This window comes from Arachis hypogaea, chromosome 11, assembly GCF_003086295.3.
Source record: "Arachis hypogaea cultivar Tifrunner chromosome 11, arahy.Tifrunner.gnm2.J5K5, whole genome shotgun sequence".
NCBI lineage: Eukaryota > Viridiplantae > Streptophyta > Magnoliopsida > Fabales > Fabaceae > Arachis > Arachis hypogaea.
This window is the reverse complement of record NC_092046.1, coordinates 17,342,635-17,414,723: the sequence shown is the minus strand read 5'-3', so window position 1 is coordinate 17,414,723 and position 72,089 is coordinate 17,342,635. Positions and strand designations below refer to the sequence as shown.

General features: G+C 34.0%; 2 protein-coding genes and 2 long non-coding RNA genes across 8 annotated transcripts; all 4 read right to left on the bottom strand.

Moving 5' to 3' along the window:
- Positions 1 to 29,977: 29,977 nt before the first annotated feature.
- LOC114924768 (uncharacterized) lies at positions 29,978 to 39,346 on the bottom strand. 5 transcript variants are annotated; one of them, XR_011867348.1, is made up of 10 exons: positions 38,866 to 39,343; positions 37,312 to 37,926; positions 36,840 to 36,928; positions 36,703 to 36,749; positions 36,524 to 36,582; positions 35,965 to 36,127; positions 35,679 to 35,768; positions 35,473 to 35,573; positions 35,225 to 35,352; positions 29,978 to 30,626 (listed from the first exon to the last, which is right to left on the bottom strand). It is a non-coding gene; the product is annotated as an uncharacterized lncRNA (long non-coding RNA). The 5 variants fall into 5 exon arrangements; XR_011867347.1 differs by having other exon boundaries at positions 35,965 to 36,081; XR_011867344.1 differs by lacking the exon at positions 35,965 to 36,127.
- An 8,104-nt stretch (positions 39,347 to 47,450) lies between these two features.
- Positions 47,451 to 54,709, bottom strand: LOC112720441 (uncharacterized). Its single transcript, XR_003162173.3, has 6 exons — positions 53,025 to 54,709; positions 52,314 to 52,457; positions 51,363 to 51,422; positions 51,134 to 51,271; positions 50,262 to 50,379; positions 47,451 to 49,887 (listed from the first exon to the last, which is right to left on the bottom strand). It is a non-coding gene; the product is annotated as an uncharacterized lncRNA (long non-coding RNA).
- A 713-nt stretch (positions 54,710 to 55,422) lies between these two features.
- LOC112720439 (mitogen-activated protein kinase kinase kinase 5) lies at positions 55,423 to 60,552 on the bottom strand. Its single transcript, XM_072206530.1, has 11 exons — positions 59,697 to 60,552; positions 58,818 to 59,390; positions 58,319 to 58,406; positions 57,840 to 57,902; positions 57,579 to 57,742; positions 57,363 to 57,438; positions 56,839 to 56,898; positions 56,624 to 56,752; positions 56,262 to 56,471; positions 55,859 to 56,182; positions 55,423 to 55,760 (listed from the first exon to the last, which is right to left on the bottom strand). The coding sequence occupies exons 1-10, from the start codon at positions 60,167 to 60,169 to the stop codon at positions 56,024 to 56,026; spliced, it is 1,995 nt and encodes a 664-aa protein (XP_072062631.1). The 5' UTR covers positions 60,170 to 60,552; the 3' UTR covers positions 55,423 to 55,760; positions 55,859 to 56,023.
- Positions 60,553 to 63,167: 2,615 nt separating this feature from the next.
- Positions 63,168 to 67,615, bottom strand: LOC112720438 (uncharacterized). Its single transcript, XM_025771378.3, has 3 exons — positions 67,089 to 67,615; positions 66,756 to 66,885; positions 63,168 to 63,766 (listed from the first exon to the last, which is right to left on the bottom strand). Exons 1-3 carry the CDS (start codon positions 67,476 to 67,478, stop codon positions 63,540 to 63,542), a joined length of 747 nt encoding a protein of 248 aa, XP_025627163.1. The 5' UTR covers positions 67,479 to 67,615; the 3' UTR covers positions 63,168 to 63,539.
- Between the last annotated feature and the right edge of the window lie 4,474 nt (positions 67,616 to 72,089).

Below are 72,089 nucleotides of genomic sequence, written 5' to 3'. Positions count from 1 at the left end.
TGATGTCCTTTCAGAATACTTGAGGAGATATTTCTTGTTTTTTGTCTCGTGCCTAGTCAAGAGACATTTTCTTTTTATCTCGTAACCAGCCAAGAGATATTTTTCAGTTTTGTCTCCTACACAGCAAAAACAGAAATGGAGTAGAAGAGAGAGAAAATCACACCAAGATGTATCCTGGTTCAGCTGCTAAGTGCAATGCAGCCTACATCCAGTCTCCATCACAACAATGATGGAATTTCACTATAATCATGATTACATACACCAATTCTCCCTAGGAACTACCCTTCCTATCCGGGACAAGTCCAGAATCTAATCCCCAATCCTGAACTTGACTTGGTCACTACCAAGCTTTCAATTGCTAAGTGCTAACCCAACTTGCAAGGAGATTTTCACAGAATTATGAAACACAACACAGATGTACAAAGAACCTCTAAGGACATCTATGGCTTTTTTCTTTTAATTTTGTACTCTCTGCCTTTTTCCGCTCTATGGCTTTTTCTTACAAATCTCATTGTTTGCCTTTTTCCATGAGACTCAAGACAGACAAAATTAAATAGAAAAATACAAAATAGAAAACATTGAAGGAGAAGAACTTCTGTTAGCTTGGGTAGCTATAGTAACAATGTGCTTTCACTCTTTTTCTTGCTTCAAGTCCTGGCTGTTCTCCCTTATTTATAGAAGGGGAAGCCTCCAAGATTAAAGCTCTTAAACCGAGCCAACTTCTTCTTCTTCATGCAAACCGGTTCGGCCAAAGAAAGAGGAGAGGAAACCGAATGTAAAACCCAACATGCAATTACCTCTGTGTCTTCCCTTTACACCAAGCTTCATCAATCCGGGCATTCCATCTTGACTTACACTCCCAGAAGGATTCCTAGCCCTTGATGAGTTCTTGATGATGACAACTTCTTCTGCTCTAACTTCTGCCTCTTCCCCACATAGCTACAGTAGCTACCTCCTGTGGTGGTTGATCAAAAGCTGAGACAAGTCATTCCTCCAAGGATCTTCTTCTTCTGACCGAGTTGATCTTCTTCCATTTTTGGGTATGGAAGGCTTGAGCTTACTTCACCACATCTTACCTTTTGTGGTAAAGATCTCAGCCATACCATACTTCAGATTTTCTTTTTTCTTGATGCCATCATCACAATGGCCTTGCAACTAGCTTCTTCCACTTTCTTTTGATAGCTTGAAATTTCTTCCATAGTTGCTGTGAAGTGACCGAAGCTAGAGGAGAGAAGAGAGAGAAGAAAGAAAACTTTCAATGTGATTTGAATGAAGAAATTAATATGAATTAACTTTGCTTCTCTCTTGCTTTGAGTGGCGTGGGTCATCATTAATGCCATCAAATCAATTTCCCTTTCTCTTTCATGGTTCCAATGTTTGCATTAACTCCCCTTAATAAAAATTTGAATTCCACCAAGTAAAGGATGTGGAATCCGTTGGAGCATGCAGCATTATTATTGAAGGAAATGAATTTTATCAAGTTAAATAAGTATAGAAAATATTGTGCCCTATTTTCTTTTCTTTGATTTCGGGCCCGCCACATGATTGGGCTTCAAGTTTGTTATTCCTGGCCCAACAAGCATAACAATTCAGCCACATATTATATAACATATTGGACAAGGCTGATTGTATTTTTCTTAGCACAATTGGGCTTTAAATGTGCTTTTGTGTCCAATATATATAACCTGCAAAATAACAAAATTATCAATCAACAAATATGAATTAAAATTCAAATTGACAATTTTGTAATTAAATAAATTAATAATGTTTGTTCATCATCAAATTAAGTTAGAGTTTTCCAAACTCATCAAGACTTTAATAACCTAATTAGTCCTTTGTCTAAGTATTCTTGGATTTCTTTCTTACAGTATTCCAAAAATTCTCTATTCATTTGAATAGGTTTTACCTTAGTGGGGATATTTTTTTTTATGAAAATTATCCTCATATGATAAGGATACTTCATGTAATTTTCTATAATGGAAAGCTTTTGGATTTAGACTACACAAATTTTTTTTAATCCTGTTTTCTAACTTTTTTATTAGAGCTTGATTTTTTTTTAAGTTTTTAGTTGTTATTCTATTCTTTTATATACAATCTTTTGATTTAGAAAATTAATTTGTTTCTTTTTCTTTCTATTATATTAAGTTGAGAGATAGTTACTTGTTATAGTAGGTTAAGTTCTCTTTCTTTAGGTATTTGTATGAACTCAAACAGGATAGGTTAGCTTGGTATGCGATAAATGGTTGCTCCATTTTTATCTACCATAAAAGAATATAGTAAAAGAGTATAAGAATTACCTAGTATAACCTTTTGAGATATTCTTTTAGCTAGAAAAAAAAAGTAGTTAAAAAACATACTTTGTCTTTACAATCTTTTGCTTTAAAAATCTTATAATTTATTGTTATTTTATCATTTTCTACTTTAACAATAGTTTCAATCATTTTTTCATAATATTTGGTATGTATTAATTCTTCTTGTATACATTTTACATCTATTCCTGAGTCTACTATGGCTATAAACTCAAATTTTTTTTTCCAACTATTATTACCATAGGAGTATACCACTTTTGATTAACTAATAATATTAGTTCAATAATATAGTTATGAGGAGTTATGACTTCTTCTTCTTCTATTAATTTTAGTTGTTCCTTTTTCTTTGTAATTTTACTATGTTTTCTCCTTCTAATTTCAGTATTTTGTAGTTAAGAGAAATATCTTATTATTTTAGTTCAGAAATTTCAAGTTTTAATATTTTTATTTCTTCTTGTAAATATTTTAAAGAGGCTTCCTTTTAAGAAATTCTAAACCTATTGTATATCTCTTTAATTTCTACTAGCGTTATCTTTTCTTTAACTTGTTCTTCTTTTCCAACCAAATTATTTAATTGGAGTATAAATTTGTCTTTTAAAGGAGAATCTTTTAATTTATCTATTATATTACTCATTTGTTCTCTGGTTAATATATTGACTGACTTTTCTTGAGTCTTTGTAATTATATTTAAAGATTTTACACAACTATTACAATTATATATTTTTGGTCCTAAACAAAAGGCTACTTCTAATTCTAAAGAACTTGAAGAAGAGGTTATGCGTATCTGTTGTATAAAATTTTTCAAATCATTAAAAGAGTATTCTTTTCTCTGATTCTACTTCTGATTCTCTATCAATTAGTATAGTGGCTAATACATATCTTACCTCCTCATTACTAATTTTGTTTATCTTTTTTTCTGTTTTGCAGTTGTTAATGTAATGACCTAGTTGCTTGTATTTTTAATAGAGTTGCTTGTATTTTTAACAGACTATGTATTTTTTGTCGCCTTTTTTTATTGCTCCATTTTTTCTATAGTTTTCCTTTGGCTTGTTTTCTATTGTATATGATTCTCTAGCTTGATACCTATTTTCATATTTCTTTATATTTTTTTTAATGATTCTATTTTGATTACTAGGTGCCTTTTCAGTGGTAATGCCATATTGTTGACAAAAATTTTCTAATTATCGCTTACTACCAACATTTTCTCTTATTTTTTCTTGTAGTCTAGTGTTAGTACATATTTCTACTTCAATTTGTACTACTATATTATGTATTCGACCAAAGATTAGTCCCTCGTATGGTATTTGAGCACCAAATAGAAATTATAGTTTTCTTAAAAAATTTTTGCAAAAAATTTGGGTAAATTGCTATAAATCTTTCTTTTCAAAAAGGACTGATGCATCATCTCTCATCATTACTTTAGAGATGAAGACATCTTTATACCATCTGTAGTCAGACATGGTAGAATATTTTAAATTCATTAATTGGTTTCCTATTCTATCTTTAAAAATATTTGGGTCTCTTAAAAAAAATTATAATCGTAAAAATTAAGGTTGTCGTAGCATCTTGTGTGTAGTCTTCTGGTAAGGTGAGAAAGTTATTCCGCCATTCTTTTAATTGTCCTGTAAATTCTTGGGAGTTTATTATTGCGGCTTCTCTATCACTAGTTCGTTTTTTCTTATAGACGGTTGCTGCCATAATCATACTACACATTAGGTCTAGAATAGCTTACTCACTTAATCCGTTTAGATTCTATTCTACTAAATCGGACCCAATAAAACTATTTTGTACTGATTGTGTTCTTTCTTCAAGATTTACAAGGTTGAGGTTGGTCTTGGATAATAATTCCTTAGTTTCGGATAATATTGACTCTTATGTGTCATCTTGTTAACTTCTATTGTATTAACAACTGTCTTTCCTTGGCTTATAGATTTAAGTTTTTCTTTTAGTTTATCTATGTCGGTTTCCATATTTGTTCTTAGTTTGATTACATCAGTTATCAGGACTTTAGAACTTTTATATAAGTTTTTTTATGGGTTTGTTTTGTTCATGTTTATGTTCAACCATTTCTAACCAATTTTTCATAACATTTAAGATCGTATTAGTATAGTTAAGCTGCTGATGAACTTTTTTAATATCTCTTTTATTTATATTTTCTTCTATCTCGCTATCCTTATAAGGGGGTGGTTTCTAGTTCTAAATCTTGGGCTATTTGTAGTTTTATAGTTTCTGTAGGTGGATATTAAAATTCTACTACTTGTCATATGCTAGTTTTTTAAATAGTGGTTGTTTCTGTTAAAGGACAAAATTCTTTTTTAAAATCTTGAAAGTAGGTATTGAACCAATCAAAGAAATATAAATTAATTTTTTATTAAATAATCATAAAATTCTTACTTTATTTCTATGAAAAATTAGTATTTTAGGCCATGTTGAATGTCACTTTGTGTTGCATTGTTGTTTTATTAATTTCAGGTAAAATTTGGACGAGTTTGACAAAGTTCATGTAAAGAAAAAAAAAGAATTTTGATGTTGTCAAGCTGGCGCCAAATATCACAACACAGCGTTTAGCGCTAGAAGTTTCGTAAAATGTGCCAAAGATGTACGCTAGTGGCGCTAAACGTCACTACCTGGCATTTAGTGCCATGAGGTTAGCAATGATTGAAGAAACTCTGTTTGGTATGTCCAGCAACTCTTCGGAAGTTTTTATTTGATTTTCTTTAACTAATTTTTAATTTAGAAAAAGATATTATCAGATTTAGAATTTTAATTTCATATCAATTAGGATTAGATATAAAATGGGAAAAGATTTAATCCTGTGGGCTTCTCTTCTCTTTTTCTTCCTCATTCTCCACTTTCATACTTTTGAACTCAAGGTTTTTTTCTGAGCCATGAGCAAGTAAACCTTCATTGTTAAGGTTAGGAGTTCTATTTATTTTAATGGATTAATATTATTGTCATTCTACTTTTAATTAATGCACTTATTTAAATTCAAGGATTGATTTTATTCTTCATCCTAGGGAATAAAGTATATTGGAAGATAACTCTTTTTCTAATTGAATTCTTGTTGAATATTGGAAAAGTTAAATCACTTGAATAACAGCTTGAAATCACACCTCACAGTTCTCTAATTATCTAGATTTAATGTGATAAGTGACATATAATCATCTTATTTTTGGGTATTTAGGGTTTGTGTGGTTCTTAAACTAGAATTGGACTTAATCTTTTAATATAAATTAAGTGACCAAGGAATTAGTAGTTGATTGAGTTAGATGAAATTAAATTACTAAGGAATTAGAGTTTAGTCACTTAAGGTTTACCATGAATTGAACCTTTGTATGATTAAAGTAGTTGATAAGAATTATTAATTCAGAAATTTAAACATCTCCAAAACCTTAACTGTTTCTTATATAATCTTCACAACCCATTCACTGCGTGTTTTACTGTTTTCTTGCATTCTCTGATTTTTGTTTATGTTATTTGAATTCAAACCACTCAATTTAGTTTGTCTGACTAGCTTAATCATTCAACTATTGTTGTTTAGTTCATTAATTCTCGTGTGATCGATACTCACTTACCTGAGTTATTACTTGGTACGACCCGATGCATTTGCCGGTTAGTTTGTGGTATTCAAAATTCTGCATCAAGTTTTTGGCGTCGTTACCGGGGATTAACTGGGAGTGACAGCTAACCGTTATTTGATTACCTAAATTAGACGTTTTCTTACTTTTAGTTTGCTTATTTTTTCCTTTAATTTTTAAAAAGTGTATGATAAATTTGCTTTGTTTTTTTTTTCATTTTAATTTGCCTATTTTTTTTCTTAATTTCAAAATTTTACTTAATTTTTTTTTAAATTTTGAAAATTTTTGTCTTCTTTTACTTAATTAATTTTATTTCTTTTACTTAGTTTATCTCACTGAAATTTTTCTTCACTCTGACGTAGAGATTTTCACTTTTTATTATCTTCTGTTTGTTTATGAGTAGAAATAAAAACAAAGAACCTCTTCTTGATTTTGATCCTGAGATTAAAAGGACCATAAAAAGACGCCAACAACAGGCTAGATAAACACTTGGAAATAAATAGAGCTCTACATATTGCAGCAAATCCTATTTTTCATAAGCGAAATAAATACTTGGAAGTTTATTGTCATGTGGTCCATCAAAAGGTTCAAGATGGAATGATGAAACTTCTTCCCGTCTCTTTTTCAGGACAATTGGCTGACATCTTTACTAAGTCATTGTCCCCTCATCTCTTTCATCTTAATCTCTCAAAACGAAGGAGTTCTTGACATTTTTCATCTTCCAACTTGTGGAAACGTATTAGAAAAATAATAAGTAGTTATGTTAGAGTAATAATAAGTAATTGAAAGTTAGTAATTGGTAGATAAATATTTATAAGATTAGTTTAAAATATCTCTATAAATAGTATGACTTTTAATCATGTAAACAACAATTTCAATACATATTTTTCATTTTCTTATCTTTATTTTCTTATGAAAAAGTCTAGGGGGCCAGCAACTTTGTTAAATTCTAGCCAGCATGTAACCAGCAAAAAAAGGTGAGCCATTAGATGAAATCTCACACCAATCTTACACCATTAAAACCATTATTGATGGCTATTTGATGGCTACAAATCACAAAAGTTGCTAGCCCCTAACATTCCTCTTTTCTTATTACTAAGTAAAGCCAATATCAAGAGCTAATTGATCATGAACATTAACAAAACCTTGAGCAAATAAAATCCTTATCGATAGTCGTTTGCATCCCGACGTAATTAGAAGTTGTTAGGTGCGACATAGATATATATAAGGTAAAAACTCACGTGCAGTTGTGTTCATGTAAAATTGATAATTAAGAGTTGTTAGATAATAATTTAGTCAAATTTATCAAACCATCTAATAACTTCTCATTCATATGAATACAACTATATAAAAATTTTCACTTGTTGTAAAATAACCAAATAAATAAATAAGAAAGAGATAACAAATACGAAATGTAAAATATAATTAGATAACTCTAGTAGTAATATTCACCACAATTACTATCTCAATATAAAAGAATATAAAAGAGATGATTCATATATATATATATATATATATTACTAATATATGTAGTAACGTATGAAAGAAAGAAAAAGGAAAAGTTTTGTATATAGACAATATAAATAGAGAGAGAGAGAATTGTTATTGATTGTAGTAGTGTATTCCTTTTACCCCGTACATGCTTTTATAGGCATACAAGGTTTCACTTTTCAAACTTCATAAATATTGTTTTGTCGTAACTTACTTCTTTCAATATGGGAAAACTGAGCCGCCCATATTAATGGTCATCCACATCATATACTTATCTTAACACTCCCCTTGGATGACCATTTAGGATTATTGCCTCGTTAAAACCTTACTAAAGAAAAACCCAATGGGAAAAAACCTTAGTGAAGGAAAAAGAGTACAATATCCTTTGTGACGGGGACTGCCTCATTAAAAATCTTGTCAAGAAAAACCCAATGGGAAAAAACCTGACCAAGAAAAAAAGAGTACAGTCTCCCCCTCTTGTCGACATCATTTAATGTCTCAAAATCGGTGCATCCCAATCCCATGTACCAATCTTTCAAAGGAGGATTTTGGGAGTAACTTTGTAAATAAATCTGCCAGATTATTACTTGAGCAGATCTGTTGGATATCAATTGTCCCTTGATTTTGAAGATAATGAGTGAAGAAGAATTTGGGAGAAATATGTTTTATCCTATCACCTTTGATATATCCGTCTTTAAGTTGAGCAATACATGCTGTATTATCTTCAAATAGGACAGTTGGAGCTATCTTATGATCAATCAGTCCACATGATGACAGAATATATTGGATCAAACTACAGAGCCAAAAACACTCGCGACTTGCTTCATGAATCGCTAGTATTTTGGCATGATTAGAGGATGTTGCTGCAATCGTCTGTTTTGTGGACCTCCATGATATAGCTGTACTACCATATGTGAATATGTATCCTATTTGAGATCTCCCTTTATGTGGATCAGACAAGTATCCAGCATCTGCATAGCCAACTAATTGTAACTTGGATCCATAGGGATAAAGCAATCCCATATCAACCGTTCCACGAAGATATCGAAAGATTTGCTTGATTCCACTCCAATGTCTTCTGGTTGGAGAGGAACTATACCTTACTAGTAAATTCACCGCGAATGATATATCGGGTCGTGTATTATTAGCAAGATACATTAGCGCTCCAATGGCACTAAGGTATGGTACTTCAGGACCAATGATATCTTCATTTTCTTCTTTAGGACGGAATTGGTCCTTTCTCACATCCAAAGATCTTACGATCATTGGAGTACTTAATGGATGTGACTTATCCATATAAAATCTCTTCAAAATCTTCTCTGTGTATGTCGCTTGATGAATAAAGATCCCATTTTTTGTATGCTCGATCTGCAGGTCGAGACAAAATTTAGTCCTTCCAAGATCTTTCATCTCAAACTCTTCTTTCAGAGTTTTTATAATTGTTGGAATCTCTTCAGGAGTTCCAATGATATTTAAATCATCAACGTACACAGCAATTATAATGAACCCAGATGTAGATTTCTTTATGAAAACATATGGAAAGATATCATCATTCTTGAATCCATTTTTGGCCAGATACTCAGTAAGACGATTATACCACATTCGTTCAGATTGCTTTAGACCGTATAATGATCTTTGCAATTTGACTGAGTATAACCCCTGTGAATATTCATTGGATGGTTTAGATATCTTTAGTCCTTCTGGAACTTTCATATAGATATCCCGATCTAATGAGCCGTATAAATAGGTTGTTACCACATCCATTAAATGCATATGCAGTTTATGATATGCAGATAAACTGACCAAATAACGTAATGTTATCACATGCACTACAGGGGAATACGTTTCTTCATAATCTATACCGGGCCTTTGTGAAAAACCTTGTGCCACAAGTCGGGCTTTGTAGCGCACAACTTCATTTTTCTCATTTCGTTTTCTCACAAATACCCATCGGTATCCAACAGGTTTTACATCTTCAGGTGTACAGACTACAGGTCCAAAGACTTCACGTTTTGCAAGTGAGTCTAATTCAGCCTTCATGGCTTTTTCCCATTTTGGTCAATCATTTCTTTGTCGACATTTTTTTACTGATCTTAGCTCAATATCCTTACTTTCATGCATGATATTTAATGCCACATTATATGCAAATATTTCATTGACAATTGTCTTATTTCGGTCTCATTTCTTTCCTGTAAAGACATAATTTATCGAGATCTCGTCATTTTCATAATTTTCAGGTACCTGAACGTCTTCTGGCGTTAAAACTATATTAGAATTTTGGACAACTACAGGTGTGTCTCTACTATGTCTTTTTCAACAGGAATAGTATTTACCTCTTTTCTCTTTCGAGGATTTTTGTCTTTGGAACCGACAGGCCTGCCACGCTTCTGGCGTGAATTTGCTTCAGTGGCTACTTGTCCTACTGGGACATCAATTCGAATTGGGGCATTTTCCGCTGCTATATAAGATTTGGTTATCCTCTTTATATCGGGAAATGAATCAGGCAATTCATTTGCTATTCTTTGCAAATGTATAATCTTTTGAACTTCTAGTTCACATTGCCCTGATCGAGGATTTAAATACATCAACAATGATGCATTCCAATTAAGTTCCTTTTTAGGAAGTTTATTCTCTCCCCCTAATGTTGGAAATTTTGATTCATCAAAATGACAATCCGCAAACAGGACTTTAAATACATCTCCCGTTTGTATCTCAAGATACCTCACTATAGAGGGAGAATCATATCCAACATATTGACAAACCCCAATTTGACAGTTTGTTTTGTATTGATTTTTGGGGATTTTATCACCTTTTACCCATATTTATTCAAGAAATAGCATGGTTTTGTATATTCTCCTTTAATTGTGCTTGAATGTGAAAACATGCTTTTTAGGACTCAAAATAGCTAAATTTAATTCACCTTGATTCTATTAGATGCCTTGATATGTTTGTTAAGTGATTTAAGGTTTAGGAGGCAAAGATTGGATCAAGGGAATGAGGAAAGAAAGCATGAAAAGTTGGAGAACTCATGAAGAAATGAAAGAACCGGAAAGCTGTCAAGCCGACCTCTTTGCACTTAATCGGCCATAACTTGAGCTACGGAGGTCCAAATGATGCGGTTCCAGTTGGGTTGGAAAGCTAACATCCGGGGCTTCGAAATGATATAAGATTTGCTATGGTTGAACCACGTATGGTGGCGCGCACGCGCAAAGTACGCGCACGCGCCGTTGCTGCTACCTAGTTCACTTAAAGCAAAACGTGGCCAACGAATTCTAAAGCCTTGTGGGCCCAATCCAACTCATTTCTGATGCTATTTAAGCCAAGGATTGAAGGGGGAATGGAGAGACTTTACATACTTTACATACTTTTCATACTTTAGAAGTTAGTTATCATTAGTTTAGTTGAGCTTAGTTTAGTAGTGAGAGTTAGTTTCTAGAGAGAGAAGCTCTCACTTCTCTCTAGAATTAGGATTAGGTTTAGTTCAATAATCTTAGATCTAGGTTTTAATCTTTGCTTTCTTCTACTTCTACCTTTCAATTCTTTGTTGTTACATTGCAATTTCCTTTATGTTGTTCTTATGTTTTGTTGTAGATCTACTTTTGCTCCTTCTATTTTCTTTCAATTCAATTAGAGGTAATTCATAATAATTGTGTTCCTTTTGATTGTTGTTGTTAATTCATTGCCATAATTGTTGTTAGATTCTATTTTTGTTATCAATTTACTTTGCTTTTCTTTTATGCCTTCCAAGTGTTTGATGAAATGCTTGGTTGGATTTTAGTATAGTTTTTGTTCCTCTTGGCTATGGTAGAGTAATTAGTGATGCTTGAGTTATCTAATGTCTTTGTTGATTGATAATTAGAAGTTGCTAATTGATTTAGATACCACTAAAGCTAGTCTTTCCCTTGGGAGTTGGCTAGGACTTGTGGAATCAAGTTGATTCATCCACTTGACTTTCCTCCATTATTAGAGGTTAACTAAGTGGTAGCAATGGACAATTGTGGTCACAATCGAGGAGGATAACTAGGATAGGACTTCTAGTTCTCACACCTTGCCAAGAGCCGTTTATAGTTGTTAGTTTATTTTCATTGCCATTTACTTTTCATGCTTCTTATCCAAAACCCCAAAATAACTCATAACCAATAACAAGACACTTTATTGTAATTCCTAGGGAGAACGACCCGAGGTCCAATACTTCGGTTTATAAATTTAGGGGTTTGTTTTAGTGACAAACAACTTTTTGTATGAAAGGATTAGTGATTGGTTTAGAAACTATACTTGCAACGAGAATTCATTTGTGAAATTCTATACCATCAAAAATCCAATCGTCACATATATCCCTAATTTTCTTTGGGGTCCTATTTTGGTGCGATTAGGTGGTGCAATGGGAACATATATCGCACACCCAAATATTCTTAAATGGGAGACATTTGGCTGCTGGCCAAAAACTAATTGCATAAAAGAGAACTGATGATAACTCGTTGGCCTCAAATGAATAAGTGCTGCGACATGTAAAATAACATGCCCCCCAAACTGAGGTTGGGAGATTTGTTCTCATAAGCACGGGTCTAGCAATTAATTGGAGGCGCTTAATAAGTGATTCTGCTAACCATTTTGTGTGTGAACATAAGCTACTGGATGTTCAACACTTATTCCATTACCCATACAATAAGCATCAAAAGCTTGGGAAATAAATTCATCAGCATTATCAAGATGAATTGCTTTGATTGGATTTTCCGGAAATTGTGTTTTTAATCGAATAATTTAAGTCAGTAATCTCGCAAACGCTAGGTTGCGAGAAGACAATAAGCACACATGTGACCATCTCGAAGATGCGTCTATTAGGACCATAAAATATCTAAAAGATCCACATGGTGGATAAATAGGTCCACATATATCACCTTGAATCCTTTCTAGGAATTTAGGGGACTCAAATCCAATCTTTACTGGTGATGGCCTTAAAATTAACTTCCCTTGAGAACATGCAGCACAACAAAATTCACTAGATTTAAGAATCTTCTGGTTCTTTAGTGAATGTCCATGAGAGTTTTCAATAATTCTCCTCATCATGGTTGTTCCCGGATGACCCAATCTATCATGCCAAGTTATGAATTCATTTGGGCTAATAAACTTCTGGTTTACAATGGCATGTGATTCAATTGCACTAATCTTGGTATAATACAATCCAGATGAAAGTGAGGGTAACTTTTCTAATATAACCTTTTTATTTAAATCATGAGTTGTGATACATAAATACTCATGATTTTCCTCATTCATTGTTTCAATATGATATCCATTTCGGCGAATATCTTTGAAACTCAACAAGTTCCTCAAAGACTTGGTAGATAATAGTGCATTAACATATTCTTCCGGAGCCTTCTATCACATTACCTGAGTCAATAATAGTATTAACATATTCTTCTTTTAGCACAAGATGGGTAAAATATATATCACTTTTAAGAATAGTGTGCGAACTTGCACTATCCGCAAGGTAAATATCTTCAGAATATGTCCTTACCATTTTTCTTCAAAGACAAATGATAATAATAATAATAATAATAATAATAATAATAATAATAATAATAATAATAATAATAATAATAAAATGAGTAGAAGTACATGCATAGTAAAATTATTCACATGAATACTTAACAAACATAATATACATATCAAACTATTTCATCATTGATCAAATAGCCAATATTTCCTTCCGAATCCTTAAAGAAATTAGATACATCATAATGAGTGGTGGAATCTTCATCATTTGAAACAAAATTTGTTTCCTTTCCTTTGTCATCCTTTTCCAAGGATGCTTGATAAAGATCAACTAGTGCCTTGGGGTACGACAGGTACGTGACCAATGGCCCTTTCCACCACAACGGAAGTATTTATCCTCAATTGATTTACTTTGCCCAATGTTTCTTTCTTTATCCTACTTCTGGTGAGATCCTTTCTTATGAACATAATTTCTTTTCCTTCCATGATTTTTCTTGTTATCAAAATCTTGTCATTTACCTCTTCTGGAATTATAATTTGCCGCATTTGCTTCAGGAAATGGGGCGGCACCAGCAGGGCGCGCTTCATGATTTCTCAAAAGTAACTCATTGTTGCGTTCAGCAACAAAAAGGCAAGAAATTAACTCAGAATATTCTTTTTCTCGATACTGCTGCTGCAGGAGCACATTCGAGGCATGGAAGGTCGAGAAAATTTTTTCTAACATATCGGGCTTGAGGAAGTATCACCGTCTTTTGATGGTTGTACCTTTCTTCAAGGTCTTTCCACAGATCTACAGGATCTTTTAATGTGGGATATTCATTTGTCTATCATACGTCAAGATGACGACGAAGGAAAATTATGGCTTTGGCTATATCCTTCTGGGATGTATTATTTTCAGCTTTAATGGTATCTCTAAGATCCATTGAATTAAGATGGATTTTAGCATATAATATCCATGATAAATAATTGTTTCCAGATATATCAAAAGCATTATATTCAAGATGAAAGAACTTCGACATAATAAAAATTTGTTACCTGAAGTCTTCCTGAAATATCGTTAGAGTTTCGTGCTGATAACGTGTTGTAAAATAACCAAATAAATAAATAAGAAAGAGGTAACAAATACAAAATGTAAAATATAATTAGATAACTCTAGTAGTAATATTCACCACAATTACTATCTCAATATAAAAGAGATGATTCATATATATATATATATGTAGTAACGTATGAAAGAAAGAAAAAGAAAAAGTTTTAGAGAATTGTTATTGATTGTAGTAGTATATTCTTTTTACCCCATACATGCTTTTATAGGCATACAAGGTTTCACTTTTCAAACTTCATAAATATTGTTTTGTCGTAACTTACTTCTTTCAATATGAGAAAACTAAGCCGCTTATATTAATGGTCATCCACATCATATACTTATCTTAACATCACCCATATATAATTGTCCTTGTGGTTTCTAATTTCTAGTTAATGCTTTAATTTGTCTGGTATGACATCGATACTATTGTATTTATTTTCTTTTAGCGCTAAAGGTGTAATTCCCTAAAGTATTATAGTTAAATTCATATTCATATATTCATATAGCGAATTCAAAAAAATTGGCTCTTATTAATGATGTTATTTTATTCTATTTCAATTTTGTTAGATAGACAATGACTTCTATGAATAATGTAAATAATGAACTATAAATTTGGTCCAATAGAATAAAAAAGTATTTCACCTTCAAATTACTCAATTCCACTAAAACCCTATTTTTTTTTATTGTTCACATTATTCAAAATTTTCATTGTTTTCCTGTACTTTGCCTATTTTCTTTATTTTATTCAATAGGATCTTTTCTCATAATTCAGAGAAGTTACAAACCAGAGACACACTAACGTTGGCAGAGAATAATCACAGTGCCGAGTATTTACATACATACACGACGAAGCCATCAAGGTAACCGGTGTAAACAATAGCCTTCCTAGGTAATCCCACATTAATATACTTCTATCAACAGAACCTCACAAAACCACCAAACAATTTCCACGCATCCACTGTTGTCGCCTCATCATGTGGAACTTATTCACACCATAAGATTCTTCATGTATAAAAAGAGATCAATATAATGCGTAACTATAGAACTTTTCAAGTGATTAAACTTTTTAGATTATAAAATCACAATCACAATCAGGGGAGTCAAACAAGGAAAAAAGCGCCAAAGAATTATTATTGCTATGGAGGCGGTGAAAGCAGAACTGGCGAAGGCAAAAGAAGAGCTCATAATAGCCAAAGAAAGAGCAATCCAATCCTGGCTGGATTCCAAGCCTCTGATTGACGAACTCGAGAAGCAGAAATCCAATCTTGCAGAAGCTCAGCAAACTTCAAAGGCATCAAAAACTGCAGTCTCAGAGTTGGAATCACAGCTGGAGAGCACAAAAAGTAGCATCAAATGGAAAAGAGAAGACCAACTCAAGACAGAGTCAACGATCCAAGAAATCAAACTTGCTCTGACTCAAATACGCCACGAAATCGAAGACATCAAGGTTGGCGTAACAAAAGAGAAACAAGAAAGGGAAAAGCTACAGCGAATTGTACACTTAAGGAAGCAGAAGATCAAGGCGTTGCGGCTCGCGATTCGAGCCACGACGCTAGAGTTCCAAGCTTTGGAAGAATCCAGCGCCAATGCTGTTCAGCAGCACGTCTATCACTCGGAAAGTCGTACGGACGGAGTAGTAGTCACCCGAGAAGACTACTTCGTCCTTACGAGAAGGGCGAAGCGGAAATACTCGAAGGTGAATTCGCTTGTGGCGGTTTCGGCTGAGCAGAAGCGTGCGGCTGAAGCTTCTCATGACTTAGCATTGTCAAGATTGGACAAGTACGGTGGATCATGGAGTATGGAGAGAAGAAAGGTAACCAGGAAATGGTACTCAAAGAGGGTGTTTGTGAAGAAAAAACATGGAATTGGTGAAGGGGAAGTAGAGAATAATGACACAAGATGGGAGTCACATAAATTTCAAGCCAAATCTATAGGCAAGTTTGAAGGGGGGGGAAGTACGGAAGAAGAAGAATAGAATAAGAATACCAAGTGATGTTAGAGTAACGAAGAGAAACAAGTCCATCTTGCACAAAATGACGAAATGTTTTGGACAAAATATGAAGAAATTAAGGGGATGAAATCAAGTTTATCTTTCTCTTCTTTTTTAATTTTAATATATGGTAACATATTCTTGCGCCAGAAAAAAACTTGATAGAAGAATTGATTCAAGAGGAGAGGTCTGGCCAAAAAAAAAAAAGGAGAGGAAACCTACCAAGTATATATTTCAAATCTTTTTATTAATCAAATTCAACTAAATTTGTCTAATATAACAAAAATTAATTATGACAAGCATTTTTTTAAATTTAATTCTTTAACTTGATTAAACTTGATTTATAAAATGATTTGAATAGGTAACATTTCTCATTTTTTTCTATAGCATAAATAAAAAATATCATTTGTAATATTTAATGTAGTAAATTCTTAATTATATTCTATATTAAAAGAAAAGTCCAACTAACAACAATTCAGCTACACACATCAATATGGCTGATTAGCAAATAACATTTAGACTTGGTTTGGTAAAGCTTTTTGAAGAGGTGCTTGTGCTTTTTAAAAGCTCAAGCTCCTTATTTTGTGTTTGGTAAATAAAAAAGATGATGTGCTTGTGCTTGTAGCTTTTAAAAGATCGGGGCACTTTTGAAAGCACCTAGGATAGAGCTTTTCAAAATTGGCTTGTGCTTTTCAAAATTTAAAAGTCTAATATAACCTTATATGTTAACTAATTTTCAAATTTAATGTTTGCGTTTATGTCTATTATAGTATTTTTAAATTTTAAAAGCTATTTTACCAAACACAATTGATGTTGCTTATGTTTATTAAAAGCTATTTTTAATTTGATTTACCAAACATAAATGCTACAACTTTTAAAAAGCCATATTTTAAAAGCTAACTTTTATAAGCTACTTTTGAAAAGTAAAAGCTTTACCAAACTAAGCCTTAAACTTGCTGCGTTTTTATGTTTTCTTAACACTAGACCAAATTGGATTGGTAAACAAAAAATTACAACCAATTCTTTAGCGATTATTTTAAACATCTATTTAAATATTTACTCTCAAAAAAAATATTCCGAGCGATTTTTATTTTGGCAACTACTCAAATGAAAATGGCAAAAATATCTTTTCATAAAAATGCTTTGTTTAAAAGTGTGACTTATTTATTTAGTCACACTTTAAACAAAGACAACACTTTTATAAATATCAAAATCTAACCATACAATCCATCATCCAAAGGTCAAACGAATATATTTTCACATAAAAATAATTATAAAATCTTCATTGTAGTATCCATTTTTTATTTTTAGTTAATTGCTTTGGAATGCAACATATATGCAGCTAGAGGTGTTCAAAACCGATCCAATCCGAACAAAACCGACCAACCGAACAAAAAAAATCGATAATTGAACAAACCGAAAACCGAAAAAACCGAAAAATAAGATTTTGCAGTTTTTCTGCGGTTCGGTTCGATTTTTGACTCTGATAAAAAAATCCTAACCGAACCGAACCGGTTTTATAAAAAACCCTAAATTAAACCTACACCCCCAAATGACCTAACAGCCGCAGCAACAACATAACCCTAACTCTTCTTGCCCCTTTGCCTCAAATCCTCTGAACTCTCAGCGCCTTTTGCTCTCCCTCTCCCTTCCTCTTCCTCCTTCTGCTCCGCGCCTCCACTATTGCTGCCGGCCTACCGCTGGACAACACCAACCCTGACTCGCGTCCCGCGGCCCTGTTCTCTCCTTCTCTCTTCCTCGTAGCACCGCTCTCTCTCCATCGTCCTCCCCGGCACGGCTTCACGCAGCACGTTGTCGTCCTCTCCCAACAGCATGCCATCGTTCTCCGCGGATCCACGAAGGCCGCAGCAACACGCTGTCGTCCTCGTAGCGCCTCTCTCTCCGTCGTAATCCCTACACTCATCCAGTCTGTCTGCATCAGCAAATCATCAAGAGTGGAGCCTGAGTCAGGTTGGTTCTTCTACTTCTGATCCAGCCTCTTGCTATTTTTTGCTTCTTGATTTTCTGTGTTCTATTGATTTTAGTTCTTGATTTACTGTTCTCTCTTCTAAGTTTTGCTAGCTGCTGCTACTATTATCTTTTTTTAATTTGTTAATTATTAATTTTAATTTGTTAATTAATCATTATTATTGCTACTGCTATTGTTAATTGTTTATTCTTATTATTGCTGCTGCTAATTGATTTGAATCTGAATTTGTTAATCTGTTAATTAAAAATTTGAGACTCCAAATATAATTTTGGTGGTATTTGTGTGTTTTGATGAATTGGTGGTGTGATGAGATTGATAATAATAGCCGCTGTTGTTGTAAAAATTTCCACGGGTGGAATAATTCTAAATCTGTTTTTGAAACCTTCGAATATGGTGCAAAGGGTACAATGAACATGATAGGTCTTCTTGCGTTATTGGTCTGATGGCTGCTGCTATTTTTTGCTTTTAACTTGTTATTGATTCAATGATTTATTGTTATTCTATTTTTGGTTTTGATTCACGGTTGTGTTGATATTTAATGTTGTATCTGTAATATTTTTGCAGTTTGATCATAGTATGAGGGATAATATTGGTGAAAGTGAAGGTGAAACTGGTGGACATGTAATGCTCCTCCAAACAAATCTGCAAATATAAGATCACCAACAAATTGATTGATTGAATCATTTTTTTCATTAATCTAGTTTGTTTATAAATATTATTTGTTATGATTGTTCCTTGTTTTATAGAAGTTATATCCATTCCTATCCTTTTTATATGTTTTATCTTATTCTTCCTTTTTTTTAATTTTGTATTATTATGAATTTATGATGAGCTATATGCTCATATTGTTCATTGTTTTTGTTTGAATTAATTAAAAAACCGAACAAATCGAACCAAACCAAACTAATTTGTTCGGTTTGGTTTGGATGGTCTTGGCAAAAAAACCGAATTAAACTGAACTGCAATTTTAATAAACGATCAGATCGGAAGGCTTTTTCTTAAATAATCAAACCAAACTGCACCGCGAACACTCCTATATACAGCGGAGTGTCACGGTAAATTTTAGAAGGTTAGATTTAACAGTGTTTGTATAATTTTTTGGTGTAAGACCCAGAATTTTTGAAAAAATATTATTATGAGTTAATTTTAATTTATTTATTCATTAAAAACTTTGTTTTTAGAAATTATTTTATTAAAAGTAATTAAATCAAGTTTGGATAATTAAGTTAGAAATTCTAATTAATTTTAGAATTACTGAATAATTTTCTATATTTAGGTTATACAACTTAACAGAAGTATAGGAATAAGAATTTTATACAATTTAGTTAAATAATTGAGATTTTGGAATTTAATATTTTAAATTAGAGTATTTGATTGAAAGCCAATTAATAAATTGATACAACAAATAATATTTTTAAAGTAATTTTAAAGATCAAATTAGATTTCAAATTAATATTCTATATCCTAATTTGATTAAATTAAAAACAAAACCCTAATTTCCCTAACACTACACGCCACCACTGACCTTCCTTCCCCAAAATCCAATATTCAGTAGCTTTAAGGAAACCATAGAAAGAAATAAAGAAAAGAAAGAAGGAAAGAAAGAAAGGGAAGAACAGAGAGGGTGAGAAAAGGGGAAGAGGGAAACAGATCCGCAGAAGAGGAGGAAAGGCGAAGAGAGAGATCTGAAGGGAGAGGGAGACCGTGTCCAACGTCGCCACCGTCTCGCCCACCTGTTGTGCTTCTCGCCGTCGCCGTCGAAGGGAAGAGGGAGAGAAAGTGCCATCGCGAATAAGAGCTGAGCCGAAAAGAGAGACAGCGCGAGAGGGAGCTCGTCGCCGCCAGCTGCGTCAGATCTCCGGCACCGAACTTGTCCATGCCGCCGCAAGCCGCAACCGTTGCAGTGGAGACCAATGCTGTTGCAGCCACGCTCGCCATCGTCCTTGAGCGCCAGAGAAAGAAATAGAGCTCGAGGAAGAGAAGGATGCGATGGAGGTGAAGAACGTTGTTCCGCCATGCACCGTCACCGTTCTGCGCTGTGCCGCCGTGCCTGTGACCACCGAAAACCGCCGCTGGATCTCCTGCCTTCTTGGTAAGCGTTTTGTTTCTGGAACCTTTGAAAAATTAGTATTCTGATATAAATTGTTGGAGATTTTGAGCTATTGGTACCGTAGGGATTCGGTTCCAGCGATTGCATGTCAAAATTGAGATTGCTGCTAAACCATTGGAGCTTCCGACCGCTATCGGAGCTGCTGTTCGGTCAGCTTGGAAGCTGCTACTGTGTTATCCTATTTTGTTTATCGTGGTGAGATTATTTGGTTCCGTTCTTGTTTACCGCAATACTCAATTACCAATTATGTTCTAATATCGCTTAATATCCATTCCGCGTCAATTCCAAATTATGTCAGATATGTTGTTGCCGTGATCCTTGCGGTTGCTTGAGAATTTCTGCGGTTGCTACCACTGCTGTCGATTAACATGAAAATAAGGATTTAATGGATTTAATTATGCAACTTGTGGCTAATTGAGGTAGGAGCACTTTTCTTAAACTCATTTTAATTTCTGAGAATTGTTATAAATCAATATTAATGCGAAATGTATATTTTTGTGATTTCGTAAGTCTTATGGAAAGGTTTGAATTGTTTTGGTTGATTGTAATTATTTGTGTTGTTTATTGATTGTTGTTTGAGAAGATTGAATAATTTGGGTTATGGATTGACTTTTGGTAAATTGGTGGTTGCCGAATTGATTTTCTTGAGAATTGTAAATGTTTTGATAATGGAAATGAGTTTGAGTTATTGAAAAGGATTTGATACATTGGATTTGGGTTGTTAATTTATCAAAAATGATTTCTGAAAAATTGAACATGGTTTGAGATATTGAAATTGGTTTGGTATTAGAGATGATATAAAGGAGTTTGAGGGATGTCTGTATGGGACCCGAAAAGGGTGGCAGAATTCGAGTTTTAGAGGAGATGCTGCTGAAATTTTATAAAAATTAGAGATTTTGTTTAGATGATTATTTAAAAAGATTTGGATTCAAAGGTTATATGGTTTGGTTTTGAGTTATTAAGAAAATGAGTATGTTTTAAGTTTGATTCATTTAGAAAAGAATGAATTATGTTTTGAATTGGAACTATTGATGAATGGAATGGGAGCTGTGATAATGAAGGATAATGATTGAGTATGATTGATGTATGGTGATTAATGAGATGCGACTGAGAATGATGTGGATATTGATGAATTATGATTGAATTATTTATATGGCTTATGAATTTGAATTATCTAAGATACGAGTTTCTTTGGGTAAAATACCGTGGCTTACCACTACGTGTTCCAGGTTAAGACTCGATACTCTGTTGACCCTACGACGTAAGGGTGACTGGGCACTTATAAATTCCCAGGAACGGTACCCCCATTGAGCAGTTTGATATATATATGAGAAAAAGCTATGCATAAACTTATGGGGATGCGCGTTGGGGGACAGTCCAAGGGTTTAGTAAACCGGACTTGTCGGGTTGGCTTGATAACCGACAGATGAGACTCATCATCCATAAGACAGACATGCATCATTTGCATTTGTATGCCTTATTTGGGTTTGAACTTAATTTGGTTTGCCTAATTGTTAAACTGTTATTAACTGCTATCTGAGCTATTTGCTGTAACTGTTATCTATACCTATGATTTTCTTATCTGTTTTGCCTGTATTTTTCTGATGTGGTACTTTCGAGATTATTGGTGATGAGATGATGATTGTATTGATTGATTATGTGATAGGTTGAAAGCTGTGATTGGTTTCTGATTGAGTTATTAGTAAAGTATGAAAAATCAAGCTGGTTCAGCATAGACTTAATGAACCTATGCTTGGAACAGGTTGGTCATTCATACAGTCTAGGAAACCAATTAAGATTCTTTTACAAGAAAGGAAAGGTTTTAGATTTTCTGAAAAATAAATATTGTTTCTTTGAAAAGTTTTGAATGATTAGCCGTTGATTTTTAAAAGATTCATAGGACGAACGATAATCACTGCCTTGAAACCAATTCTTCTCTTTATACGTATCTTCTTATAACAACTCTTAAACCCTCTACTGAGAACCCTTTCGAAGATGATGTTCTCACCCCCTATAGAATTTTTTTCCAGTGACAGGTTCAAGAAGCTTTGGCACAAAGCCGCGATTCGAACTACGGAGCTTTGCATATATGTGTGTGTGTGCGTGTGCGTGTGCGTGTGTTCCTTTTCTGTTTTATGATTTAGTTTTAAATTTTATTTTACCCCTCGTCATTTGTTATTTTGAGAATTTAGAGGGGCAAAACTTGTATATTAAGAAATTTCGGATAAGTTTATGTAATTATTATTACTTGAATATGATATATGACTGTGTTATTTTTAAAGTAAAGGCTTTTCACTTTCATAATTAAAAATTGGGTTCATATTTACGAAGGCTCAATATTAAATAAATATAGTATCAAAATAAAGGATTAAAGGTAAGTAACACCTAAACTTTTAGTACGATCATGAGGTGTTAAAAGTAAGGGTGTTACATCTGGAGTGTTTGAGAATACTCTAGATGGTTCTGGAACATTCTAGAATGTCCTAGAAGGTCCTGAAATACTTTAGAAGGTTCTAAAAGACTCTGGAAGGTCATAGAGTATTCTAGAAGAGTGTAGATGTATATAGAACTATGAAGAGTAGTATGAAATAATCTAGAAGTATTTAGAAAATTTTGGTATGATGGATATTTGTAATGAAGGTTCTAGATGATTAATCTAAACCGTTGATTAGAGTTAATCCTAACCATCCATTGAGGAGGCGGATGGCTATAAATAGGGTTGAGAGTTAGAGTTTGTGTGTGTGAGTTATGTGTGAGTCATTTGTAATAAACACTTGAGTAATAAAGTGTTATTTTCACCAAAGCTTCATTTTTCTTGTATTCTCTTGTGTTCTTAGCTTTCTTGCTAAGCATTGAGGGTTAGGCTGACTTGGTCTTAGCTCAAGAGATTGAGTAAATCCGAGTGCCGGCACAGTAGCATTGGAGGGTGTCTAAAGCTGTGACAATTTGATATCAGAGCAAGGTTCGAGAGGAAGCACAAGTGGTTTGTGGGTATGGCTTCTAGTGTAACCATGGAGCATGTTGAGTCTCAAAAGGGAAGGAATGCTATTCCTTCTCAATGGGGAGGCAAGAAGGTCCGTTCTTCAAGTGAGCCTAGAGGTAAGGACTCTAACTTCTTAGAAGATAGAGTTTCTATGTTGGAGAATGTTCTATCCTCTATGGATGAGCGCTTCCAAACGATAGAACATGACAAGAAGACCCTCGTGGCTCACGTGTTGGGAGAACTAGATGCTTTCAAAGAAAGCATGCTCCAAATCGAAGATAAGCTTGAGAATTCCTTGAAGCTATTTAAGGAAGTTCGAGGTTGGTTCGAGGAGGAAAAATCTCGACCAACCATTATAAGGGAGACGACAAAGATTGATCTCCCCAAGCCAAAGGATTTCAAGGGCGTGAGGGATGCTCGAGAGGTGGAGAACTTCCTATGGCAAATGGAGAGGTACTTCGAAGGCCAAAGGATAGTTGAAGAAGCAATAAAGGTATGCACTATAGCTCTCTACCTTTCTGATAATGCTACTTTGTTGTGGAGGAGAAAATGCGTAGATATGGAGAAGGGTACTTGCAACATAACCACATGGAAATATTTCAAAAAAGGGAATTAAAAAGACAATTCTTCTCTGAGAATGTGGTTTATGAGGCTAGGAAGAAGTTGAGGGAGTTGAAGCACAAGAGTACGATTAGCGACTATGTAAAGGAGTTCACTACTCTCACGCTTCAAATCCCCAACTTAGTATCAGAGGATGCATTGTTCTTCTTCATTGATGGACTCCAACCTTGGGCAAAGCAAGAACTACAAAGAAGTAATGTTAAAGATGTCGATGAGGCCATTGTGGTGGCCGAATCACTTATTGAGTATCATAACGGAGACTCTAAACCCAAGTCTTCCTCCAAGCCTAGTTTTACTAAAGGTGTGGGAGACAAGAGGAAGAGTTTCTCAACCAAGAAGGAAGGAAAATACTCTTCAAAGAAAGAGTACAAGAAAAAGAAGAAGGCTTTCGTGCCCAAAGGAGGATGCTTCGTGTGCAAGAGACCACACCAAATGAAAGATTGTCCCAAGTTAGGGACTCTGGCATCTATCGCTGAGGAACGAGAGGCTCAAACTCAAGTAAATGAGTGTGTCGGATCTATCCAACTCATGAATGCTGTGAAAGGCAAAAAGGTAAGCACTGCAGAAAAAAAAAGGCTTGATGTATGTGAAAGCCTTTATCAATGAAAAACCCATCATGGCTATGATCGACACTGGTACTACACACAACTTCATCACACCTGATGAAGTAAAGAGGCTTGGGTTGAGGATCACCGAAAAGAATGGTTGGTTCAAACCCATGAATACCAAGGGTGAAACCCTTAATGGGGTAGCAAAAGGGGTTGAGATGACTCTTGGTTCTTGGAAGGGCCTTGTGGATTTCTCAATAGCACCTATGGACGATTTTAAAATAGTCATCAGGTTCGATTTACAAAGGAAGGCAAATATAATACCTATGCCATATTACGACAAAGTATGCGTCATGGAGAAAGGGTCTCCATGCATGGTCCCTACAGTCTCTAAAGTTGGAGGACCACCAATGCTCTCTACTATGAAACTCAAGAAAGGGTTCAAGAAGGAAGAGATTACATATTTGGCTCTATTACAAGAGGAGTCAACACTTGAAAGAGAAGACGTTCCTCCCGAAATCAAGGAAGTCCTTGAAGAGAATAAGGATGTGATGCCTCCCGAGTTGCCAAAACAACTACCACCTAGGAGGAAGGTGGACCACAAGATTGAATTGGAGTTAGGAGCAAAGCCGCCTGCCTTAACACCTTATAGGATGGCATTGCCAGAACTTGAGTAGTTGAAGAAGCAACTCAAGGATTTGCTAGATGTTGGGTTCATCCTTCCATCGAAGGCACCTTATGGCGCACCAGTCTTGTTCCAAAAGAAGCACGACGGTTCGTTGAGACTATGCATCGACTATCGAGCACTTAACAAGAAAAAGTGTTCATTTGCCAGGGACGAAGTCCACTTCTTGGGACATATCATTAAAGATGGAACTCTCTGCATGGATCAAGAAAATGTGAAGGCTATCAAAGAATGGGAGCCGCCAAACAAGGTATTTGAATTGAGGTCATTTCTTGAGTTGGCTAATTACTATCAGAGGTTTATCAAGGGATACTCCACCAAAGCTGAACCATTAACTGATCTTCTCAAGAAGAATCACTCTTGGGAATTATCAAAGGAGTGTCAAAAGGCCTTTGATGAGTTAAAGGCTGCTATCATAGAAGGACCAGTACTAGCATTGCCCGACTACTCGAAGGTGTTTGAAGTCCATACTGATGCTTCTGACTATGCTATTGGAGGGGTTCTGATGCAAGAAGGACATCCTATTGCATGTGAGAGTCGCAAGTTGAATAATATGAGAGGCTATACACCGTCCAATAGAAGGAGATGACTGTAGTGGTGCATTGTCTGAGAACTTGGCGTCACTACTTGCTTGGTTCACACTTCATCGTCAAGACAGACAATGTGGCTACAAGCTACTTCCAAACTCAGAAGGAATTAAGCCCTAAAAAAGCTAGGTGGCAAGATTTCTTAGCTGAGTTTAATTTTGAATTTGAATACAAGTCAGGCAAGACTAATGTGGTAACAGATGCGCTGAGCAGTAAGGTTGAGTTTGTAGCCATTTTCATGGTCGAATAAGATATTGTGCATACCATCAAGGAAGGGTTGCATCATGATCCATTAGTCAAGAAGTTGGTGGAGTTTTCTAGAGAAGGTAAGACCAAAAGATTTTGGCTAAAAGATGACCTTCTCTACACTAAAGGGAGAAGATTATACGTCCCTAAATGAAAAAATCTAAGAAAAAAATTAGTGAGAGAATGCCACCACACCAAGTGGGCTGGTCACCAAGGTCAGCGAAGGACCTTTGCACTCATTGAATCTTCTTATTATCGGCCTCAAATGAGAGATGATGAAGTGGAGAGCTATGTGAAAATTTGTCTTATGTGCCAACAAGATAAGATTGAAAATAAGACACCAAGTGGATTGTTGGAACCTCTGCCTCCATCACGGTGACTGTGGAAAAGTTTCTCTATAGATTTCATCTCTGCCTTACCAAAGTCTGAGGGGTTTGGATATATTCTCGTGGTAGTGGATCAATTTTCGAAGTATGCTACCTTTATACCCGCCCCTACTGACTCCACTGCAGAGGAGACAGCACGACTATTCTTCAAGAATGTGGTGAAATATTGGAGATTGCCTAAGAGCATCATTAGTAATCGAGATCCACGCTTCACAGGACGACTATGGACAGAGTTGTTCAAACTCCTTGGGTCGGAGCTTCATTTTTTAACAAGCTTCCATCCTCAAACCGATGGGCAGACTGAGAGAGTGAATGCCTTACTCGAGTGTTACTTGAGGCATTTCGTAAGCGCTAATCAGAAGGATTGAACAAAACTCCTTGACATTGCTCAATTCTCATACAATCTACAAAGGAGTGTGCAAAGGAGTGAGTCTACAAGGAAGAGTCCATTCGAGATTGTGACTGGACAACAGCCGCTTACACCTCACTCTCTTTCTTCTTCTTGCTCAGGGAAGAGCCCTGGAGCTTATCATATGATTAAGTCTTGGGAAGAACAAGCAGATGTCACTCGTTCTTACCTTGACAAAGATGCAAAGAGGATGAAGAAATGGGCAGATAAGAAGATGAGGCATGCAAGCTATAAAGTGGGAGACAAGGTAATGATTAAACTTCTTCCACAACAATTCAAAACCTTTCGCAAGGTTCATAAGGGCTTAATCCGCAAATACGAAGGGCCATTTGAGATTATTGGACGTGTTGGAGAGGTTGCTTACAAAATACAACTCCCTCCCTCTATGAAGATCCACCCAGTCTTCCATGTGAGTATGCTTAAACCATATCATGAAGACCAAGATGAACCGAGTAGAGGTGACTCAAGTCGTGCTCCGCATGTGGTGATTAGATCCTTTGATAAAGAAATCGAAGAGATCTTAGCTAATCGCGTCGTGCGACGAAGAGGAGTACCACGAAGTATCTAATACTTGATCAAGTAGAAAGGGCTCCCGATAACTGAAGGTAGTTGGGAAACTCGTGAAGATCTGTGGCAATTCCAAGAACACCTAGAGCGCTATCATGAACAGAATGCAACGAGGATGTTTGCGCATTAGGTGGGGGAGAATGTCACGGTAAATTTTAGAAGGTTAGATTTAACAGTGTTTGTATAATTTTCTAGAGTGTTTGAGAATGCTCTAGATGATTCCGAAATGTTCTAGAATGTCTTAGAAGATCCCGGAATACTCTAGAAGGTTCTAGAAGACTATGGAAGGTCATAGAGTATTCTAGAAGAGTGTAGATGTATATAAAACTATGAAGAGTAGTACAGAATAATCTAGAAGTATTTAGATAGTTGTGGAATGATGGATATTTGTAATGAAGGTTCTAGATGATTAATCTAGACTGTTGATTAGATTCAATCCTAACCATCTATTGAGGTGGTAGATGGCTATAAATAGGGGTGAGAGTTAAAGTTTGTGTGTGTGAGTTATGTGTGAGTCATTTGTAATAAAACACTTGAGTAATAAAGTGTTATTTCCACCAAAGCTTCATTTCTCTTGTGTTCTTAGCTTTCTTGCTAAGTATTGAGGGTTAGGCTGACTTGGTCTTAACTCAAGAGGTTAAATAAGTCCAAATGCTGGTACGATAGTGTTGGAGTGTGTTCAAAACCGTGACAGAAAGCCGCATATGAGTATGATTGATTGTTAGTCTTGATTAATCCAGAATGTTTTTATTTGTGTTAAAATATTGTTTTTAATTATAAAAATTTTAAATAGTAACAACTTTAACTATGAAAAATATAAATTAATTTGGTATAAAATTAGATTTATTCGACAAAACTATTAGAAATGTGTAATTTTATTTATAGAACTCAAAACTCTTAATAAATTATTAGAATAATGAACTTAACATTGCCACGATTGATGCCTTAGAAGGACAAGGAAATTTGATGCGTTAGTAGGAGAAAAGCTAAAAAAACATAATTACTAGTTAGTGAATAATATATGAGCTCAATTCAAAAGTAACAAAAATAAGTAAATACTATTTTTTTTTTCGTGACTAAGTAAATACTAAATAACACATCAAAAGTCAAAACACTCGTTATGATAAAAAATTTACTATTTTATATTTTAAAGGTATAGATTAAGCATATTATAAAAAGAATTATTTTAATATTATTTATTACAAAATAATTTTTTTTATATAATTTCAATATATAAAAATAATAAATAATATTAAATTTTTTTTATGATATGTTTAACTTGTGTAATCTTTTCTTTTTTTTTTTGACAGAAAATATATCATCTAAAGGAAAGCTAAACAGCACTTACAAATAACAAAAATAAATTAGATCTAAAATTAGAGAAGATGATTAGATAAATTCTATGCTGAACTAGAAACTGAAAGTAAGCCCAACGTTCGATTACAGAGAATCTTAACCAGTAAAAACATAGACAAATCTAAATCTCTATGATTTCTAAATCAACACTAAAAGTGATGCAACATATTGAAAAATATGTTCTTCTCTGCTTAAAACCGAATCCTCCTCTAGTCTAAAGATATTTCCACGAACAACAAGTAAACTTCAGTGTATACTCCAAGAGATGATAGATCTGTACCAACGTACCCATACTACCCATAAAGGGAGGACAATAAATCACCACAAAAAGGGAGAAAATACACCACATAAGAATATTAAAAAAACAGAAACTAAAATAAAATAAAAGATAAACAAGAAAGCGTGGGGGAAGAAGCAATGGAGATAAAGAAAGGAGGGATAGGAAATGAAAGAAGAGAAAAAATTGGGGAAAAAAAAGGTAGGTGCAAAGAGAAACAGAGTTAAAAAAGAAAACGAAAAGAAACTAAAAGAAGAAGAAAAAAGGGAGAAATAGAGTAAGAAGAAAGAGAGAGGAGAGGGAGGCCACCATCTTACCAGGTTAGCGGTGGCGGCGGCAGCCTCCCTCTAAAACGACACAAGGATAAAAAAGCTTCAAGCCCTAGCAGAGAGGAGAGACCTATGTAATCCTTAAGACATAGGATACCAGAATCGTTCTCAGTTGATGCTTGAGGTTTCTCTCTACCAATAATCTTTTTCTTTTTCTTCTTTTTTTTTCTCTATAATATCCTACATGAAACAGTTTACGTTGCTCTGTGACTTATATAAAATGTTTTTGATATAGGTTGAAGGCAATGGGAAAAAATCGCCGGTAAAGAATTCCCAAAATAAACGCCTTGTAAATATAGATCTAAATCGACAATTAAGCCTCAATCATATGTAATTTGTTTGTCACTTAAGCAAACCCAATAAAATTAACCGAAGTATTAAACCTCGAGTCGTCTCTCAAAGAATTGCAAGGAAGTATGTTACTTATAATTGGTTATGAGATTGTATCTTTTTGGGTTTTTCAAATAAGGAACATGAAAAGTAAATAACAAGAAAGTAAACAAAAATTCAAATGATAAAAGCTCTTGATAAGGTATGAGAACTAGAAGTCATATCCTCATTATCCTCCTCAATTGTAACATAACAACTGTCTATTGCTCCCACTTAGTCAACCTCTAGCTATGAAGGAAAGTCAAGTGGATAAATCAATTTGATTCCTCAAATCCTAGTCAACTCCTAAAGAAAGATTAGCTTTAGTGGAATTCAAATGAATTAATAACTTCTAATTATCAATCAACAAATGAGTTTGATAATTCAAGAGTCTCCAATTACTCAACCAAAGCCAAGAGGAGAAAAACCTACTCTAGCATCCTTCCAAGCATTTTATCAAACACTTGAAAGGCACAACATAAAAATATAGAAAAGCAATAAGAGATAATAAAATCCAAACAACTAATTGCAAGTATCAATAACACAAATTGAAGAAAACAATCACATATGAAATACCTCAAATTTCATTAAATAAAAAATAAAATCAAACATGAGAATTCATAAAAAAAAGTGAATAAATAAATAAATCACCAAGAGAAAAGGAACTAAAGTGCTAGAATAAATAAGAGTAGAAAAAAACTAAATTAAAACAAAGTAAAAATCTGAGATTAAGAAAAGCTAGACCTAAAATCCTAAAACCTAGACAGATAAGAGAGTCTCTCTAGAAAACTACATCTAAAACCTAAAAATTATATAAATGAATTGTTGAATGTACGTTTTTCCCACTCTGCAGCCTCTATTCTGTGTTTTCGGGCTTGGAACTGGGCCAAAAAGAGCCCAGAAATCGCCCCCAACATTTTCTGATATGTGCAGCACGTGGCTCTGTCACGCGTACACGTCGCTCATGCGTACGCGTCGCCTAACTGCATGGCAACTATGGCAAATTGCATATCATTTTGAAACTCCAGATGTTAGCTTTCCAACGCAACTGGAACCGCCTCATTCGAACCTCTGTAGCTCAAGTTATCATCGATTTAGTACGAAGAGGTCAGGCTTGACAACTTAGCAATTCCTTCAATTTCTTGTATTCCTTCCACTTTTGCATGTTTCCTTTCTATCCTCTAAGTCATTCCTACCTTATAAATCCTGAAAACACTTAACAAATATATCACGGCATCAAATGGTAATAAGAGAGGATCAAAATTAGCAAATTTAAGGCCAAGTAGCATGTTTTCAATCATAGCACAAAATTAGAAAGAAAAAATGTAAAATATGCGAATTATATGAATAACTATGAGTTTAGTGAATAAAATCTACTAAATTAAGTACAAGATAAACCCTAAAAATGGGGTTTATCAATCTCCTCACACTTAAACATTAGCATATCCTCATGCTAAACTCAAGAGAACCAAAAGAGTGAAGAGAAATGGTGAAACTTATGAAATGCGACCTATCTATATGAATGCAACTACATGCAAAAATACTTCTATCTACTTGGTTAAAAGTAAACAAATTCTCCAAGACAAACATAAACTGGATTCCACTAATTCAAACCACAAAATAAAGTACAAGTAAACTTGCAGAAGAAAATAGCTCATGAAAGCCGGGAACAAAGAATTGAGCATCGAACCCTCACCGGAAGTGTATACACTCTAATCACTCATGTGTTTAAGGTTCGATTCTCTCAATTCTCTACTAACCTTGCTTTCTAAGGCTTGCTCTTCTTCTACCAATCAACAAATAATTTGATGCACAAATACACATATCAAGAAGTCTTTTAAGGGTTGTAAAGAGGTTGGGATTAGGGTCAAGGTAGGATTGTATTTGGCCAAGTGGACTAAGATCTGAATCCTTAATTAACCCAAACTTCCCACCTAACTTAGGACAATCCATGTAATCAAAATACAAAACCTAACTATCCATTAACCATGTTTTCCACATATTCATGCATCCTAATTTCGAGTACAGTACATATGCATTGCTATCACCATCTACTTTTGGACATTTTGTCCTCTTTTATTATTTGCTCTTTTTTTTTCTTTTCTTTTTTTTATTATTTTTTCTTTTCTTTTTGTTTTTCTCAATGCATAGAACAAAGATATTGAATGCAAAAATATATGTTCAACTTATTGTTTTGCACATTTTCACAAAAATATACAACACCCAATTATAAAACCAAATGTTTCCAAATCCAATTTTCCCACACTTAAATCATGAGCACTCTCACTAGTCTAAGCTAATCAAGGATTCAAATTAGGGACATTATTGTTTTTCGTTTAGAGTTAGTGATGAGCTAAAATAAAAAATAAATAGGGTTAAAAGGCTCAACAATGATTTACAAAGGATAATGAAAAGGTTAAGACCATATGGGTATGTAAGCTCAATGAAACAAGGCCTCAATCATATAAGTGTATGCATACACCAAATAATGAAAATATAGAATTAAGCAAGACAAAGATCACAATTTTAGAGAGAACAACACACACCAAAATAGAATATTGGTTGATAAAATGCAACCAATCGAATAGGCTTAAAATCTCACTGGTTTTGTGTGTTCGAGCTCTAAACCATGTTCCAATATAATATTTCTTCAAACAAGTTCAATAAAAATTTTAATTCAAGTTAGTGAAATGTACTAATTTCTTGAAGAAAATATTACTTCAACCAAGTAGCGATAAAATATGCACAAAATCAAACAAACATGCAATCAAACATGCAAATGCAACAACTAATTTAACAAAAAAAATTAAACATTGGTGTTGAGAAAAAAATAACTAACCCACAGAAGTCGGTATCGACCAAGTATTGTTGAATTGTCTGCATCTACTATTTGTAAGTGAGTGAAAATGGGATAAGGTTGGTTTTGTAACTAGCCTAGTTGGAATTCTACATCTGATCTAATAGTGAGGTATTGTAGAAGCAATTTGGAATGAACCAAATAAGCAGTTAGTCAAGATTCAAAGCTTATTTTGGGAAAACCGTGATGCATACCTCTTGAAATTCTCATCAAAGAGGGCTACAACGACTAGGTTGCAATCTATATTGCTCAAGTGGGTAAAATGGAAATTAGGGACGTAATTGTAGTTGAGTGAATATGGGGTAAGGTGGGTTTTGTAACTATCTTGCCTAGTTGGAAAGTGAGTGAGAGAGAGGAACCTTCTGTTACAAGAGATAAGTGGAAAGTGGGAACTATAAAGGGCTGTGGGAAGTTGTGGGAAGTAGTCAGGGGCATGCGAAAAAGAGAAAAGATAGGATTACCTTCACATTCAATCTCTATAATGCTATAGCTGAATGGGATGGTAAGATTTTATAGAATCGTTCTTAGTTAAGACACAGTCTAACTTGGAGCGGCAATTGGAAATCCCAATTTTTATCCTTCGTATAAATAATCTTGATTATGTTTGAACAGGCTGTTGTTAATTTTGTCCGTGATTTTTTTCTAATGATATGAAAACCTTAATCTTAGACCACTTATCCAAAATACCTCTGCAGTCTAATGGTAAATTTATTTAGCTTTTTGTTTTAATTTCTATTTGTGTGATTGACACTTTTATTTTGTATGTAAAATCTTTAATTATTTTTAATGATTTTAACTTTTCAGGTATGTGTGCTGCGTATACTTTAGTGGCTGCGTGCGAGTCAACAATTCTCATAAAAGAGTGCGAAAGAACCATCGGAGCGAGATGTTTTCACCTTGGAGGGAAGGGAGCTCGCGGACTTGATGATTAAAAATGAGACTGAAAAGTTCGATATTTTTTATGTCATGCGGCAATTAAGCAATCATGGCATAAATAAATACCAAGATGGAGTTCCGATAGGCACGTTTAAGATTAAGGCTATACGGTTATTGAGAATGAATAATAATTATGAGGAAGTGAAAGAATACATGAGGGTGAATGGAGGTGTTTTTGGAGCTATCATGGTTGAAGAGAATGAATTTATGAATTATGATGATATGACATGTTACATTGCTCGTGGAGAAGACTAGACTTTGAACCACACGCAGTTCTACTAGTTGAGCTCGACGAATCTGGAAAATTCTGGCATTTCATAAATAACCATGGATCCGATTTTGGAGATAAGGAAGGATTTTGTCGTTCATAAGCTTTATCTATCTCCAAAATCGGATCCATGGTTATTCATGAAATGCCAGAAAGATTCGTCGAACCCAACTAGTAGAACTGCGTGTGGTTCAAAGTCTTCTCCACGAGCAATGTAACATGTCATACCATCATAATTCATAAATCCCTTCTCTTCAACCATATAGCTCCAAAAACACATCCATTCACCCTCATGTATTCTTTCACTTCCTCATAATTATTATCCATTCTCAATAATCGTATAACCTTAATCTTAAACGTGCCTATCGAAACTCAATATCGATATTTATTTATGCCATGATTGCATAATTGCCGCATGGCATAAAAAATATCGAACTTTTCAGGCTCTTTTTTAATCATCAAGTCCGCGAGCTCCCTTCCCTCCAAGGTGAAAACATCTTACTCCGATGGTTCTTTCGCAGACACTTTTACGAGAATTGTTGACTCGCACGCACCCACTCAAGTATACGCAGCACACATACCTGAAAAGTTAAAATCATTAAAAATAATTGAAGATTCTACACACACAATAAAGATGTCAACCACACAAACAGAAATTAAAGAAACGAAAAAGCTAAATAGATATACCATTAGACTGCAGAAGTACTTTGGATAAGTAGTCTAAAATTAAGATTTCCATATATCATTAGAAAAAAATCACAGACAAAATTAAGATCCTGTTCAAAATCAAGGTTATTTACACGAAGGATAAAAATTGGGATTTCCAATTGCAGCTCCAAGTTGGACTGTGCCTCAACTAATCTATATAAGCCATAGAGCAACGTAAGCTATTTCATGTAGAATATTATACAGGAAAAAAAAGAAGAAAAAGAAAAAGATTATCGGTAGAGAGAAACCTCAAGCATCAACTAAGAACGATTCTGCAAAATCCTACCACCCCATTCAGTTATAGCATTACCGAGATTGAGTGTGAGGGTAATCATATCTTTTCTCTCTTCTTCCCAATGCCCTCTCACTACTTTCCACAGCCCTTTATAGTTCCCACCTATCTCTCATAACAGAATGCTCCCTCTTTCTCACTCACTTTTAAACTAGGCTAGTTACAAAACCCACCTTACCCCATATTCATTCGGTTACAAACAGTAAATGCAGAGAATTCAACAATAACTGTCGATGAGTCCCTATTAACTCCAATTGTCGCTCCAAGTTGGACTGTGCCTCAACTACTTTTTCCTTCAATCTAAATCGAAAACATTTATATAAGCCATAGAGCAACGCAAGCTGTTTCATACAGAATATTATACAGGTAAAAAAGAAGAAAAAGATTATTGGTAAAGAGAAACCTCAAGCATCAACTAAGAACGATTCTGCAAAATCCTACCATCCCATTCAGCTATAGCATTATGGAGATTGAGTGTGAGGGTAATCCTATGTTTTCTCTTTTTCCTATGCCCCCTCGCATACTTTTACTAGAACTTTTTAGATGATTGAACACTCATGAGAACCAATGAAAATGCATTTGTGCAGTTTAGTGCAGTTCTTTACTAAAATCTATGAGCACAATTACCTACTTCAGAAGGCTTCATAGAGAAAGAAACCTTAAGCATATGGAATGCAGGTACAAAGAAAAAATTTCCAAGTTTTTTGCTTCCTCCATTGGAGTAACTTCTTAAGTACTGACTAAAAACTCACCAAAAGTAACTTCTTTCTGGTGTCACCTTCTGCAAAGCGAAGCCTCCAACCACATCACTTCTCACCGCATCCTTGGCATCAGGAATTACATCACTGTTGAAGCCAGTGATGCTTTTTGAGTCAGAAACCTGAAAGCAAATTAAGCAATAAGCATTTAGCATAAATTTCTTGAAACTTGGATCTACATTGGAATTAACTTCCTTAAAGAAAAGACAAAAGAAGAAACAAAGAAAGAATGAGACGCATACCGAATTCAAAAGAACAACGACCAAGTCATCTTGATAGTACTCAAACAAATAATCGTGCACTATAGCCTCCCTTGTCGACAGCGGCCATGAAAGCTTCAGGTCTTCCAAAATTTAGAACAATGTAAGAATGACATAAAGCATTTTCTTTTGTCTTCTTTTCTCTATTTTAGGAAAATTAAAAGAAATTTATTGCTGCAAGGACAAACCTGACTAGTGATATTTATTCCCCAATCTGGATCTTCTGCAAACATTCCTCCGCAGTAACTTTAAAGGTTGGAACAATAATATGAGGCCACCTGAGAAATAGAAATTGTGAATAGGATATCAGCTGAAAAGTATGACTCAGATTTTCATAGTGATACATTACTTAGAATAAAAAAAACAGAAACTCAACAATAGTTATACTATTATAGTAAAGCGTATACCAACACAAAAGGGTGTAACAAATCATATAGAGTATGAGATAAAAGAAATAATTAATCAGAGAATCACAAAAAACTGATCTTGGACATTCCTCCTAGGAACTTGTTTAGTGTGGCAAGCAATGCAATGAGGGATATTGAAAGGGGTATCCTGTTAAGCCAAGCCAATTTCTGATATTTGTAGAGCCTGAATTTGTAAAGGGTGGCAAGAAAGTTGAAACCTTTAGTGCAAGCTGAAGAGGAGGATCACAAATTCACCACACTCACTACACTAAAGCATTATTTAAGGAAACAATAAAGATTGATTGAAATAGAACAATATAGAGAATATTAATAACAACTCCTATTCCCGATAATACCCTTTAGCAGTAAACATGGCAACTAATAAGGGGCACTCCGGACACTATATGCAACCGATTCAGGCCCTGCCAGGATTCATTGTATCCCCTGCTGTCTCATTTATTGATTCTGATCCCTCAATCTTTTCTGTTTCACCCCCCTGATCTCATTTCCCCTTTTACTCCTCTGTTTGTTTCTTTCTCATTAATTAATGTTAGCTTCAAAGGGCAATACACGGATTTTGGGAAATGTGACTGACCAATGTGCATTATACCTATACTACTACTTACTTGCGTCGAAAAGCATCACAAATTCTTCTACGTTTTTTTGGCATCGTTGAAATTGCTACCTTCATTGTGAATACCAGCAAACGGGTCAACATAAGTTCAAAAAAATATATAAAATTAAAAGCTAGCAGTAAGATATCAAGAATAGTAAAAAAGAATTGTTCTCGTGTTTGGTAACTTACAGTTTTTGAGAATGTAACTTGGTATAGTCTTGTTTCATCCGGAAAATCTGTCACCACCACCACTCTCAGTTAAAAATAAAGAATAAATTAAACAATTCAAACCAATCCAAGTCAGATAAATGAAGTAGTGAGATTACCAAAACAGGTGTGGATTCTTCGTCATGACCAGCTACATAGGCCAGTCCATCAGCTAGTTCAGCAGAGAAATCATCAGCTATCAAATATTCTGTTTTTCAAAAAATTGGAAATATAACATATGAAGTACTAATAAAACAGATAATCTGAGATGATAAATCATATTTTTGGATCATGTAATAAATAAGAAAATATAATTCTTGTTCAATTATGCAACACAACTATACTAACACACTATCCAAAAAATTACTCTACTAACAATGATGCTCGTAAAACCTCCTTTTAAATGCAAATTCTATGCTCCTTAGTATCCCTTCTATTCTCTCTTGTAAATCAAACAGCAACTTCAAAATCAAGTCACAAAGCCATCATTTGTTCCACCGCTCATTATTCAAATTCAGCTTAAACAGAAAAAAACAAGTAAAAAGCTGAACCTAGAACCAATCATAGAAAAAAATGAAATAGAATAATTACCGCCATAGCCGCATTTTGGTACTCATTGAACAAAGAAACCGAAGGAAACCTTCCAGACAAGCCATGCCACATGCCATTCTCCTTCTCCTCATCTACCTTCTCGCTCCTCCTTCCGCCGCCGCCAAAACACTGTGGCGACAACTCCTTGCAGCTCCCGCTCACCTCTTGCCCCGGCAATTTCCCAATCGCCGGCGACAGGTAAGACTCCGGCGACGCATAGGCCTTCGCTGGCGGTGTCCTCTCCACGGTCCTGACCAAAGCGAGAGGGCTGTCGCTCCCGCTGGCCTCTGGAGGAGCAACGATCCTCGCCACCTTCCTCGGCGGTCGGTAAGCCACGACTCCAGCACAACCTCGAATCCCGCGATATCCGGTGGAACTTTCCCGGCGGAATCGGCGATACCGGCGACGGCGATGGTTTGGATACTGGAGAAGGGGATTGGCGTTGATTGGGAAAAGTGATGATTGGTAGGGTTTTGGATTTCGATGAGGAGTGGGATAAGTGATGGTTTAGGGTTAGGTTTTTCCAAGGTTGCGAGAACCGGACCGGTCAATAAACTGGTCAAGTAACTGGTTCATTGGTTCAATGGTTCAACCGAGGTCGAACCGTGGTTGAACCTGTTTAGTTAAATATAACATAAAATTATTAAAAATTCAAAGCGGCATATATTGTGAGATAAGGTACAGAGCAATTAAAGCATTGTATGAATTAAAATTGGTCGAAGCTTGGTTCTTTCATTTAAGTTTGTCAATCTTCATGTATATATAACACATTAGCAACTTCTAAGCTTGGTCAAACAATATCAGTTCCAGATATAACAGAAGATAATGATCCATTATAGGCTACCTAAATTTGAGGCCACAAATTTTAGTATGGTGCAGGGAGAAAAAGAAATCAGTATAGTTTTCAATTTGAAAAAGAAGAAGCAATTCCACAGCACAGTAAGAAGCTCAGAATACACAAAAACTGAACAATTAAATTAACTAAACAAAAAAAAACACAATATAAAAGCATGAATAACCTTTATAAATTAGGTTTCCATTCCTGAATTTTCCATTTTCATAAATTAGGTAATCTTTTTGTTCTTTACTTCTTAACTTCATTCTCTTTTCCCATGAATAAACTATCTCCTTATCTGAACTTCATCCAACCCTTATTTTAAAGCCATATATTAAATCCAATGCAGAATTGTAACAATGTTTCTCTTTTGAATCAATGACAGCAAAATAACAATTTACCAAAATAACAAGAAAAACAGATTGGATTTACAACCCAATCTCAGTAGAATTAATTCAATATCAATCTCAGCAAATAAAATCTCAGCATAATTAATAAATTAAACTTAAAAAAGTAAATTTATAACTCAATCTTAGCAGAATTAATTCAACATCAACTGACTGAATTCAAATAAAACTTCAGAAAATGAATATCTCAAAACTCAGCAGAATCACCAATAATTTATCATATGTATATTCAGAAAAAAATAAAGAAGAAAACAATGTAATACAATTACAACAAATTGAACATTATTGAAGAGGATAAAGGGGAGGTTTTACGTTATCTGGATTGCCAGCGAAGGAGAGGAAAAGACAGCATAGAGCCAGCGAGATAGAGAAATTCAAATTGGGAATTTTGGTAACGTGAAACAGAGAAGCGACGACAGTGAGACACGGTGCGGAGCAGAGAGGCAGTGACGACAAGACTGGCGGGGAGACGAGAAGGGGCCACAGCCAAAAACGACGAGGAGGTGAGAAGAAGAAATGACACGGCAAGGAGGGGAGAAGCAGTGACGACCTACGGCGAGGAGTGGAGAAGCGACAACGACCAGCGGTGAAGAGCAAAGAAGCAGCGACAAAGAGAGCTCGGACAGAAAAACGGCGATGCCAACAACAGCCCCGAACCGACCTTAGCTTCTGGCGACGCGAGGAGAAGAGCAGAATGAAAGGGGGGATGGTGATGGTGGCTCTAATAGGGTTTCGCCGTTTAGGAGAATCTAGGGTTGGTGAGGGTGTGTTTGTTAGCGAAAGAAAGGGGGATAACTCAGCATTGGTTTTTTGTTTTTTATCTGGAATCAAAACGGCGCCGTTTTGATTGTTGGATCAGCCAACCAGAACTTGAAAAAACCCGCTCGGTTTGCTGGTTAACCTCCGATTCATCCGGTTTTTAAACTGGTTTTTTGCAGAACGATTTTAGAGACTAACCGGACCGGCTAAATAACTGATTTCCGATTAATCTGATCAAACCGGCCGGTCCAGTCTGGTTTTCAGAACCTCGGATTTTTCAGAGAACGAGTGAGAGAAAGGGGTGGGTCCTCTTTTTTATATGTAATTTGATTTATTATTATAAAAAAATTATTTTAATAAAAATTATGCCAGTCATAACATTATGTCCATTAAAAATTTCTTACTAAATATATATATATATATATATATATATATATATTTTTGTAATTTTACCAGCAATATTGATAAGAAAAAATATGGGGAGCCAATGGAATATTTGTACTATGGAGGTTTATGGAGTATTAGAGATATAACCATTAGTGTTGCCTTTTTCCATCCGCGTAAGCTTATGGGATGAGTGGTTTCAAGACATGGTATTAGAGTGTTTATTATCCCTAGTAAGCCATTGGCTCCCTAGCGGGACTCATATAAACTAGTAGGTAACCCGTGCATTCGCATTCGCACGGCCTTAAATAGATTCCTTTCAGTTAATTTTACTTTTAATTCTTGGATTCTAATCAAAATATAGAATATTCAATTTAGTATTACAATTGATAATAATGACTATACACTTGTGAATATTGTCACAAATTTACTATGTAAATATAAGATGATTAAACATATTTAGAGTGAAAAGAGTGAAAAAATAATATAATTTAAAATTTAAAAACATATAAATGGTTAAAAACTTTTGTGACGAAATCAGAAAATTTCTTAATATATTTGCACAATAACTTACTTATCCCCAATGACACAGTTTTATCCAAATATCTCGTTAACTATTACATACCATTCGGTTCTTTTTCAATAGCTATTAATTAAATAATTCTTTTCACAGACTGATCACAAAATAAAAATTATATTCTAGCTATTAAAACTAAAAACTAAACATCAAGCACGATATTCGTCCATATGCTCATCAAAATTATAATTTGAATCTTTCAGAATGGCAAGTTGTTGCTCATTTCTGGGAGACAGGTCACTACTATGTTTAACATTTGGGCTATGTGAATATTTGACACTCTGATTAATAACATCCTAAATAACATTAAAAAATAAAAATATTCACTGCAAAAAAATATCATTTATACAAAAGAACTGAACAATAATCTTTAGTATTAATATCTACTCATATATTTCATTGAGTATACAATTTTACAGGGATTACCTTGTATTGTGAATCCCTCAAACATGCAATGTTACTTTAAAATTCAAGTGAACCAAAATAAGTATCAATTAATGGAGAACACAAAATTATACTGACAAATGGCAACACCAATATTTCGTTCCAATGTATACAAACAACATTTGTTAATTACTCAAGAGATGGAAGTTATCGGAGATAAACTGTTCAAACAAGTTAAATAGGAAACACATGCTTTAAAAATCAACCTTCCCCCATTTGTAGTAGAACATCACTCACCCCATAGATCCAAAATAAAAAAATGGATATTTACATTGGGGCCATAATCATTATTCACACATGAAAGAACAATAAATCTAAAGATGATACCAAAACTTTTCATCATAATTCATAACAACATAATAAAAATTACATACAGAGAATCAAACTTGGTGCACAGGTGAATGAGCTTATATTAAGATCAAAGATTTTTTTATTGCTTATTTCTATCCTCACGCACAATCTTATATAAGAACTATTCACAAAATCCTAATTTCTAACACAGGTCCAATTTCAATTAATTTGTATTGGAAGACTCAACAAACTCGTACTTCCGAAAATTCACATTCATCATCACACATTAAAAATTAAGTATTTCATCCACAAATTTTGTCTTCTTTTTTATTTTTGTTGAATTTCTGATCATTAAAATTTAATAAATTAAAGCAAGCCTTAAAAGTATCAAATACACACTACAAATACACAAGACTAAATGACTTTATTAAAGAGAAAAAAAATTAAGTTACACTATTCTTTCTTTAATTGTATGTTAATTGTTAACATTAGTTAGCAAAACCTTTTTCTTCAGCTAATGCATTGAAAATTCAAGTAGCCAAGCACCAGGGTGAACAAGAAAGAATAACCTAGGAAACATCAAACCATATTCAATCATTCTTGAACCATGGCTTTCGAAGGACGGTTTAATAACTAATACCAATTTAATCAAAAGAAATTTCAAACGAATTCAGCACAACCAAGAAAAAAAAAGAATCTAGTATCTAATATTACACAAATTTAAAGTTTTTGTCATTGATAGTTAATTTTTTGAATGCCACAAAAATTAAGAAATAAAGACATGAATTGAGATAAAAGTTATAGCTCAACTTCTAAACACCTAAGAAAAAACTCAACATAAAAAAAGAAAAATCAGAATTTAGAAATGCAAATCATTAAAAAATCAGAAAAAAAGATATTTGAAGGAGAATGAAAAAGAAGAGTGAGCCACAAGTTAAAAGATGTACATCACTTACTCCGTGTGACTCACATGCAAACTTTTTTCAATTCTGTAAAGGAGAAAGATTATAACCAAAGCATAGCCTAATGTGAGAAATATAACTGCACATCTATAAAACAGTACCGACTACCTCAACTACCCTCAAATCTTATGAGATATCGTGGCCACCCTGTAATTTAGAACCTAAGAATATAACAATAATAAATTTCAATAAATAATTTACTTAACCAATAATATTAGATACACAATTTCCAAGGTTACCTAACTACTTCAACTACTCTGACATGTATCTATAAAAAAATTAACTACCTCACTTGTCCTAACCTCCTACATTATAGTTGACAAACCTATGAAACAGAACCTAAGTAGTGAACTATGACTCACATTCTTGTAAATACAAAAGAGAATGTCAATGATATAATGAAGCTAATAAAGCTGTACTAAAGAAACCTAATAAAGCTAACCTATGAAATTGGTAAAACATATGATTCAGATAGAGTGCAAATGCTGCAATATGTCATCATTATACTGTAACAGAACAACAGTAAACACCACATAGTAATGGTGACAAATGACAGCAGCAGCTAGTAAGTATTTTCTTTGAAACAGTATAGACTCGGAGATTGTCAGCCCTTTATTTTGAATGATAAAATCAGTGAATTTTTTAAATAAACACAACACATGTGTAACTGCATGCATCTTAAGTTAAGCAACAAACCAAACATTCTATTTCAAATCAACCAATTCAATTAGGTGAAAGTAAATATAATTAGTTTGTTTGAAACTCATTTACTAAAACAAATAAATAGCACAAAGAAAAAATATTTTTGTTAATTAGATCAAGGCTTCAAAAAAGAACATACAAAAATTGATTCAAAAATTTTCGTTCTATTCTCACACAAAATAAATGAAAATTAAGATTAAATACCTTAATTCTAAAGTTTATTGTAGATCACAAGTACCACCTATTGAGAGTTAGCTCAGAAGGACTGGGTTGAATTCCAAGTAAATCTTATTCTAATTAATCTCAAAAGCTCTAATTTTGAAAATCTCTCTTGGGAGGAGTCATGTGCCAGTTACCACTATAGATTCTGGGACTTAGAGTTTCCTTCCTTACCTTTGGTCAATCAGAAACAAAAAAAGATTGTAAGTCCTTGGTGAATTCCGTTTGCCAAGGGATTGAGATCCTAATACAGATGCCACGTTGAAATTTCGTTTGCCACATCACCAATCTCCGTTTAACGGAGAAGGGTTCTCCTTACGGTTGGGTAGATTTGTAGCGTTCTTAAATTTTTCGAGGGTATGATTGTCGTTAACAAATATTAGGATTTTTTTTATGTCAGCGTTTTACAAATTTGGGGCATAATTGGTAATTTACTCAATTTTTATATATTACTTTATTGTCAAGTAACAACATATCAAAATCAGCTCAAAATAAATAATAAATTATTAGATAATTCTAACGCACAAAATTCTCTAATAAACAATAAATAATTTAAACCTGCCAAAAAATAACTCAACACTTTTCTTTGATGCCTGCAAAATATATACCTGAAATAATATTATATCAATGTTAGTATACAGTTTTACAATCATCGACCGTATTTACTACGTGACTCACTCTTAAAAGTTATGTTACACACGTGTGCAGTCAGAACATAAATTACTGGACTTTATTTTATTTTTCTAATTTAATTATTATAATTATGCATTATTCATTAAAATGCTGATTATAATATAATTGTAATATTGTAATATAATTATAATAAAGGTATTTTGCTAAAATAAATTTAGAAGAGAAAATAGTTCTTTCATTTTGCATAATAAATGAGTAAGCTTAATTACATCATAAGCTTAATTACGTCATACCTATGGTCTAAAGGCACGGTTATAATAACCCATTAAAAAGTATTTAATTAGTTAATACAAATAATTAGTATAAGTAATTTAGTTCGATAAATTAAAAGAAATAAATGTGAAAAGAAGAGATAAAGAGAAAGTGAAATTATAAAAACGTGTAGCCATTAAAAAGCAATGAAAAAAAAGTTCTTTCTAGTTTTTTATTTATTAATTATTAATTTATTATAATTAATTTCACAACATTTATTATACGTTATTCTTCTTACAAATTAATACAATCAATTAATTGATATCAATTATCAATAATTAAAAATGTACGTCTCAATTTTTTGTTAAAGTAGAATAAAATAAAATACATATATAAAAATGCACATCTAATTTATTATATATATATATATATATATCAATAAAAACATTAACATATAAACCACATATACGAACAATGTATATATTAATTGTGAAATAGATCAGGAAACATCTCAAGAGCGTGCCACATCAGTTCCGTCATTAAGTGCAAAAATTTTATTTTTATATAATAAAATAGGGTAATGCTAGGTAGACCAAAAAACCAACCAGAACTTGCCTTATTTAGTATTAATTAATTATCGTAACAATTAATGAATGCTAAATAAGGCGAATTATGGGTGTTTTTGGCTAATTTTTTTTGTTACCAAACATTTTCGATAAAATAGAATAGAATAGATAGATAATAAAGATACTTTCTTAAATTAGCATATTTATACATTATTCATTAAATATTAATTGTAATATTGTAATATAGTTATAATAAAGATATTTTTTAAAATAAATTTATTTAGAGAAATATAAATCGGTTATTAATAACAGGTGCCATTATCATATAATTAAAATGATTAAAAATATTATCGATTGATAATTGATAAGTAGATTAATAATGTATTAAATATTAATTTTATATAACTGTATATAGTAAATATATTTTTCTAAATTAGTATAATTATGTATTATTAATTAAATGGTAGTTATAGCATACTTTTTATAAAGATATTTTTACAAAATAAACTTAGAAGAGAAAGTTGTGCATTCATTTTAGCGAAAAAATACATTCATGAGGAATCAACACCTCACTTCTATTAGTTGGGGGAAAATCCAATTTTAGTATATTGAGTATATTATTATTATTATTATTATTATTATTATTATTATTATTATTATTATTATTATTAAAATGATTAAAAGTATTTTTAATTGATAATTGATAAGTAGTTTAATAATGCATTAAATATTGATTTGATATAATTATAATGAAGATATGTTTCTAAATTAGTATAATTATGTATTATTCATTAAATATTAATTATAATAATAATATTTTTTATAAAATAATTTAGAATAGAGAAAGTGCATTAATTTTGGACGGAAAACGGAGTCACGAGAAATCGACACCTCATCTTTATTAGTTGGGGGAAAACCCAGTTTTAGTATATTAAGTAGATTTATAATAGATGGAAAATTTCATCTGCTATCCATGCAATGCGGCAAGGTATAGAATAAATGGAAAATTTCATGCATTTTGGAGGGAAAACGGACTCACGAGGAATCGACACGTCACCTGTATTAGTTGGGGGAAAACCCAATTTTAGTATATTAAGTAGTTAATAGTTAATATAAAAGTCATTAATTAGATTTGTGCAAGGTAAGTTTAATGAAATATTTTTAATATAATTAACTTTATGAAAACTCAATCTAGTAATTAATATTTACTCTTATGAAAACTTATTTAATAAAACAAGAATGAATACCTAAATTCAAACATAAAAAATTTTAGATTGGATATTTTGGTCTCAAATAAATTTTTATTCACTATAAGTTCTTAATTCTCATAGAATAAATTGGTCCCTCCTTCACTTTTAATCAAATTTTGAATATGCATATTGGACAAATAACTTTTTAATAAATTTTATTATAAGACAATTAAATTTTTTAAAATTATTACTATAGAATAAACTAGCGAAGTGTCCCGTGTGATGCGCGAGTATGCAAAATTTAATAAAAATCAGTTAATATTTAGCTATTGTTAGAATAAGGGATAAGTATTGTTTTGGTCCCTCACGTTGAGGGTCAACCCATCCCTAATGTATATTTTGATTTAAAATCATCCATAAAGTCGTATTTGAATTTAAAATCGTCATTTCTAATAAAATTTTTTAATTTATTCCTAAACTACCCCTATAATAAAAAAAATTATAAAATTAAAAAAAAAAAACCCGTTAGTGGGGGTCGGGGGAAGAAAAGGGTACGAAGGGGGAGGGGAGGGAAAGGGGGAAGGGGAAGGGGGGATGGGGGGTCGGCGGGGGGACGGCGCCGGCAGCGAAGAGAGGGAGGAGGGGAAGTGGAAGAAGCCGGAGAAGAAGAAGAAAGGGGAAGGTGGGAGGGGGAGAAGGCGGTAAAGGGGAAGGGGGAAAGGACGCGGGGTGGGGTGGGGGTGGGGGTGGGGGAAGGGGAGAGGGGGAGGAGGAGGGGGACGGCGGCGCGAAGGGGGAATGGACGTTGGGTGGGGGTGGGGTGGGGGAAGGGGAGAGGGGGAGGAGGAGGGGGAAGGGGAAAGGGGGGAGGGGGACGGCGGCGCGAAGGGGGAAGGGGGAATGGACGCTGGGTAGGGGTGGGGTGGGGGGAAGGGGAGAGGGGGAGAAGGAGGGGGAAGGGGAAAGGAGGGAGGGGGACGGCGAGCCACTGCCGTTGGAGTCTGCCTCGCTTCTGCCGCTTCACGCCTCGCCGCCTCCGAGTCGCCGCCTCACGTCGCCGCCTCCGCCTCGCTTCTGCCACCTCACGCCTCACCGCCTCCGCCTCTCCGCCTCACGTCGCCGCCTCTGCCTCGCTTCTGCCGCCTCCGCCTCACGCCTTGTTTCTGCTTTCTTGCTTTCTGTTTCTGTTTGGTGTTGTTTCTATTTTTGTTTGGTGTTGTTTCCTGTTTTCTTGGTGGTGGTGGTGGTGGTGATTGGTGGTGGTTGTGGTTGTGATTGTGGTTGTGGTATTGTTTACTGCTTTCTTGGTGGTGGTGGTTGGTGGTGGTTGTGTTTGTATTTGTGGTTGTGGTGGTGGTGGTGGTTGTGGTTGTGGTTGTTGGTGGTGGTGGTGGTGGTGGTTGTGGTGGTGGTTGTGGTGGTGGTTGTGGTGGTGGTTGTGGTTGTGGTTGTGGTAGTGGTGGTGGTGGTGTTGGTGGTGGTACTGGTGGAGGAGGTAATTGTGTTGGTAGTGGTGAGGGTATTTTTGTCCAAAAAAATTAAAAGGACGATTTTAATACGAAAAAAATGTTAAGTATGATTCTAAATCGGAAATTACGTTGGGGACGGTTTCGATTCTGACCCTCAACGTGAGGGACCAAAACAATACTTATTCCTTAGAATAACTAATTAAATATAAATTTTTTATTTTAAGTTAGATCATAAGAATAAAATTATCTAATTTACCTTTAATAAAATTGTAAAAACATATAAGTTAAGATTAAGATTAATGTTTAATTACAATAAATACATGATAGAAAAATTGTAAACTAAAGTAAATAAGTATCCAAAAATAATTCATACAAAAAAGTAACAAATTTATAGAAGAATATAAAGATCTAAAATTACATATTAAATAGATTTTAAAATTATACATGATCAACTAAATTTTTCTATAAACAATATTTATGATTGTACCTTCTGCCTTGAATAAATTATTCTAAACTAATACCCTTAATCTTGCATAAAGTTGTTCGCGTGTAAAAACATGCTTTGGCAAGTATAGTCCCATATGTTTGATCCTAAAACTTGTTAATAGTCATAGATAATAACACACACCAGAGAGAAAGAGCCTTTCCAATGATTAAGATAATCTAACATTGTAATGGCACGGTCACCAACCTCACATGCTACATAATGCCACAAAAGTCATGTAAAATTATAAATATAAACATTAATATAGCAGCAGTCAAAATAATAATGATAATAAGAGAAATACAATTATGGATGTTCAAAAGAGCATAGAATATTATATATCACATAAGCAAATTTTTTTAGAACTTCATAGCTCTACATCATTTAAGAAATATGAATAGCTATTTTTCTAAAAAACAGGATGCACAATATACACAATGCAAAATAGTTAATTTCTAAACTCTCATTATGTAGAATAATAGGTTCACATAAATGAAAGAGTCTAAGAAAGAACTATCTTAATTCTATAGGAACAGAGGCTTTCAAAAAAAATTGAAAAAATAGTTTAAATGCATATATTTGCCAAACCTAAAATTTTCAAAATAGAGAGACAAATTCAATATCTCAACAAAAATTAGCTGAAAAATATAGCATGTGTAGTTAGAGCGTGAATATACAATAATGAAAGCTAAAGCAGAAAAAAATAAATATTCACTCCAAACTATAAATATTCAAACTTTGCACCACCCAGACCCACCTCATCAAACTAAAACATAACCATTGAAAGAAGAATATCAAATACTAATGTTGCAAAGCAATTGATACATACCATTAATATAAAAGAAAACAAATTGGAGAATAGAGTGTACAAAATCCACTATCAGTTGTTAGAAATTCACAATTATGATTTCAACCATAAAATAAATCGATGAATGACTAAGTGGATAAAAAAACGTATGGGAGAGAGAGCTTAATTTTTCTGAATCCAAAATTATTAGGAATTGTGGTGCAAAATTCTCTGTAATAAACAAAGAACTCAATTAAACAATGGCAATCCGATATTTTAAAGTAAAATTATATCCCTCAAATGAAAAAAATTAAGTCATAATACATAGACAAATCAGTACCCCAACTCATTGAAAAGCAAATAAGCAGGAGAAGGCACATGACTTCAACAAAAATGAAAAAGAAAAAGGAGCACAGAACACTAAGTACAACGAAAAAAAAAAAAGAAGAAAAAGAGCATAGAACATCAAGTACAACGAAGTACTACATCTTCTTACCCACATAATTGCTCAAGGGCTCTCCTAGCAGATTTATCAGTCACATAAGCAAGTTTTTTGAGAACTTCATAGGCATAAATCATTTAAGAAATATAAATAGTTATTTTTCTAGAAAACAGGATGCACAATGCACACAATGCAAAATGGTTGATCTCTAAACTCTCATTATGTAGAATAATAGGTTCTCATAAATGAAAGAGTCTAAGAAAGAATTATCTTAATTCTATTAGGAGCAGAGGCTTTCGAAAGAAAAATTGTAAAAATGGTTTTAATCCATATATTTGCCAAACATATAAATTTTCAAGATAAAGAGACAAATTCACCATCTCAACAAACCATAAATATTCACTCCAAACCATAAATAGTCAAACTTTGTGCCAGCCAAATCCGCTTCATCGAACAAAAACATAACCACTGAAAGAAGAATATCAAATACTAATGTTGCGAAGCAATTGATACATACCATTAATCTAAAAAGGAAACAAACCAAAACGAACTCACCCACAAATAAAATAGTGGCCCCATTTGTGATTCTTCAAACCTTATTAATAAACTGAATGGTAATGGATAATCTGTTAATTTTATTAATAAGTTCAGCTATGTCCTGTTTCATGCATCTGCTCTCAAGTGAGAAAAAAGAAACTAAAGACTGTCAAATTCTGTGTTTTATTTGTTCTTCGTTCTTTTTTTTTTCCTCTTTAAAAAGTAGAACCTTGCTTATGTATGAATGAGATATCAAAAAATTTTCTGCATGCACACTAAAAAAGCAATTTTTCTGTTTTTCCCTTGATAATCTAGAATGATCCACGGTTCCTTCATGAGGACATTTAAAGTCTTGGCACCATGGTTACTAATCAAATCAGATATAAAATATTTAGACAGGGATAATTGAAATGAATAATTAATGACAACATAATAGAACATACACAAAGTTACACCACTAAGGAATCTTATGGAAACTTACTTGTTTATTCAAATTACTGTAGATATAGATTGAATGTTCATTCTCATCAACCCTTATGAATGGAGAAAGGAACTTATCAACATCATCATATTTACTATCAAGCGATGTGCTCGAAATACTTCACATCAGAATAGAACCCAATCTCATACTAAAACCTGAGAAAAAGATAACAAAAGAAAAATGGAGTTTCAAAAGGAGGAGTATTAATAATCTTAGTCCATAATGTATTGGAAAAATAAGATTCTAGAGAGGTTATATGAAATGAAAATTAAGATTTTAAAATATGCTTAAAAAAACATATTAAAAAATATAATAGTAATCTCACTCTCAAATTAAAACAATATAAAATCACTATTAGAAAAAATTAAAATAAAAAATAAACGCAATAACCCATCAATCAGATGGAAACTTTAAAAAGAAAGGAAAAAAACCGAAACAAATGGGATTGCAACAAAGAAAGCAATAGAGTAAGGGATGCACAAAAGTGTACATATTCAGTAGAATCGGAGATTGCAAGAAGTTAGAGTACCACAAATCTAAATGGGAGCTTGGAGATCCCATAATTTGGTTGTTGCAAGAAAAATGTCTTTGAAAATCAGGCAGAGCTGTCGAATCCTGGGCTCCAAGAGTTCCACCTTCTTTTTTGCCTGGAAAAAAAAAATAAAGAAGGAAGGCTAAAAGTCTTAGCATGAAAAGCATGGAGATACATATTTATCACATTGACCACCTTCTTTTAGAGAGGAATCAATAATGAGTGTTATTCATATAAGAATATCAATGAAAATAAGTGTTTATTATTTATTATAATTTTTTATAATTAGTCGTCACTTAATAATTAATAGTAAATTCTCAATATTTATGTATATGATAGCATAGCAAAACAGAACAACAGAACAACCATAAGTAATATCAGAAACAATAAACAATAAAAATCAATAGCGAGGTAGTTAAAGAACATATTTTTTAAACAAAAAAAAAGGGTAGGGGCATGAAGTTGAAAGAAAACACCATTAAATAATCAATAATAAAAAATTAAGAGCATGTGCTTACTATAGAAACATTCAAATTGAAATAAAACTGGAAAAGGTAAAAGAGAACAAAATAAAACAGATCAAATTCAAAAAATAAATAGATAAATGTCTGAATTATATCTATATTATAACAGCAGTCATTCACAAAACAAAAAGTTGAAGGTTCCATTGCTCTTTAGCAATTTGAAGAAAGAAACTGGTGGTTTATTCTTCGTAACTTAAAGTAAAGCTTCTTGATCATAGCTTGAACCCTGCTAAAATAACTAAATGACAAAAGAACAAACCAAAAAATTCCCAAAAAAGAACAAACCAACAAAAACCCCATAAGTAAATGACAACTATCAGTAGATTAATTGAAAAAACAAATTACCACTTATTCGTGATTCCTTCTAATAGTTTTCTTAGTGGAATTCTTCACACCCATGGATCTTGTCTTCATATTGCACTATCAAGAAGCCTTTGCAGCTTTGCTGTTTGATAACGTGCCCATTTTCATTTTTAGTAAATTCTGGTTGTTAGAAATCAGATCCCAAATAATTTTAGTAAAATCAACATATCAAAAAGGAACCATAAAAGAAACATTAAGTAAAAATATCTACCAAAATTCATAGAGAACCATGATCTCCACTATATTTGTTCTTGTACATAATGGGGTGAACCTGAAAAAAGAAAATAATGCACAATAAGAACATTTAAAAGAGAGAAACTGCAGAATCCAAACCCACGAATAATCTCTATTGCTAACACCATGACTCACATGACACTAAATGAGAAATCTCTTGTCTAGGTGATCCAATCAGTTCAAAGGATTCTAAATCCCCAAATCTTAGTGTACTGTCTGCTAACCTTGTAATACAATTTGTGATATTCAAAAGCTTAAGAATAAACATTGAGACTTTCAATCTTTTAGGCATCAAGTCACAATTAAGTTAACCAAAATTAGAGGAAAAAAATATATGTATAAATGGCAAGTCCACACAAATACATATTATGCTTAGTATGAAAAAGTTAATTTGTGAGTGATCCATACATTTGCACTTTCTACCTCGGTGATATATGTTTGGGGACTGCATTGAATAAAAAAATAAATTAGCTTCTTATTTAATTAGATCCTTATATAGAGAAGAGAAATTTGCCATATCTAATAAGATATTTAGATAGTACATGTACTAAGATTAACATTAGTAAAATAATTAAGAAGTGAATTGAAATTTACACCTTGAATTATGTACTTCTGCTGATAGTGATTTAGATACTGAAAGCACCCACCACTGTTAGTATAGAAAAAGCTTTTCTTAAAGAAAAAGAATGAACTAAAATAAGAAAACATACTAAGCTGAATTTAAGTCTTTAACTCTATTATTATTAATACTATATAAATTGATGTTCAATGCTTGGTTAACATATAAGTTGACTACATGTATAGGGTGCATCCCATATCTATCCTTAACTCTAAGAAAACATAAAATTTGAATACAAATCTATGTAAATATAGACTGCCATCTTTTAAAATAAATAAAAGAGATAAAAAACAAAGAGATCCTTCTTACATATTGTCATTGTTCACTCCCAAATACTGAACCAATTTCCGTATTTCTGCTGCATGATCTGCTGCTTCAATACCGGTTTTTATATCAGGCTCAAAAACTATCACAAGCAAAGGTGCCCTGCTCCACTTAGATCAACCATTCAACCTATCATGAAAACACCAGAAACTTCAACACTCTTTTATCATGGATACATGTGATTGAGCATATTATATGTGATCTAACAATGAAATAACTAAAGGTAGTTGAGGGATTGTCCAAATATAGATGTGTTAAAAAAATGTAACTCAGTACAACAGATGCACAACAAATAGAAACAACATATTAAGCACTAATGTTAGAAATAACTAAAGTTCCAAAAAGGAAGAAAAAAGGATTACCTGTAAGTAATTTTATCAGTGAGTAAAATCAAAACATTTACCAAACTCCATGATCAAAACTTAAAAAGAAGATACCGCAGCATGTTTCACAAACAGTAGCCGATTTGATTTGGTTGTCGAATACTGCAGCTCCCCAGTATTAGAGAGCGAGAGCAAGAGTGATGAGAAGAAAAAATTGGAAAACATGATTTGTGAGGATAGTGAAAATGAACATATACAAATGATTTTTTTTTCAATTTAAATTTTAAATTTTAAAACAATAAAATTTGTAGATTAAACAAATAATAATCATTTACATAATTTATCTAATTAATTAATTAAAAAAAATAACAACCATGCAAATCTACTCTGAACGCCGATTAGATCTCACGGTTCTGTTTTGGTCGTCGCTGCTGTGCTCTCGGCTTTTATAGTCTGTAGTGCTCTCTATGGCCACCACTCAGTACTTTCCAGCTATATGCTCTCTTTCGCCCCTTCCTCTTCCGTATCCATCACCACACATCGATGATTATCACGAACTCCACCGCATCAGTTGCGACCACCACGCCATACCATCGTCTACCACCATAGCAATCGGCACCTCATCCACCGCCGTAACCCTACCACCACCGCTGGCATTGCCTCCACTGCGACGACTCCCCTGAAGGTTGGAGCCATGAGGTACAATGACATCCTCTGCCTTGGTGAGTGCATGAACTTTATAACTTTCATCTCCAACTTAGATTAGGAACAGGAAGAAGAAACGAATGAAGGAAGGGAAAAAAAGAGGAGGAACTGACGATGAAGGAGAAGAATCGAAGAAGAAGAGGAGGAAGAGAGAAAAATGGAAACAGAGAATGGAGACGTAGATGATGGGAAATTGGGAATGAATCCCTTTTTTAATTGATTTTGAATTCGAAATTTGAAATTCAAGGGAGTGTGTATATGTAAAGTGATCCACTTCTTTTTTCTCTTATTTCTCATCTTCTTTCTCATTGCCTCCTTTCTTCCTCCATACCTCCCACCCCAACCACTGTCTCACTTTCTCTATCCCTCTCCACTGCCTCCATTCCTTTGTCCTTTTTTGCCGCCTCTTCTCCTCCTCTTCTTCCTCCTCTTCCTCTTCTCCATTGCTTCAACTCTTCTCTCCCTCCCTGGCTCCCTCATCTTTGAGCCTCCTTATGCTTAGATTCAACGCAGCCTCTACTTTGCATCTGTTTTTATCAAATCCACCGTCGCCGCCTCTGTCGTGCCTCCCTCTCCCTCTCTCAATCCGCCTTATAGATCTATCTTGGTCTCTCCGACTCTTCTAATTTCGTCTCCACTTCTCTTCTACAATTCCTCTGCCTCTCTTCCTCGTTGCCAGATCCATTTAATTTTCTGTTTTTTTTTTAATTTATATATTATATATTTATTTTTTATTTAAATGTTGATTGAAAATTGTATTTATATTTTAAATTAGATTGGATCTGAATTTTTAATTTATTTTGTGTTTGTTATTATTAATAGTTATAATTTGTATTGAAATGGTGGTAAAGAAGTGGTTATGGTGGTTTTAATAGTGGTAATTTGAACAGAAATAATGGTAAAGAGATGGTATTGATGGTTTGTGGCAGGGATAACATTGTCATTTTGTTAGAATGGTAAATTGTAAATAATGTTATGTCCTTAAGTACCAAATAAATTCTCAAATTCCATGTCTCATTGTGTCTGTGTCATTTTGTGTATTTGTGTTTGTGTCTTATTTATTTCCACCCACTAATCAAACAAAGCCAAGGATGATAAAAAAAAAAAAGTAGGTACAATGTTCAGAAGAGTAGTGGAATGAGGGTGGTTTGATCATGGAGTGTTATTGTAATAAAGATCATACATAAAAATTTGAAAAATTCTAGAGGATGCTACATAGAAATTCCACCACTGAATAAACCTTCTTTTAAAGGATTGTTATAGGATAGGATTAGTCTCCTTTTAAAATAATAAAGGAACCAATTTATTCCATGGTAATAATTTTCAAAGACTTCTAGAAGATAAAATTTATTGAGAACCAAAATATTTAATCTAAAATTTTTTAGGGATGAATTTGAATGTTTACTCATAAAACAAACTCCCACTAAATTTATGGGTAACCAAAATTCATCTTAGAAGAAGTTTAGAAAAATTTGACACTAATTATTTTCAGAGGATCCAGACATACTTTCAAATTTTTATGAGAAATTATTAAAGCTGCTTAGTATTAGTGGTGAATGGTCAAGTTAATAAATATATTACAAGTCTCATTTTTTTAAAGATAAAATTTCGAGAGTATTTATAGATACGAGACATTCTTTATTTCTTTAAATAACTTTTTACAGTTGAGTTACATCATTCAATGATAATATATTATCAAGCAAATGTTTTTGTTGAGGATAGCTTTAGAATTTAGAAACATATTAAAAAATACACCCAGATTATTTATTCTTCCATCTTAATTAGGACAAGTAGAGCATTCAAATGTTGCAACTATTGTGTAAAGTTTCATGGAATACAATATACATTCCGATACGGGAATGGATACGCGGTACGCAGTATGTTATTAGTAAATAAAATATTTTATATAAAAAATATATATATGATGTTCCGATAGGCAGATAAATTGATACGCAATACGTGTAAATTGGTACGCGCTGCTTTATGGGTGAATTCATAAGAGTATGCTCTTGTGTTCTTTTTTCCTTTGTTTGGCCGGGCAGGGCAATTTTTTTACAATCTAAGACTAATATTCCAATCTTCAAGTATCATTATTAAAAATATAACAACTGGAGTTGACTAACATACACTGCCCCTCCCATGTCATAATCACAATCACCATCAAAACTAGGAAAGGTGTATCCTAATTATATTTACATATTCAATTCATTGTAATGCTGATGGAGGGAGAATTATTCCCTTTGCTTAGAAGGTTAATTGCTGCAATCTTCTAAGTCAAGCATAAACATTACTATAATACAAAAACTGCTACTATGATCTGTTGCATGCAACATACCTTCTTCTAGAAGCAACATCACTCTTTTAGTGATAATCTTGATGAAGAACCTCAATAGAAGCAAGTAACCTACAAGATTCCATATGTTGATTAGTTAAACAAGCCCAATTGTTATCATAAATGATGAAAATTCCATTAACAAGAGTGATCAGAAAAAAGAAAAATACCATTTTCTCTTTTCCTTCTCCATATATTTTAGTGATGTTATGCAGAAGCTACATTGTGAGATATTTGCTCAATTCCAGCACACAAAAAAATCATGCTTAAGGGGTTGAGCTACAGGGGACGGGGGACGAAGAGCGAAAGATCAAGGAGAGGATGTAGCTAACTAGTTATTGTCTTTGGAATGCTGGCAAGATATCCAAGTTAGGAATAAGAATTCCTCGCCGCTCTGCAGCTTTCAACTTCGCAATCTTCTCGCACGTGATAGATATCTGATCAGGTATATTTTCTAGATGCCCTGTGGGACTATGAGGGCCTAGAGTTTTATCCTGCAAACATAAGAAAAACTTAGTTGCGAACTGAATGATTTTGGCAAATATAAAGCAGCAGGAGAGTTATATTATGTACCATGATTGTTGTTCCATTGTACAATTGAGTGGAAGGTGTAACATCCATCGGTTGAGAGTTCTTCAAAAATCGATGTTCGAGTAACATTGCAGCAGTAGGTCGCTCTGCCGGATTTCTTCTAAAGCAGCACCTCAAGAAATCTTTGCCTTCGGATGACAATGTTTCCGGTATAGGCGGGGTATCTTTCATAACCTTAAACATTGCTGCAGCCTGCATAATTGTATCAAATTAAAATTGAAAGGAAGTTATGGACTTGTACACAAACATCGTCTTAAAAACTTATCATGTACTATTATTTGCTTATAATTTAGACAGAGCTTAATAAATTGAAAAGAGATGACAGAAAATTTAGCTATGCTTACTCCTTCGAACTCGCTCCATGGAGGCTTCCCATTGAACATTTCAATGATTGTACAACCGAGGCTCCAAATATCAGTAGCATAAGCTAGATCCGAGTTGTTATCCTTATGCATAACAACAGTCTGCATAAGCTGTAACAGAATTGATTGGATTGTCAATGAATTACAGAGGAATGGATTAAGGTATCAGAGAGGAACGTAGAATAAGAATAAGATACCTCTGGAGCCATCCAATATGGACTTCCCTTCAAAGAGAGATTACCTTCATATCCATTAAGCTGTGTAACATCGAGGTTCAAAATTATTTTCATCAAATATAAAGATTAACGGTTAAATCATGGAAGTGCAACTAAAAAAAAAAAAAGAAAAAGGAAATTAAAAATTTTCTAAGTAGTCCAGAGATTCAAACTGATCAATAGGTTACCCTTAAGGAAGGATCTCATTTCAACTACATATAATAAACATCAGATCATGAATAAACATAATTTAAGAAAGGAAAACTAGCAGATTAAGGACCTTATTATTAAAATCTTCTACTGAGAGACAACTTAGTCTACTTTAAGAGATCAGGACATTAGAAATCTCAACCAATAGATAGTTTTTTAAAAGCAATAAGTTTGAGCCTTTTAACTTAAATCCTGTGTGTTCTAATGCCTAAGTTTCAAAACCAATTAGTTTAAGGAACCTTGCAGACATGACACAAGACAAAGTAATTATTGCTAGGAGGATACTTGGAACTCACATGCTTTGCCATTCCAAAATCAGCAAGTTTGACAACTCCTGCCGAATCGACAAGCAAATTAGCCCCTTTAATGTCCCTATTCATAATCCAAAATGAACAAAACAATTATGTTACAGGAAACAGTTTTCCAGAAAAAAAGTAATTGAATACTTGTGTATCTATGTACATAGGTTTCAAGCTGCAGCTAGTATGAGCATACCGAGCATGGGTCCGTACCTATGAATTGTTTTCTTGCTATGCAAGTATGCCAACCCCGAAAGAATATGGCGAGTAAAATTCCTAACGACCGATTCTGTTATGGCGCCACAATGGTCGCGGACATATTTATTAATTGAACCAGGATGTACATATTCCAGATAAATATTGAATTTGTCTTCAACCTATGAAAAATAACATAATGATGTTATAAGGTTGAGGTTGTAATAGAAATAAATTATCAATGTTGGGTACCTAAGGTTCAAGTAGAAGATCACTTACTACTTCACTACCATAGTACTGCACAATATTTGAATGTTTCAGTTGGCTAAGAACTTTAATTTCCTGAAAAATAGGTAAAGGTTAGTAATAAGGATAAAGAATGCACCACCTTCCATTGTTTCATAATTTATTAGCACAAGATTTTATTTCCAATTCATTAAAAAGATCAGGTAATGAGAACCACATTAATGTAATTGGACAGTATCTATGAAATTTAAGAGTTATCATGAAAAAATATATGGCATCAGACAAAGAAAATAGGTAAATTAAGTAAATAATTGACCAGTTAACTTAAACTAGGCCTCTTATCTTCCTAGGAACTAGAATTATTTTTTATGATCAAGTATTACAACTAAAAGAGTTGCATTGTTCACCATACTTTTCATGATTAAACATTTTGATCATCATAATCACAAATCCACCATATCCCATTGTTTATGTATGTATGCTAAGAGAACTCAAAGTAATGAATAACCAACCTGCTCTAACTGCTTTATAGACTCTATGGAAGTTGGATCCTCGTGACATAATTCTACTTCTTTCACAGCACACAATGCTCCAGTTTCTCTATCAAGAAGAGAAAATTATTTCAAATCCTTTGAAGAGACTGAAGAGAAGAGCATCAAGTACATAAAAACTTTAACAAATTTGGATACGGTCAGGACCTAATTAGAAAATTCAAACAGTATAGGAACCTAACTGAATGATTTTAAACTATAATTATACTAGGTATACACTAAAATCAGCCACTATGTATAATATATCTTGAAATACAAAATACGCATTAAAAATGAGCTAAACTACACAGATAAATAATATATCTTGAAATACAAAATACGCATTAAAAATGAGCTAAACTACACAGATAAATAATGGCTATTTTAGCGTACAAATAACATTTTTGTTTAAACTATAGAGATTTAATTACAAATTTGGTAAAACTATAAGAATTCAATGTAACTAAATTTATATACATACCTATTAGTGCCAACATAAACACTTCCAAACGTGCCACGACCAATAAGTTTCCCTTTCTTCCATTGGCTTTTCATTGGCAAAGATTCTGATCTCCCCGGGGCGTGGGAGTAGGTAGTTGCAGCGGTTAGGGTAGGTGAGTTGGGCATGGGAGGCAGGGGTAAACGGTGGACACTGACAGAATTACCTTCAGCCCGGCGCGCTGATGCAGTCTCATTCATCATGCCGCCGTGCAAGGGTGATGGAGGTCCACTTGAGCTCTTAACATGGAGTAGCTGAGGTCTTCCCTTTGGCGAGGTTTCGGTGCCAGACGCCGATAAATCAAAGATTGGATGAATGGATGATTCTGAATTAGTTATCTCCGGTGCAGACCAGAATTGGTTTCCTTTTGGAGCCACATAATGATATGGCACGAAATCATCTGTGCTACACGGACTGATCTTGGGACTTGCAAAGGGACTACTCGAACCACTCCTGCCGGAGTGGCTTAAGCAATAGTTTTCTTGAGATCTCGGTGACAAGCGATTTTCTACCTGATCAGCCTTCCGCCTTGTGTCTCGGTTGCTAGCAAAAACACTGCAACAATATTCGGGGAAAAAAAAAAAAAGAATTCTTACGATATCCATTTCGCAGGGCATATTGATATTGCTAGTATAAAGAAACAAAAACATAAGGAATAATTCTAACAGCTTCAGAAAAATTAAACATTGACACTGGTCCATGCAATAATCCTAACAGAAGTTTTAGTCCATTTTGGCAATCAATCAGAATACAGAATCATATATACATTCCGTGATTCTATTTTGTAAAGAGACAAAACCTTTCAATAATTGCACACAAATTAGGTTTTCAAGTGGCATTACGTTATTCAATAAACAATACCTCCTCATCTTGAAGCCCGTGAAGGATGAACCGTTGACAGCTGCCGCAGCATCAGTTTGATCGCGATCCTCCGCGGATCGATAGCCATTGGAGCTAGCGCCGCTGGAGGTTCTTACAGGTGACGGTTGGCGACATTCTGCATCACGCTGCGGCAAAGGCAACGGGAGAGGCATGGCGGAGGAAGAGGAGGAAGACGCTGACGCAGAGGAGGAGGTGGATGTGGTGCGAATGCCGGAAGGAGAGGTTGTCGTAATCGCCACGGCAGCCTCCTCTTCCACGTCAACATGCTTCTTGTAACTGTTAGCGGACTTTCCATCGTTGTTGAGACGCTTCTTGTTCCCGTTGCGGAACCGCCATGCTTTCTTGTGGTTTTCAACGACGGAAGAAGAAGAAGAGGAGGAGGAAGAAGAAGAAGAAGCGTAATAGTTGTTTTTGTCTTTGTCTTTGGTAAACGTAAGGTGTATCCACCGCATGGTTATTTCTCGAACAATGAAGATAAGATCAAGAGTTCTAATTCCCCTGTTGTTTTATTCAAAATTTTATTTGAAGAAATGGAATGATGATAACGATTCATGGAGCAAAATGCAAGGGAGAAGGAATGTTAATCTTTCGTGTATTAATTAACATGGTGGTTATTCTAGCGTCCTAACAAAACCTTTGTCCCTTCATTAAAGATTTTGGCAGTTTCTTTTTCGTTAGGGCGGTGATCTTATTAGTGGATATGGTTCTAGATTTCTGGCTTTCGAGAGAGATAGAGAAACAGAGAAGAAAACTACCCTCTAAGTCGAGCTCTCTCTCTCTTTCTCTCGATTTCTCTCGCTTTGTTTTTATTTTGTTGTAACAAAACTATTATGTCGGCGTGAAATAAGGGGTTGTGCTATTTTGGACGCGGTAGGCGGTAGGCGGTAGGCGGTAGGCGGTAGCTATAGGCCTATAGCTATGTGCTTTAGTTCCCGCCAGATAATGCACACAAACAACTCACCCCATACCCAATTAATTTACTCACACTCGCCTTTTACAGTTTCGTGTTTTTATTACCGAGTTCAAGTTGCATATTGTTTCATCCTATCAAGCAACGACACTTCTTTAATTTGTGTGTTATTGTGTTAGATATATTTTACATATATTGTATTTTTTTATTTAATTATGTCTTAATAAAAAATAAAAATAAAATTCAAATATATATATATATATATTTTTTTTTTTGTGACTAAAATTTAAATATATTTAGATATATTTAAATATTATTATATATTAGTATGTTTAATTTTATTCTTAATATGTATTATTAAAATAAATTTAAATTAATATATATTATTAATTATTAAAATAAAATATATTTTAAATAATTTATATAATTAAAAAATATTAAAAATAATTAAAAATTAATTTATATTTTAATATTAATAAAATATTAAAATATTATTATAATTTATTTAAAAAATATTTTATATTTCATGTTGTATTGTGTCCTGTATTAGTATCCACACATCTTTAGTTTCATCACTTCCATGGATTAGGCTACTCTTTTTACCGTCTTGTCCTTTGGTTATCTAAATGAGGTTTTAGCCTTTTAGGTATTTGAATATTAAACTATTTTTCTTTATACGGATGAGATTTTTACTTTAATTAAATATTTTATTAATTTTAATATAACAAGATGCTCAAATGCTTTGAAATTACTAGAGAATTATTTTCAAAGTCGTATATGTAAATTAGATTAAATTGATACATGGGAAAGATTGAGGAATCCATCCTTTCAATTTTTTTAATAATTAAAAAAATAAAATATGATTTATCATCATTAATTTTATAAGTACGGCCGAAAATAAATATGAGAGAGAGAACAATAAAAGATTAAAGATTACATTTTATACCTTTAATTTTTTTTTAACAATTAAAAAGATCCATTTCCATCCGACACTACAAAGTCACAACCTCAAAATGACTTTTTAAATTATCAATCTATTTAAGAAATGGGAAAAGTTACTTTCTTATACCTCAAAAATAAAAGAACACATGAAATTGGATTTCATAAATGGTGCTGCGAATAATAGTATTGCATAAAAAATAGATAGTTTTGGCTCAATATACTTTTTGAGAGGATAATGGTTAAATTCGTCCTTTAAAGATTTTAAATTAATCGAGTTAGTTCTTCTGTCATTTTTTTTTTGTTGACGACACCAAAATTTATTAATGTGGAACCTTAAGTGATACTACAACACATATTTTAATTGACTATTAATATGATAAGTTTATGAAATTAAATCAAATCAAAACCTAATTGAAGGAAGAACTTGAGGCATTGGAATCCCTCAATTTGGAGTTAATTTGATCTAATTTCATAAACTTATTACGATAGTCGCCAATTAAGACTACTAAATATGTGTTGTAGTGTCATTTAACCTATCACATCAACAAATTTTGATGTCATTAGCAATGAAAGTGACGAAAGGACTAAAATAACTAACTTAAAATCTTTAAAGAAAGAATTTGATTAAAAAAATATTTTAAAAACTAATTTGAAGAAGAAGTGATCTTTCGAATATTAATTTAATCATTCACTCTCTCAATAAGCCAGCAATTTAAAATATTTTTCTCTCCGCTATATACATTATAGGACGAAACTGCCTTAAATGGAAAAGGCATCTAAACCAAAAATACAAGCATCCTTTCCATTTAGAGTATAGAATGATGTAACATTGAAAGAGGAACGAAATCCCAATGGACAAATGACTCTACCACAATATATGAGTCAAACTGTCAAAGGAACCCCAAAAGAACTAACAAAGTACTGCTCGAAAAATATCAAAGTGTTCATTGTTCTAGTTCTCATATATATATATATATATATTTCACTTTGTAAAAACTCTTCTCATCTTAGAAAAATATTTCTTAATTGTTTGTAATCAGGTTTCATACCTCACATATCATATACCATTGCTAGAAACACGTTGCTTTGCTGCGGAGATTTGGAGGTTGTTTTCGAAATCGCTGCTAAATGGAAGGATACCGGTGGTTATGGGAGTGGTTTTAGATTGTGTTCTTGATTTGCTAGGAGTTCCTCTTGTGGTTACGTAATTTGGTAACACAGCATTTTTGTACATGCATATATGACTAAATTTTCTCAAATTTGAAAATGCACCATCCGATCATATACTAGTCAATGAAACTCTAAAATGTAACATTCCTAGCACAAACTAAAAGGTTTTATGTTCAAATCCTATAAATAGTAAAATAAAAGTGTTGTAATAATAATAAAACTTAGAAGTATTTTTAAAATTTTTAACAAACTTCAAAGACAAAAATATATAATTTAATCTAATACTAAAGAGTATTTTAGGGGAAAAAAAATGTATACACCAAACTTGTCTTCAATTCCCACTATACGTAAAAATATATATATATATTTGATACTGATTGAATAACTTTTTAATTTCAGAAACTAAATTGTAATTTTAGTCTAAGATGTTAGAAAGAAATAACTTTCAGGACCAAAATGAAGATTTAATCTTGTTCCTCAGTACTCCCAACATCATTAAAGAAAGATAGGGAAGAGAAATTGGGTCAATCTAAGATGGTCCTGTGTAAACAGACGTTTGGAGACTTGCATGGCAATTCATCTTCAAGAACTTACATCTAAGTCGTAAATTCGATAAGAAAATTGCATGGAAATCAAAATTCAAAAGCCGCCTATACTAATATAAAACAGTTGTAACATGCAGGTGCTTGCACTCATCGCTGCTACAGCATACCCACCAAACTACACCTCTTTATTTGGAAATTGAATCTGTCCCTTGGCATTTCTCCTGTTGAATAATATAACATATAAGGACTCTGAGATCATTGATCCTCCTTCGCTTGGTGTCCCAAACTTGTTGGAACTACTTTACATATGGGCATGTTTTCATTCTTGCTCAGAAGCTTCAAGGATGGATGAACCTCAATATCGCGGATGAATATCTTATCTTCAATATCAAGATTACTCACGTCCACCTCAATTTTTGAAGGAATATGCTCTGATGGACAGAGATATTTTACGCTAGTTCTGATCTTATTTAACATCCCCCCTGTAAAGGCATTCAAAGTTAATATCATGCTAGCACTATAACACATTGAAGCCAACTTAGCTATTTAAAAAAAGACCAGATATTTTAAATGGCACGCTAAATCGTCTTTTAGACTATAGGGAATTGATTAAAAATTGAGTAAAGTATCGTTTTTATCCCCAACGTTTGGAGTGAGTCTCAAAGTTATCCCTAACGTTTGAATCGTCCTATTTATGTCCCTAACGTTTCAAAATTGACTCAATGTTGTCCGTTAAGAATCTGTTAACGGAATTGATGGCGGGACAAAATTGAGACGATTTTGAAACGTTAGGGACTTAAATAGGACGAAAACGTTGGAAACAAAAACGATACATAGAAATAAATTTTAATTTTATCCTTTACTAATATCGATCTTTTACGGTACATAATTATTCGATTATTTTTTAATCACATTTAAGTAAATTACACTTAATCACATTACTTTTATTCTAAATAAATTTATCTTTTTTTATAATTTTACTCTCAAAGATTTTTATTCATCATGAAATGTTTATAAAATGACTAGAATCACATTACTGTATTGTATATGTATCATTTTTTTTCCCAACAAGTTTATGTACTAGTCATTTTACAAACATTTTATGATGAGTAAAAATTTTTAAGAATAAAATTATAAAAAATGAATTTATTTAGAATAAAATTAATGTGATTAAGTGTAATTTACTTAGATGTTATTAAAAAATAATTGAATAACTATGTACCGTAAAAAATTGATATTATTGAAGGATAAAATTAAAATTTATTTCTATGTATTGTTTTTGTCCCCAACGTGTTCGTCCTATTTAAGTCCCTAACGTTTCAAAATCGTCTCAATTTTGTCCCGCCGTCAATTCCGTTAACAGATTCCTAACGGCAAAACAACATTGAGTCAATTTTGAAACGTTAGGGACTTAAATAGGACGATTCAAACGTTAGGGACAACTTTGAGACTTACCCAAACATTAAGGACAAAAACGATACTTTACTCATTAGAAATTTTTAAACACAGCTCTATGTAATAAATGGCCATTGTGAAAAAGAATATTACAAGCTAATAAAACACACAGTGTGCTAATAATGAATGAAAGAATGAATTGCTATAAAGAGTGATATTGAAATAAAAGTTTGATTGGTACTGGAAGATATTAGAATCAATTAAAGAAAGGCAACAAGATAACCCCACGTAGAAGGCATCTAAATCTAGAATTTCCATGTTGCCCATATTTTCACAAGGTAACATGCAAACAGTCCATTGAAGGGCTTAACTCAGGGTGTTAACATGCAAAACATCTAAGGGTGCCTTTGGACATGATTCTTTCTTTTAGCATAACATAATTTTCTTGGGGCTAAACAATCACTTTTCAGTTTTCACATATTGTATAATTTGTATATTTAAAAATAATCCAAATTTCAAACAGATATATTTTCAGAACTTTTGTAGAAACTGATTATAGTATCTTCTCAAAATAGAGCAAGAAAATGGAAGAAAGTATTAATTCAAAGAAAATGTCAAGAACACATTAGTCTTAGACTCTTAGTTCAATTGCCTCCTTTTTGAGTGTGTTCTTTTCGTTATCCAAACAACCATACATACTCGCGCTCTTCTTCCTCAGAGAACTGCTTAGACAAATTCTTACAAAGTCTCATTTGGGTAGAAAAATTCCCAATTAATTTGGAGATCCTTTATTCTCCTAGACTCCTAGTTCGTTTGGTTCCTATCTACTCAACAAATGCCTTCTACCAATCTACTACCTTCTTTCATGCCTTTTTGACTACTAGTACCAAGGCCGAATAAGAGGCATGATCCCCAACAGAAACGCAATCAACTTGCAGTCTATCCTATAGAGGTCTTACATAGCAATTTATTTGCTAAATGCTAATTCAATGATTACAAACCTTTGAAATAAAAAGAGTTAACAATTGCTCTTGTTCACACTGAGAGATTGCTGAAGTTCCATATTTTGCAATTTCACATAAAACTTTCCAAACAGCTTAAAAATGGGGAATAGATTATAGAGAACAAGGTCCATATAATTAAAATGAAGGGAAAATAAAAGAACGGAAGGCGTGCAATTAAATTTATGATATCCTCAATATCTTCGACACTAAAGTTATGCCAAAATCATTTGAAAAATGGATAACAAAGAACAATCTATGTCTAAATTGTTGGAAGTTCTTATATCTTTAATTCATGTTTAACATATGCAAATTTTAATAGCAAAGTATTTTTCCAAGAAATTTGACATTTGCCAATCTCATAAAAAAAATTACAATCGATAAATATTTAAAACCTACAGCGTCCCTCAGCCAAGAAAAATACTTTGGAAGTGTTGGCAGAGGACTGAAGGGTGAGGAGTGGCATGAGCAGTTCAACAAGATCATGTTTGGAAGAGGTTTATTAGGAGGAAGGGGCAAGGAAAGCAAAGGACACTGAAGCCGCTCCTTGCCATTGCGCACATTGTATTTTGTGACCCCCCAAATGGGGTGTGTGAATAAGGTCTGTTGCTTCATCCCTTTCCTTCCCCAGCTTTTCCTTCCATCTTCTACCAAACACCCGGAGATAGGCACCACATCACCATGAATAGTGTGATGTCATCATCAATATCAACAGAATTTGGCTCTGGCACTGCAGATTTTCTCGGCCTAGTTTTATGCGTTTATTTTTTTTTTTTCAAAGTTAGGAATGAGGCTCGAACCCACCACCTCTAAGTGAGTATGGAGAAACTATGTCATTTGAGCGTTTTATGCGTTTATTGTTATTGTTTATTCATGATACTTGCACTAAAGACCTTGATCTAAAACTATATATATATAATGCATCAAAACCACTTTAAGCAAGCAACTAAGTAGTGTTGATGATATTCATATTTCATTCCCTACTAACCCAAATATTGTCAAATGACGCCTAAATTGTCACAGTGACTGAAATTTCCACACCAATAAACTGTAGATGAAAGCCAAAAAGAAGTACCTTTCTGAACACCAAGACAAACATCTTCGCCTTTGAACACAACAGGAACATCAACCTTCAAATTCATCCCATCTTCAGCCCAAACAAACACCAGATTCAGAACCTTCCCACTCTCCTCGTCCCTGTGAATCTACAGGCCACATAAATATTAAAAAATAAATAAATCGCATTCCATTTTTGTGTTGAAAAAATAAAAAAGAGCAAACCACTATTTTGGCACCAAAAAAATATAATTCCAACAAAATAACACCTAAATGAAATATCACAAAAGTCTGAAAATAAAATGAAAAAAAAAAAAAATCATTTTTGAAAATATATATCGAAGTATAAAACCTTGATGGGAAGAACAGTTCCGGATTCAAGCAAATGGGAGGATCCTGAGCCAGCACGGATCTGCAGAGGAAAACGTGTGGAGCAAAAGGAAAAGGCGTCAGGGGATTTGAGTATGGTCTTAATCTGCTTCCTCTCAACGGTGACCAAATGCTTCTTCGAAGAAAATGAAGGCCGAGTTGTAGGATCCTTTTCTAGAAGGGTCTGGAAGAAAACCACGGCAGGGATTCGACCTTGCGTTCTTTCCCTTGCAGAGACTCTGCTGCCGGTGAACTCTCTCGGGATCGCTTGGATCGTGTGATAACAAGAACTCCGGAATGATGATGGTCCCCGACGGGTAGCCGCCGCCACCGTTCTGAGGTGACCGGCGGCGGAGCGCCACCGCTGCGCCATGAGCGTCTTTTTATCAGTGTTCCTGCTGCAATGCGGAAATGGGGTTTGGGGAGAGAGAGAGAGAGAGAGAGAGAGAGAGAGAGAGAGGGTTTTGAGAATTAAGGGGTTAAGCCGTTAAGGTTCCGAGGCTAGGTGCTTGGGTTTTTTGTTTTTTCTCACCTCTGGGTTTGGTAACCATTGTCTCCGGAACCTACTAAATGAGATGTTATGGGCCTAGCGTAGATCATTTGGCCCAATACCTTGCGACAAATTTTCTTAACTCTAACAAATGAGGTCTCATCGACCAAAAAAAAAAAACAAATGAGGTCTGCAAGTGAGGCTTTAGTTGAGTGGCTTAATATGTTACATCTGAGTTTAAATTTTGGTGGTGTTCAACTAATAGGTAGAACCTTTAAATTTAAATGTGTGTGTGAGTGTGTGATGCCTAGAATTAAAAACGGTTCAATCCATTCGACCAAAAAATCAAAAAACAAAATAAGTACGTTTTGCTGAAAAGTGTACCGGATTCGAATCCAAGCTATCACTAAGAGAAAGGTGTATGCATTATAGTGTAATATAAAAAAAAAAAAAAAAAACAAAGTGATGGAAAATTTTGGACTGTATTATTATCTCTTGAAAAAATATTATAAGTCTAATAAAATACTCCCTGATTAAGAAAAATTAGGTAAAAATAGTAGAAGGTAATGAAAAATCTATTGAAAAAAAAATTATAAAATGAAATTAAAGCAAGATCACATTGAATTATCGCATTTGCAGTTTGCGGATGACACTATACTGTTTTGCCCTCCAGAGGAAGAGACAATTCGGAATTACAAGCGTCTTCTTCGATGTTTTGAACTGATGTCTGGGTTGAGCATTAATTTTGAGAAGTCTAGTTTCATTCCGGTTAATTGTGATCAGCGCTGGGCGCAACAGATGTGCCGCCTGTTGGGATGTAAGGAGGCCTCCCTTCCTGTTCGGTACCTTGGCATTTCCTTGGGAGCGAATCCGAGGCTAGTGAAGACATGGAAGCCAGTGATTGATAAGGTTGAGGAAAAACTAAGTCTGTGGAAAGCAAAGACTCTCAATAAAGCGGGTAAGTTGGTTCTCATTAAGTCCGTTCTGAACAGCTTGCCTATATACTATCTAAGCTTATACCAGTTGCCTAAGGCTGTAGCCGAGAAATTGATAGCCTTACAAAGACGGTTCTTGTGGAGTAAAGAAGATGGGAGGTCCGGTATGCCACTTGTGCGATGGGAGGTAGTGATGGCGCCGAAAAAGGCGGGTGGGTTGGGAGTGGGAGATGCAGTGCTTCGGAACACGGCCCTTTTGTTTAAATGGTGGTGGCGATTTTCGAAAGAGGACTGCCCCTTATGGAAGAAAGTAGTGTGTTCCTGTAATAGCATGAGTCCGGCTGAGATGCTGTGTGGGCAGCCTGTGCCTCAAAGAGGGGGGCCTTGGAAGGATATATGTCAGCTTCGAATAAGGGATCCACAGCTAAGAGAGAAGATGATCCGAGGGCTGTCAATGGACGTAGGGAATGGTAGAACTACCCGATTTTGGGAAGATGTCTGGTTACCTGGTGGGGCCTTAAAGGAGAAATTCCCAAGACTGTTTTCGGTCTCAAACCTTAAGGGATATGTAATTGGGGACTGTGGATTTTGGGATGGAGTAGAATGGATTTGGAGCTTCCAGTGGCGGCGACAACTGTTTCAATGGGAACTGGAGCTTTTGAACCAGCTACATGAGATCTTAATGACAGTGAAGCTAACGACGGAAAGGGAGGATAGGGTCATCTGGAAGTTTGATAGAACTGGTATTTTCTCAACTAAATCCTTTGTCAAGGTGGTGCAAGAAGAGGTTCTCCCGGAGGAAATAACAAGTTATAGCTTCACTAGTGCTGTTTGGAGTGGAGTTGTCCCGCACAGGGTCGAACTATTTACTTGGTTTGTGTTGATTGAAAGGGTGAATACTAAAGAACGATTGTCCAGGCTAGGTGTTATTGATCAGCGTGATAATATTTGTGCTTTATGTAAAAAGGCGGTTGAGACTGCGTTTCATCTGTTTGTTGGTTGCGAGATCACTTGGCAAGTGTGGAATGCGTGGCTGTTTGCCCTTGGAAGGTCATGGACTGTACCAGGTACACTGAAACAACACTTTGAGGGTTGGTTGCATGCGGCACGAAGTAAGGTTGAGAGGAAAAGGTGGCTGGTTGGCTTCTTTGCTGTCATTTGGGCAGTGTGGCTAGAGAGGAATGATCGAGTTTTCAATAATCATGGCTCGGGCGTCGTGGAAATAATAAATAAGTCCTTCATGCTCTCGGACGAGTGGCTAGGTGGTGCTCCCTTTGGTTGTTGATGGCAACGCCGGAATGACGAAGGGTTGATTCTACTATTCGAGTTGTTAGTAATGTTTGTCACTTGTTTTTACTTATGTTCTAGACTCTAATTGCTCCACTTTGCTGTGTTGAGCGCATGTTAATTCAAAAAAACTTTATGAGAAAGAAAATACAAATAAATCACTCCAAAAAAAAAAAAAAACAGTTAAAACATCATTTTTAATTGTTGGTATGAAAGTTTATTTTGACCAAACATGAGTAAGGTCAAAATAGCTCTAGAATATTAAAGCACATGGTATCGAGTCTTGATGGTTCATCTTAACATCATACCAAGAAGCACAAGCTCATATCAAGATTAAAAGAAAGGAAGGAAAATCTCGAATTTGAATGTAGAAGATTAATGTCGAAAGAGGAAGGTAGTTGTAGTAAGATCCAAAGGTTCCATAACAAGAGTCGAACAAGGACTTTAGAGGTCTAGAAGAGGTTAAAGGAATCAAGAACTCAGAGAAGAGGAATCGAAAACATATTGAAGCAATCTTGGCCAAAATTGATGAAGTGGATAGTTCATTGGGGGTAGTTGAAGACGACAGAGGCTACAATTAAAAAAAATATATGCTTAGTTTTCTAGTCTAGATGTAACTGCCTAATGTGGAGAAAAAATTTGGTATTTAAAGAAGTAATCACTTTTCAGACCATGGGTAGAATTTTTTGATTCCCAAAAAGATTTAATGGTAGGTGAAATTGCTTGATGATCAAAAAGAGCCTACACATAGGTAAATAAGCTTAATCTCCAAGAAATGTAAATCTAAACACAAAAGTATTTCTATAAATAGATTATCAAAATACTAGAAAATGGGACTACTTGTAACGACCCAACTTTCATCATGTCATCATAAATGTTAATTGTCAGGTGTTAGCATCCAGTCATTCTATGGTTATGAACATATGACACCCTAAGCCCAAGATCATTCAGAAAGCCCTTAGTCTACTACTAGACTAACAAAAAATAGTAAAATCATATTCCTCAAGAAAAATGCTAATAAACAATAAGAAAAACACTCTAGTCTTGAAGGCTTTACATGTTATCAGGTGTCTTCCAAAACGCTAAACGTATTTCGTGGTCTAGGTTGTAGCAAAAAACAGTCTTAGTATTCAGCGAACGTTACCGTTGGTTCCATCTATAGAAATAGTGAAGGAAAGATGGTGAGAACCTATGGTTTCCAGCAAGGTACCAACAAAAAACGGTTGCGATGATTATTGGTTCTAGTACAAAGCTTTAGCGTTTAATCATTCCTGCGTATACTAGGTTGATCCTAGGTTCAAAGTCTCGCATCCCTAGCTTAGCATAATCTTAGTCTTTCTTTAATTATACCACAATCTACAATCTCAGTAAATAGATCAAACATAGAGAAATCACATAGCATAATAATAGAGAAACATAGAGAAATCACATAGCATAATAATCGAGAATCAAGCACATAACACCGTCACAAAGAATATGTGCAAATCACAAATCACGAAGAATACACATCAAACAACATAATGCATGTCTGCCCTATGTAGGCCATAATCTCACGCATCGGTTGACTATCCATAACTCGGCGTTACCCGAGAATCAGCCCAAATATGGCTTCATAACTGTGTATAGTCAGCATATGTGTTTCATGGGCGAAATTATTCAGGGTTGTCGACAATCATCACAGAGCTTGATGCCCCAATATGTTCCCAGTTGAGAAACAGAGTTTACAATCAGGTGGGTCTCCCCACATTATTTAGGCATTGAACAGCCGAGACAAAACCTCGACCCTGCCAAGAAATTATTCATTCACAAGCATCTTAGTGTGGTTAACGTTCATTATTCCATTACATATAGCTTTTAGGATATTTATGTATGTCATATTCTGTTTATTTTCTAAGGTTGCGATTGTTTGCAAAGACCGGAACTGAGACTAGAAGATTAGAACTTAGTATCATGTTTGGTGATTAGAGACTAGAACTAAAATTTCAGTCCTAAGACTCAAAATTTTAATCCCTTCAGTACCTCTAGAAAGTGGAAACACAGAGAACTGAAATTTTTTAAGACCGAGACTAAAACTTTAATGGTGAATGCTATGGTGCCTATCACTTTCTACCTAACTTACTAAAAAAGGTAAATAAATAATATTTAATAAATTTTACATGATTTATTTTTTATTTTAAACATTTTATTTTTTACTTTAAAAGGGAAGTTAGACAATTTAGGCACCATAACAAAGGCACCATAGAACTCACAAACTTTAATAACATTTCTTTCT

What these genes read in the sequence shown, in the direction of transcription:
- LOC112720439 (XM_072206530.1), bottom strand. Translation starts at nt 60,169, where the DNA reads ATGCGGTGGATACACCTTACGTTTACCAAAGACAAAGACAAAAACAAC. An exon ending in ACGGGCTTCAAGATGAGGAG is followed by an intron (nt 59,391 to 59,696) that starts GTATTGTTTATT and finishes ATATTGTTGCAG; the next exon opens with TGTTTTTGCTAGCAACCGAG. An exon ending in ATTTTGGAATGGCAAAGCAT is followed by an intron (nt 56,899 to 57,362) that starts GTGAGTTCCAAG and finishes GATGTTACACAG; the next exon opens with CTTAATGGATATGAAGGTAA.
- LOC112720438 (XM_025771378.3), bottom strand. Translation starts at nt 67,478, where the DNA reads ATGGCGCAGCGGTGGCGCTCCGCCGCCGGTCACCTCAGAACGGTGGCG. An exon ending in GAACTGTTCTTCCCATCAAG is followed by an intron (nt 66,886 to 67,088) that starts GTTTTATACTTC and finishes TGTGGCCTGTAG; the next exon opens with ATTCACAGGGACGAGGAGAG. An exon ending in TTGTCTTGGTGTTCAGAAAG is followed by an intron (nt 63,767 to 66,755) that starts GTACTTCTTTTT and finishes ATGCCTTTACAG; the next exon opens with GGGGGATGTTAAATAAGATC.